This window comes from Oncorhynchus nerka, linkage group LG8 (assembly GCF_034236695.1).
Source record: "Oncorhynchus nerka isolate Pitt River linkage group LG8, Oner_Uvic_2.0, whole genome shotgun sequence".
In the NCBI taxonomy this organism is placed as follows: Eukaryota; Metazoa; Chordata; class Actinopteri; order Salmoniformes; family Salmonidae; genus Oncorhynchus; species Oncorhynchus nerka.
In genome coordinates this window covers 12,063,751-12,128,379 of record NC_088403.1, presented here as the reverse complement: position 1 = coordinate 12,128,379, position 64,629 = coordinate 12,063,751, and the positions used below count along the sequence as shown (strand labels likewise).

At 46.0% G+C, this 64,629-nt stretch overlaps 1 protein-coding gene across 1 annotated transcript; it reads left to right on the top strand.

Moving 5' to 3' along the window:
* Window positions 1–28,626: 28,626 nt before the first annotated feature.
* On the top strand, window positions 28,627–56,840 carry lrrc17 (leucine rich repeat containing 17). The gene is made up of 4 exons (XM_065021334.1): window positions 28,627–29,048; window positions 36,962–37,866; window positions 52,526–52,681; window positions 54,823–56,840. The coding sequence occupies exons 2-4, from the start codon at window positions 37,101–37,103 to the stop codon at window positions 55,251–55,253; spliced, it is 1,353 nt and encodes a 450-aa protein (XP_064877406.1). The 5' UTR covers window positions 28,627–29,048; window positions 36,962–37,100; the 3' UTR covers window positions 55,254–56,840.
* Window positions 56,841–64,629: the final 7,789 nt, after the last annotated feature.

The window sequence follows — 64,629 nt, the reverse complement described above, 5'->3', positions numbered from 1 at the left end:
ATGCGAGCTTCAACTGGAAGCCAGTGGAGGGAGCGGAGGAGCGGGGTGACGTGAGAGAACTTGGGAAGGTTGAACACCAGACGGGCTGCGGCGTTCTGGATGAGTTGTAGGGGTTTAATGGCACAGGCAGGGAGCCCAGCCAACAGCGAGTTGCAGTAATCCAGACGGGAGATGACAAGTGCCTGGATTAGGACCTGCGCCGCTTCCTGTGTGAGGCAGGGTCGTACTCTGCGGATGTTGTAGAGCATGAACCTACAGGAACGGGCCACCGCCTTGATGTTAGTTGAGAACGACAGGGTGTTGTCCAGGATCACGCCAAGGTTCTTAGCGCTCTGGGAGGAGGACACAATGGAGTTGTCAACCGTGATGGCGAGATCATGGAACGGGCAGTCCTTCCCCGGGAGGAAGAGCAGCTCCGTCTTGCCGAGGTTCAGCTTGAGGTGGTGATCCGTCATCCACACGGATATGTCTGCCAGACATGCAGAGATGCGATTCGCCACCTGGTCATCAGAAGGGGGAAAGGAGAAGATTAATTGTGTGTCGTCTGCATAGCAATGATAGGAGAGACCATGTGAGGTTATGACAGAGCCAAGTGACTTGGTGTATAGCGAGAATAGGAGAGGGCCTAGAACAGAGCCCTGGGGGACACCAGTGGTGAGAGCACGTGGTGTGGAGACGGATTCTCGCCACGCCACCTGGTAGGAGCGACCTGTCAGGTAGGACGCAATCCAAGCGTGGGCCGCGCCGGAGATGCCCAACTCGGAGAGGGTGGAGAGGAGGATCTGATGGTTCACAGTATCGAAGGCAGCCGATAGGTCTAGAAGGATGAGAGCAGAGGAGAGAGAGTTAGCTTTAGCAGTGCGGAGCGCTCCGTGATACAGAGAAGAGCAGTCTCAGTTGAATGACTAGTCTTGAAACCTGACTGATTTGGATCAAGAAGGTCATTCTGAGAGAGATAGCGGGAGAGCTGGCCAAGGACGGCACGTTCAAGAGTTTTGGAGAGAAAAGAAAGAAGGGATACTGGTCTGTAGTTGTTGACATCGGAGGGATCGAGTGTAGGTTTTTTCAGAAGGGGTGCAACTCTCGCTCTCTTGAAGACGGAAGGGACGTAGCCAGCGGTCAGGGATGAGTTGATGAGCGAGGTGAGGTAAGGGAGGAGGTCTCCGGAAATGGTCTGGAGAAGAGAGGAGGGGATAGGGTCAAGCGGGCAGGTTGTAGGGCGGCCGGCCGTCACAAGACGCGAGATTTCATCTGGAGAGAGAGGGGAGAAAGAGGTCAGAGCACAGGGTAGGGCAGTGTGAGCAGAACCAGCGGTGTCGTTTGACTTAGCAAACGAGGATCGGATGTCGTCGACCTTCTTTTCAAAATGGTTGACGAAGTCATCTGCAGAGAGGGAGGAGGGGGGAGGGGGAGGAGGATTCAGGAGGGAGGAGAAGGTTGCAAAGAGCTTCCTAGGGTTAGAGGCAGATGCTTGGAATTTAGAGTGGTAGAAAGTGGCTTTAGCAGCAGAGAGAGAAGAGGAAAATGTAGAGAGGAGGGAGTGAAAGGATGTCAGGTCCGCAGGGAGGCGAAGTTTTCCTCCATTTCCGCTCGGCTGCCCGGAGCCCTGTTCTGTGAGCTCGCAATGAGTCGCCGAGCCACGGAGCGGGAGGGGAGGACCGAGCCGGCCTGGAGGATAGGGGACATAGAGAGTCAAAGGATGCAGAAAGGGAGGAGAGGAGGGTTGAGGAGGCAGAATCAGGAGATAGGTTGGAGAAGGTTTGAGCAGAGGGAAGAGATGATAGGATGGAAGAGGAGAGAGTAGCGGGGGAGAGAGAGCGAAGGTTGGGACGGCGCGATACCATCCGAGTAGGGGCAGTGTGGGAAGTGTTGGATGAGAGCGAGAGGGAAAAGGATACAAGGTAGTGGTCGGAGACTTGGAGGGGAGTTGCAACGAGGTTAGTGGAAGAACAGCATCTAGTAAAGATGAGGTCGAGCGTATTTCCTGCCTTGTGAGTAGGGGGGAAGGTGAGAGGGTGAGGTCAAAAGAGGAGAGGAGTGGAAAGAAGGAGGCAGAGAGGAATGAGTCAAAGGTAGGCGTGGGGAGGTTAAAGTCGCCCAGAACTGTGAGAGGTGAGCCGTCCTCAGGAAAGGAGCTTATCAAGGCATCAAGCTCATTGATGAACTCTCCGAGGGAACCTGGAGGGCGATAAATGATAAGGATGTTAAGCTTGAAAGGGCTGGTAACTGTGACAGCATGGAATTCAAAGGAGGCGATAGACAGATGGGTAAGGGGAGAAAGAGAGAATGACCACTTGGGAGAGATGAGGATCCCGGTGCCACCACCCCGCTGACCAGAAGCTCTCGGGTGTGCGAGAACACGTGGGCAGACGAAGAGAGAGCAGTAGGAGTAGCAGTGTTGTCTGTGGTGATCCATGTTTCCGTCAGTGCCAAGAAGTCGAGGGACTGGAGGGAGACATAGGCGGAGATGAACTCTGCCTTGTTGGCCGCAGATCGGCAGTGTTGTTACGTGTGTTGAAAGATGCTTAAAAGAGGCCTCCCGTGTGGCGCAGTGGTCTAAGGCAGAGGCATCACTACAGATCTGGGTTTGATCCTGGGGTGTGTCGCCACCAGGAGACCCATGAGGCACTGCACAATTGGGTTAGGGGAGGGTTTGGTCTGCCTGGATGTCCTTGTCCTATCGCGCTCTAGCTCCTAGTGCCGGTTACATGCACGCTGACTTCGGTCGCCGGCTGTACAGTGTTTCCCCTGAAACACTGTGTTTGGGAAATAAAGGTAACAATATTCCATTCAGTTGTGCTGGGTAATGTCAGGAAAAGAGGTCCCACACACACACACACATAGATGTTCAGTTGTGCTGGGTAATGTCAGGAAAAGAGGTCCCACACACACACACACATAGATGTTCAGTTGTGCTGGGTAATGTCAGGAAAAGAGGTCCCACACACACACACACACACACACATAGATGTCCAGTTGTGCTGGGTAATGTCAGGAAAAGTTGTCCCACACACACACACACACACACATAGATGTTCAGTAGAAGTTGGGTAATGTCAGGAAAAGAGGTCTTTTACATCCCTTTGAGATGTTCAGTAGAAGTTGTGCATCAACGTTGAATTTTAAAAGCCTGTTATATTAAAATGACTAAATTAGATTTTTATTATGAATAAAGACTTGCTAAAGTGCCCAAATTCTTGATATTGGCGTGTCGCTCTGTGACTTCTGGGAAGATTTGAACCCATTTAAACCCACATTTCTCCAAGTTCTCATCATTATTGTAAAGCTCTAGTTATTTTGTTGCTTTGACAAAGTCATTTTGGGGTGACAGGTTTGGGCTAATATCAAATCAAATCAAATTTGATTTGTTACATACACATGGTTAGCAGATGTTAATGCGAGTGTAGCGAAATGCTTGTGCCTCTAGTTCCGACAAGGCAGTAATAACCAACGAGTAATCTAACCTAACAATTCCAAAACTACTACCTTATACACACAAGTGTAAAGGGATAAAGAATATGTACATAAAGATATATGAATGAGTGATGGTACAGAACGGCATAGGCAAGATGCAGTAGATGGTGTCGAGTACAGTATATACATATGAGATGAGTAATGTAGGGTATGTAAACAAAGTGCCATAGTTTAAAGTGGCTAGTGATACATGTATTACATAAAGATGCAGTAGATGATATAGAGTACAGTATATATTGGTTAGAGCATTGGGCCAGTAACCGAAAGGTTGCTAGATCGAATCCCCGAGCTGACAAGATAAAAATCTGTTTTTCTGCCCCTGACCAGGTCACTTGACCCACTGTTCCTAAGCTGTCATTGTAAATAAGAATTTGTTCTTAACTGACTTGCATGGTTTAATAATTCTGAAGATTATTATTCATATCAATGATTCATCTAATGAAATGTCTGTCTCCCTGTTTTATGAACTGAGCTTGTCGAGCATAACACGTCAACCCTGTTAGCCATAGATAGACAGGCTAGAAATGTCTGTACAATAAATAAGTCATTTATTTACACAACAAGCTTCAATTCCCCCTGTCACAAGGGGATTTATGGCTGATTTAAGAAGAAATCATCAACCCTGTTAAGGTCAACCCTGTTACAGTCAACCCTGTTACGGTCAGCCCTGTTACGGTCAGCCCTGTTACGGTCAACCCTGTTAAGGTCAGCCCTGTTACGGTCAGCCCTGTTACGGTCAACCCTGTTAAGGTCAGCCCTGTTACGGTCAGCCCTGTTACGGTCAGCCCTGTTACGGTCAACCCTGTTAAGGTCAGCCCTGTTACGGTCAGCCCTGTTACGGTCAACCCTGTTAAGGTCAACCCTGTTAAGGTCAGCCCTGTTAAGGTCAGCCCTGTTACGGTCAGCCCTGTTACGGTCAACCCTGTTAAGGTCAACCCTGTTAAGGTCAACCCTGTTACGGTCAACGCTGTTACGGTCAGCCCTGTTACGGTCAACCCTGTTACGGTCAACCCTGTTACGGTCAACTCTATTACTTTATTTGGCACTTAATAGGCACTTACTATAGTATTTTTTTATTTAACCTCTTGAGATGGGAGAATGTGTTTTTTAATTAAGTTGCTCTTTATGAAAAAATATTAAAATCTGGTGAAATAAAACTTTTTTTTAATGAAGTTACACTGTACCTTAAGGTAATAATTTGATGGAATGACCCAGCTCTCAGCCACTGATAGGCCGTGAGGCTAAAGACCACACCCAGCTCTCAGCCACTGATAGGCCGTGAGGCTAAAGACCACACCCAGCTCCCAGCCACTGATAGGCCGTGAGGCTAAAGACCACACCCAGCTCTCAGCCACTGATAGGCCGTGAAGCTAAAGACCACACCCAGCTCCCAGCCACTGATAGGCCGTGAGGCTAAAGACCACACCCAGCTCTCAGCCACTGATAGGCCGTGAGGCTAAAGACCACACCCAGCTCCCAGCCACTGATAGGCCGTGAGGCTAAAGACCACAACCAGCTCTCAGCCACTGATAGGCTGTGAGGCTAAAGACCACACCCAGCTCCCAGCCACTGATAGGCTGTTAGGCTAATGGAGTGTGTGAGGCTAAATATTAAGGGTTTAGTTTTTGTTTTCATTCAGGAAGAAGGGAAGATCCATTTCACTTTTCATCTCAAGTGCTGGTCATGAGTGGTGCCAAACTAGCAGATGTATAAACACTACCACGACTTAATATTGTAATATTATTCCACACACACGCCTGTGATACTGTAACAACATTATCCTAGGGAATTAATACAACTTGAAGGAGTGTGTACTGGACTGTTGGAATGTCCCAAAGAGGAAGGTTGTGTGTGTGTGTGTGTGTGTGTGTGTGTGTGTGTGTGTGTGTGTGTGTGTGTGTGTGTGTGTGTGTGTGTGTGTGTGTGAGTGTGTGTGTGTGTGTGTGTGTGTGTGTGTGTGTGTGTGTGTGTGTGTGTGTGTGTGTGTGTGTGTGTGTGTGTGAGTGTGTGTGTGTGAGTGTGTGTGTGTGTGTGTGTGTGTGTGTGTGTGTGTGTGTGTGTGTGTGTGTGTGTGTGTGTGTGTGTGTGTGTGTGTGTGTGTGTGTGTGTGTTTCCATGATTCTGGGTGTGCTGTATACACTGAGCCACATAGAGTTAAACAATGCTTCTGTTTGATTTACAGTGACAGCACAAATACAACAAATCTCTCTCACACTGATCCCTCTACTTTGAGTTTTCCTTTTCCTCCCTCTCTCTCTCTGGGAGTAGAGGGGTTGTCTTTTTCAATGGCTGTGCAAAGAAAGCTCTCAGTGAAGTGTGGAGGAACGGCTACAATCACATCCTACACTCTTTCACAGTGTCTCTTGAGTGTCTTGCTGAGTGTGACTGTCTGTGAGTGTGACTGTCTGTGAGTGTGACTGTCTGTGAGTGTGACTGTGTGTGAGTGTGACTGTGTGTGAGTATGTGCGTGTGTGTGTGTGCGTGCGTGCGTGCGTGCGTGCGTGCGTGCGTGCGTGCGTGCGTGCGTGTGTGTGTGTGTGTGTGTGTGACTGCACAGAGTCATAAATAGCTGAAAACCTTAATAAAGCCACTGTACAACGTGGCACGGTGCTACAACACTGTAATTCACCACAGACTTATTTGCTCTGATTTTTATTGAGCATTTATTTTTAAATAAGAGCTAAAACTCCATAAAATATCCAATTAAAGAAACAAATAGTAAAAACTTAATTGACTTGTAACATCAGGGTCATGGCAACATTGAAAACGAATCATCAGGGAGTGAGGTCACCCTCCAATGATAGACAAGGGGGAGGTGTTGACTGTGAGGTCACCCTCCAATGATAGACAAGGGGGAGGTGTTGACTGTGAGATCATTCACCAATGATAGACAAGGGGGAGGTGTTGACTGTGAGGTCATTCACCAATGATAGACAAGGGGGAGGTGTTGACTGTGAGGTCATTCACCAATGATAGACAAGGGGGAGGTGTTGACAGTGAGGTCATTCCCCAATGATAGACAAGAGCTTGGTGTTGACAGTTGGTCTTTTATGCTTTTGACATTAAAGTGAATTAATAGGTTTAGATTGTTGACATTTGAGCTCAGCTTTTAATTCAACAGAGGTATGTCATTCAAGATTAAATCTGGCATATTTTATCAATTGAAAGATAACTAATAAAGTACATCTGAAGTGGTCCATGACATCTTTCTGTTTCAATCACGTTGAATGGTAGCCGATCTATCCAAAGGTGACTTCACTGTTTTCATGTTTTCAGGACATAAGAACAAACCATGCCTCTGAGGAGGGCAAAGACTTTCACCCAGGAGCCTGTAGAACTGCAGTGCCCACACAGACACAGACACTATAACATACACACACAGGGCCATTCCATCTCAACACCAGAGAAACTAAGCAGCCATGTTGTTATCAAATTCAGGCAGACTGGGGCACATTAAGAGAGAGAGCGTTATTTGAAAGCCGGTAATAGGAACCAGATTGCTCCTTTAATTAGCGCGTCTCAGTGTGACACTATGCTCCATTATCCTGCTGCCTACAGCTACAACATGTGGAAACAAGCCCAGCCATAGGAAGTGATGTTGGGGGAACCGGTCTAGACGGACGGACATGGATGTGGAGAGGACCACGGGGGTCTAGGCTGGGCTGTGGAGGGAGAAGAATCAATAGCACCACACACACAGTTCTCAACTTGTCACAGAAGGACACAGAGACGTTTTGAACAGGTTTTCGCCAGGATTAGGGAAAAATTTCCTCATGATGAAGATAACTATCAGACTCCTACTGCTCCTTGCACGGCCAGTCAACAGATTGTCATAACTTGTTGTAATGGGATATATTATGCCGTTGTTATGACAACGTTATGGCTTGATGATGATGGTTGTTACAGTTACCTACTGCTGTAGGATACAGCCGATAAAGTAGGAGTGTGTCTTTGTTTAAGCATGGCCCCATCTCATTGCCTTGGTGCATTTACACAAAGCTCATTTAGGACAATATTGTCATCCTGACCCGTAGTACGACACAGGGGAGGAAGTTAGCCTAGCGGTTAAGAGCGTTGGGCTAGTAACCAGAAGGTGGAATCCCCGAGCTGGCAAGGTGGATAAATCTACCATTCTGTTCCCTGGGCGCAGAAGGCGTGGATATCCATCAAGGCAGCCCCCCTCTCTGATTCAGAGGGGTTGGGTTAAATGAGGAAGACACATTTCAGTTGAATGCATTCGGGTGTACAACTGACCATTCTCTCCTACAAGGAGGTTGAAACATGTAACATGAACATCCACATCATCCACCTCCCTCCACCAGTCAATGGTTTGGAATGTAGTGAAATAGGGGTCGAGGAAAAGGGTCTCTCATGTCACACTGCTTCATCAACATCCTGGAGAGCACCACTCAAATCCCACGCAGCTGTGTCAACACCACGGAGTAGAATAAGCATTCAGAAAGAGATACCTAAATTAATCATTAATGCAAAGCAGTAATATTTTTCCACACTGTGTGTCGTCGTTGTGTGGCTGTTTTGGGTTTGGCACATTCATGTCTAGCCGCAGTGGTAACAAACTTGATTTTCTTGTAACAAGTGACACAAGCTAGAGGGCCTTCTTTACCTAAAACACACACAGACAAAGACCTTGAAAAGTTCCTCCCGAGTGGCTCAGTGGTCTAAGGCACTGCATCACAGTGGTCTAAGGAACTGCATCACAGTGGTCTAAGGCACTGCATCACATTGGTCTAAGGAACTGCATCACAGTGGTCTAAGGCACTGCATCACAGTGGTCTAAGGAACTGCATCACAGTGGTCTAAGGCACTGCATCACAGTGGTCTAAGGAACTGCATCACAGTGGTCTAAGGAACTGCATCACAGTGGTCTAAGGCACTGCATCACAGTGGTGAACTGCATCACAGTAAGGAACTGCATCACAGTGGTCTAAGGAACTGCATCACAGTGGTCTGCATCACAGGCACTGCATCACAGTGGTCTAAGGAACTGCATAAGGCACACAGTGGTCTAAGGAACTGCATCACAGTGGTCTAAGGCACTCATCACAGGGGAACTGCATCACAGTGGTTCAGGCACTGCATCATGCATCACAGTGCACTGCATCACAGTGGTCTAAGGAACTGCATCACAGTGGTCTAAGGTACTACATCGCAGTGGTCTAAGGCACTGCATCACAGTGGTCTAAGGAACTGCATCACAGTGGTCTAAGGCACTGCATCACAGGGGTCTAAGGTACTGCATCAAAGTGGTCTAAGGAACTGCATCGCAGTGGTCTAAGGAACTGCATCACAGTGGTCTAAGGAAATGCATCACAGTGTTCTAAGGCACTGCATCACAGTGGTCTGAGGAACTGCATCACAGTGGTCTAAGGAACTGCATCACAGTGGTCTAAGGAACTGCATCACATTGGAACTGCATACAGTGGAACTGCATCACAGTGGTGCATAAGTGGAACTGCATAAGGAACTGCATCACAGTGGTGGAACTGCATCACAGTGGTCTAAGGAACTGCATCACAGTGGTCTGGTCATCACAGTGGTCTAAGGAACTGCATCACAGTGGTCAGAACTGGTCAGTGGTCTAAGGAACTGCATCACAGTGGCATCTAAGGAACTGCATCAAAGTGGTCTAAGGAACTGCATCACAGTGGTCTAAGGAACTGCATCACAGTGGTCTAAGGAACTGCATCACATTGGTCTAAGCAACTGCATCACAGTGGTCTAAGGAACTGCATCACAGTGGTCTAAGGAACTGCATCACAGTGGTCTAAGGAACTGCATCACAGTGGTCTAGGACTGCATCACAGTGGTCTAAGGAACTGCATCACAGTGGAACTCATCACAGTGGAACTGCATCACATTGGTCTAAGGAACTGCATCACAGTGGTCTAAGGAACTGCATCACAGTGGTCTAAGGAACTGCATCACAGTGGTCTGGAACTGCATCACAGTGGTCTAAGGAACTGCATCACAGTGGTCTAAGGAACTGCATCACAGTGGTCTAAGGAACTGCATCACAGTGGTCTAAGGAACTGCATCACAGTGGTCTAAGGAACTGCATTGGTCTAAGGACTGCACAGTGGTCTAAGGAATCACAGTGGTCTAAGGAACTGCATCATCACATCACAGTGGTCTAAGGAACTGCATCACAGTGGTCTAAGGAACTGCATCGCAGTGGTCTAAGGAACTGCATCACAGTGGTCTAAGGAACTGCATCAAAGTGGTCTAAGGAACTGCATCACAGTGGTTAAGGAACTGCATCACAGTGGTCATCACAAGGAACTGCATCACAGTGGTCTAAGGAACTGCATCACAGTGGTCTAAGTCACTGCATCAGTGGTCTAAGGAAGTGGTCTAAGGAACTGCATCACAGTGGTTACTGTGGTCTAAGTCACTGGTCTAAGGAATCATCACAGTGGTCTAAGGAAGGAACTGCATCACAGTGGTCTAAGGAACTGCATCACAGTGGTCTATCACAGGAACTGCATCATCACAGTGGTCATCACAGTGGTCTAAGGAACTGCCAGTGGTCTAAGGAATCATCACAGTGGTCTAAGGAACTGCATCACAGTGGTCTGAACTGCAACTGCATCACAGTGGTCATCACAGTGGTCTAAGGAACTGCATCACATGGCATCACAGTGGTCATGCATCACAGTGGTCTAAGGAACTGCATCACAGTGGTCTAAGGAACTGCATCACTAAGGAAGTAGTGGTCTAAGGAACTGCATCACAGTGGTCTAAGGAACTGCATCACAGTGGTCTAAGGAACTGCATCACAGTGGTCTAAGGAACTGCATCATTAGTGGTCTAAGAACTGCATGCATCACAGTTGGTCTAAGGAACTGCATCACAGTGGTCTAAGGAAGTGGTCTACATCACAGTGGTCTAAGGAACTGCATCACAGTGGTCTAAGGAACTACATCACAGTGGTCTAAGGAACTGCATCACAGTGGTCTCATCACAGTGGTCTAAGGAACTGCATCACAGTAGTCTAAGGAACTGCATCACAGTGGTCTAAGGAACTGCATCACATTGGTCTAAGGAACTGCATCACAGTGGTCTAAGGAACTATATCGAAGTGGTCTAAGGAACTGCATCACAGTGGTCTAAGGAATTACATCACAGTGGTCTAAGGAACTGCATCACAGTGGTCTAAGGAACTACATCACAGTGGTCTAAGGAACTGCATCACAGTGGTCTAAGGAATTGCATCACAGTGGTCTAAGGAACTGCATCACAGTGGTCTAATGAACTGCATCACAGTGGTCTAAGGAACTGCATCACAGTGGTCTAAGGAACTGCATCACAGTGGTCTAAGGAACTGCATCACAGTGGTCTAAGGAACTGCATCACATTGGTCTAAGGAACTGCATCACAGTGGTCTAAGGAACTGCATCACATTGGTCTAAGGAACTGCATCACAGTGGTCTAAGGAACTGCATCGCAGTGGTCTAAGGAACTGCATCGAAGTGGTCTAAGGAATTACATCACAGTGGTCTAAGGAACTGCATCACAGTGGTCTAAGGAACTGCATCACAGTGGTCTAAGTCACTGCATCGCAGTGGTCTAAGGAACTCCATTACTGTGGTCTAAGTCACTGCATCATAGTGGTCTAAGGAACTGCATCACAGTGGTCTAAGGAACTGCATCACAGTGGTCTAAGGAACTGCATCTAGTGGCTAATGAACTCATCACAGTGGTCTAATGGAACTGCATCACAGTGGTCTAAGGCAACAGTGGTCTAAGGAACTGCATCACAGTGGTCTAAGGAACTGCATCACAGTGGTCTAAGGAACTGCATCACAGTGGTCTAAGGAACTGCATCACAGTGGTCTAAGGAATTGCATCACAGTGGGAGGAACTGCATCAGTGGTCTAAGGAGTGCATCACAGTGGTCTAAGGAACTGCATCACATTGCATCACAGTGGTCTAAGGAACTGCATCACAGTGGTCTAAGGAACTGCATCACAGTGGTTGGTCTAAGTGAACTGCATCACAGTGGTCTAAGGAACTCCATTACATCACAGTGGTCTAAGGAACTGCATCACAGTGGTCTAAGGAACTACATCACAGTGGTCTAAGGAACTGCATCACAGTGGTCTAAGGAATTGCATCACAGTGGTCTAAGGAACTGCATCACAGTGGTCTAATGAACTGCATCACAGTGGTCTAAGGAACTGCATCACAGTGGTCTAAGGAACTGCATCACATTGGTCTAAGGAACTGCATCACAGTGGTCTAAGGAACTGCATCACAGTGGTCTAAGGCACTGCATCACAGTGGTCTAAGGCACTGCATTGAGGTGGTCTAAGGAACTCCATCACAGTGGTCTAAGGAACTGCATCACAGTGGTCTAAGGAACTGCATCGTAGTGTTAACTGTGTCACTACAGATCCCGGCAGACCCATGAGGTGGCGTACAATTGGCCCAGTGTCATCCGGGTAAGGGGAGGGTTTGTCCGGCTGGGATGTCCTTGTCCCATCGTGCTCTAGCGACTCCTTGTGGCGGATGGGCGCATGCACACTGACAGTTGGTCGTCAGTCAAGATGCAGTTGGTTGTGTAGACTAGATTACCAGTTCAGGTTGGGGTTGTGTTTACCAGTTCAGAGCACGACTAGATTACCAGTTCATGGAAGATTACCAGTTCAGACAGTTGGTTGTGTAGACTAGATTCTCGATTACCAGTTCAGCCTCTCCCTAGATTACCAGTTCCAGTTGGTTGTGTACTAGATTACCAGGAGTTGCAGCGAGTTGGTTGTGGGACAAGACTGTAACTACAGTTCAGAAGTTGGGGAGATAAAGAGGTAAAAAGTACCAGACTAAAAAATAGACAACAACAAGTTTTTTTATTAAAAAAGTTGGTTGTGTAGACTAGATTACCAGTTCAGACAGTTGGTTGTGTAGACTAGATTACCAGTTCAGACAGTTGGTTGTGTAGACTAGATTACCAGTTCAGACAGTTGGTTGTGTAGACTAGATTACCAGTTCAGACAGTTGGTTGTGTAGACTAGATTACCAGTTCAGACAGTTGGTTGTGTAGACTAGATTACCAGTTCAGACAGTTGGTTGTGTAGACTAGATTACCAGTTCAGACAGTTGGTTGTGTAGACAGTTAGACTTACCAGTTCAGACAGTTGGTTGTGTAGACTAGATTACCAGTTCAGACAGTTGGTTGTGTAGACTAGATTACCAGTTCAGACAGTTGGTTGTGTTAGATTACCAGTTCAGACAGTTGGTTGTGTAGACTAGATTACCAGTTCAGACAGTTGGTTGTGTAGACTAGATTACCAGTTCAGACAGTTGGTTGTGTAGACTAGATTACCAGTTCAGACAGTTGGTTGTGTAGACTAGATTACCAGTTCAGACAGTTGGTTGTGTAGACTAGATTACCAGTTCAGACAGTTGGTTGACTAGATTACCAGTTCAGACAGTTGGTTGTGTAGACTATTACCAGTTCAGACAGTTGGTTGTGTAGACTAGATTACCAGTTCAGACAGTTGGTTGTGTAGACTAGATTACCAGTTCAGACAGTTGGTTGTGTAGACTAGATTACCAGTTCAGACAGTTGGTTGTGTAGACTAGATTACCAGTTCAGACAGTTGGTTGTGTAGACTAGAGATTACCAGTTCAGACAGTTGGTTGTGTAGACTAGATTACCAGTTCAGACAGTTGGTTGTGTAGACTAGATTACCAGTTCAGACAGTTGGTTGTGTAGACTAGATTACCAGTTCAGACAGTTGGTTGTGTAGACTAGATTAGTTCCAGTTACCAGTTCAGACAGTTGGTTGTGTAGACTAGATTACCAGTTCAGACAGTTGGTTGTGTAGACTAGATTACCAGTTCAGACAGTTGGTTGTGTAGACTAGATTACCAGTTCAGACAGTTGGTTGTGTAGACTAGATTACCAGTTCAGACAGTTGGTTGTGTAGACTAGATTACCAGTTCAGACAGTTGGTTGTGTAGACTAGATTACCAGTTCAGACAGTTGGTTGTGTAGACTAGATTACCAGTTCAGACAGTTGGTTGTGTAGACTAGATTACCAGTTCAGACAGTTGGTTGTGTAGACTAGATTACCAGTTCAGACAGTTGGTTGTGTAGACTAGATTACCAGTTCAGACAGTTGGTTGTGTAGACTAGATTACCAGTTCAGACAGTTGGTTGTGTAGACTAGATTACCAGTTCAGACAGTTGGTTGTGTAGACTAGATTACCAGTTCAGACAGTTGGTTGTTCAGACAGTAGACTAGATTACCAGTTCAGACAGTTGGTTGTGTAGACTAGATTACCAGTTCAGACAGTTGGTTGTGTAGACTAGATTACCAGTTCAGACAGTTGGTTGTGTAGACTAGATTACCAGTTCAGACAGTTGGTTGTGTAGACTAGATTACCAGTTCAGACAGTTGGTTGTGTAGACTAGATTACCAGTTCAGACAGTTGGTTGTGTAGACTAGATTACCAGTTCAGACAGTTGGTTGTGTAGACTAGATTACCAGTTCAGACAGTTGGTTGTGTAGACTAGATTAGTTCAGACAGTTGGTTGTTAGACTAGATTACCAGTTCAGACAGTTGGTTGTGTAGACTAGATTACCAGTTCAGACAGTTGGTTGTGTAGACTAGATTACCAGTTCAGACAGTTGGTTGTGTAGACTAGATTACCAGTTCAGACAGTTGGTTGTGTAGACTAGATTACCAGTTCAGACAGTTGGTTGTGTAGACTAGATTACCAGTTCAGACAGTTGGTTGTGTAGACTAGATTACCAGTTCAGACAGTTGGTTGTGTAGACTAGATTACCAGTTCAGACAGTTGGTTGTGTAGACTAGATTACCAGTTCAGACAGTTGGTTGTGTAGACTAGATTACCAGTTCAGACAGTTGGTTGTGTAGACTAGATTACCAGTTCAGACAGTTGGTTGTGTAGACTAGATTACCAGTTCAGACAGTTGGTTGTGTAGACTAGATTACCAGTTCAGACAGTTGGTTGTGTAGACTAGATTACCAGTTCAGACAGTTGGTTGTGTAGACTAGATTACCAGTTCAGACAGTTGGTTGTGTAGACTAGATTACCAGTTCAGACAGTTGGTTGTGTAGACTAGATTACCAGTTCAGACAGTTGGTTGTGTAGACAGTTGGTTGTGTAGACTAGATTACCAGTTCAGACAGTTGGTTGTTGATTACCAGTTCAGACAGTTGGTTGTGTAGATTACCAGTTCAGACAGTTGGTTGTGTAGACTAGATTACCAGTTCAGACAGTTGGTTGTGTAGACTAGATTACCAGTTCAGACAGTTGGTTGTGTAGACTAGATTACCAGTTCCAGTTCAGACAGTTGGTTGTGTAGACTAGATTACCAGTTCCAGATTACCAGTTCAGACAGTTGGTTGTGTAGACTAGATTACCAGTTCAGACAGTTGGTTGTGTAGACTAGATTACCAGTTCAGACAGTTGGTTGTGTAGACTAGACCAGTTCAGAGTTGGTTGTTACCAGTTCAGACAGTTGGTTGTGTAGACTAGATTACCAGTTCAGACAGTTGTGTTGTACCAGTTCAGACTAGATTACCAGTTCAGACAGTTGGTTGTGTAGACTAGATTACCAGTTCAGACAGTTGGTTGTTAGACCAGTTCAGACAGTTGGTTGTGTAGACTAGATTACCAGTTCAGACAGTTGGTTGTGTAGACTAGATTACCAGTTCAGACAGTTGGTTGTGTAGACTAGATTACCAGTTCAGACAGTTGGTTGTGTAGACTAGATTACCAGTTCAGACAGTTGGTTGTGTAGACTAGATTACCAGTTAGTTGGTTGTGTAGACTAGATTACCAGTTCAGACAGTTGGTTGTGTAGACTAGATTACCAGTTCAGACAGTTGGTTGTGTAGACTAGATTACCAGTTCAGACAGTTGGTTGTGTAGACTAGATTACCAGTTCAGACAGTTGGTTGTGTAGACTAGATTACCAGTTCAGACAGTTGGTTGTTAGACTAGATTACCAGTTCAGACAGTTGGTTGTGTAGACTAGATTACCAGTTCAGACAGTTGGTTGTGTAGACTAGATTACCAGTTCAGACTAGACTAGATTACCAGTTCAGACAGTTGGTTGTGTAGACTAGATTACCAGTTCAGACAGTTGGTTGTGTAGACTAGATTACCAGTTCAGACAGTTGGTTGTGTAGACTAGATTACCAGTTCAGACAGTTGGTTGTGTAGACTAGATTACCAGTTCAGACAGTTGGTTGTTACAGTTCAGACAGTTGGTTGTGTAGACTAGATTACCAGTTCAGACAGTTGGTTGTGTAGACTAGATTACCAGTTCAGACAGTTGGTTGTGTAGACTAGATTACCAGTTCAGACAGTTGGTTGTGTAGACTAGATTACCAGTTCAGACAGTTGGTTGTGTAGATTACAGTTCAGACAGTTGGTTGTTAGACTAGATTACCAGTTCAGACAGTTGGTTGTGTAGACTAGATTACCAGTTCAGACAGTTGGTTGTGTAGACTAGATTACCAGTTCAGACAGTTGGTTGTGTAGACTAGATTACCAGTTCAGACAGTTGGTTGTGTAGACTAGATTACCAGTTCAGACAGTTGGTTGTGTAGACTAGACAGTTGGTTGTGTAGACTAGATTACCAGTTCAGACAGTTGGTTGTGTAGACTAGATTACCAGTTCAGACAGTTGGTTGTGTAGACTAGATTACCAGTTCAGACAGTTGGTTGATTACCAGTTCAGACTAGATTACCAGTTCAGACAGTTGGTTGTGTAGACTAGATTACCAGTTCAGACAGTTGGTTGTGTAGACTAGATTACCAGTTCCAGTTGGTTGTTAGACTAGATTACCAGTTCAGACAGTTGGTTGTGTAGACTAGATTACCAGTTCAGACAGTTGGTTGTGTAGACTAGATTACCAGTTCAGACAGTTGGTTGTGTAGACTAGATTACCAGTTCAGACAGTTGGTTTGTGTAGACTAGATTACCAGTTCAGACAGTTGGTTGTGTAGACTAGATTACCAGTTCAGACAGTTGGTTGTGTAGACTAGATTACCAGTTCAGACAGTTGGTTGTGTAGACTAGATTACCAGTTCAGACAGTTGGTTGTGTAGACTAGATTACCAGTTCAGACAGTTGGTTGTGTAGACTAGATTACCAGTTCAGACAGTTGGTTGTGTAGATAGATTACCAGTTCAGACAGTTGGTTGTGTAGAGATTACCAGTTCAGACAGTTGGTTGTGTAGACTAGATTACCAGTTCAGACAGTTGGTTGTGTTGATTACCAGTTCAGACAGTTGGTTGTGTAGACTAGATTACCAGTTCAGACAGTTGGTTGTGTAGACTAGATTACCAGTTCAGACAGTTGGTTGTGTAGACTAGATTACCAGTTCAGACAGTTGGTTGTGTAGACTAGATTACCAGTTCAGACAGTTGGTTGTGTAGACTAGATTACCAGTTCAGACAGTTGGTTGTGTAGACTAGATTACCAGTTCAGACAGTTGGTTGTGTAGACTAGATTACCAGTTCAGACAGTTGGTTGTGTAGACTAGATTACCAGTTCAGACAGTTGGTTGTGTAGACTAGATTACCAGTTCAGACAGTTGGTTGTGTAGACTAGATTACCAGTTCAGACAGTTGGTTGTAGACTAGATTACCAGTTCAGACAGTTGGTTGTTGTGTAGAGATTACCAGTTCAGACAGTTGGTTGTGTAGACTAGATTACCAGTTCAGACAGTTGGTTGTGTAGACTAGATTACCAGTTCAGACAGTTGGTTGTGTAGACTAGATTACCAGTTCAGACAGTTGGTTGTGTAGACTAGATTACCAGTTCAGACAGTTGGTTGTGTAGACTAGATTACCAGTTCAGACAGTTGGTTGTGTAGACTAGATTACCAGTTCAGACAGTTGGTTGTGTTGTGTAGACTAGATTACCAGTTCAGACAGTTGGTTGTGTAGACTAGATTACCAGTTCAGACAGTTGGTTGTGTAGACTAGATTACCAGTTCAGACAGTTGGTTGGTTGTGTAGACTAGATTACCAGTTCAGACAGTTGGTTGTGTAGACTAGATTACCAGTTCAGACAGTTGGTTGTGTAGACTAGATTACCAGTTCAGACAGTTGGTTGTGTAGACTAGATTAGTTCAGACAGTTCAGATTACCAGTTCAGACAGTTGGTTGTGTAGACTAGATTACCAGTTCAGACAGTTGGTTGTGTAGACTAGATTACCAGTTCAGACAGTTGGTTGTGTAGACTAGATTACCAGTTCAGACAGTTGGTTGTGTAGACTAGATTACCAGTTCAGACAGTTGGTTGTGTAGACTAGATTACCAGTTCAGACAGTTGGTTGTGTAGACTAGATTACCAGTTCCAGTTCAGATTACCAGTTGTTGGTTGTGTAGACTAGATTAGTTCCAGTTCAGACAGTTGGTTGTGTAGACTAGATTACCAGTTCAGACAGTTGGTTGTGACTAGATTACCAGTTCAGACAGTTGGTTGTTACCAGTTCAGACAGTTGGTTGTGTAGACTAGATTACCAGTTCAGACAGTTGTTGGTTGTTGTGTTCAGACTAGATTACCAGTTCAGACAGTTGGTTGTGTAGACTAGATTACCAGTTCAGACAGTTGGTTGTGTAGACTAGATTACCAGTTCAGACAGTTGGTTGTTAGACTAGATTACCAGTTCAGACAGTTGGTTGTGTAGACTAGATTACCAGTTCAGACAGTTGGTTGTGTAGACTAGATTACCAGTTCAGACAGTTGGTTGTGTAGACTAGATTACCAGTTCAGACAGTTGGTTGTGTAGACTAGATTACCAGTTCAGACAGTTGGTTGTGTAGACTAGATTACCAGTTCAGACAGTTGGTTGTGTAGACTAGATTACCAGTTCAGACAGTTGGTTGTGTAGACTAGATTACCAGTTCAGACAGTTGGTTGTGTAGACTAGATTACCAGTTCAGACAGTTGGTTGTGTAGACTAGATTACCAGTTCAGACAGTTGGTTGTTAGACTAGATTACCAGTTCAGACAGTTGGTTGTGTAGACTAGATTACCAGTTCAGACAGTTGGTTGTGTAGACTAGATTACCAGTTCAGACAGTTGGTTGTGTAGACTAGATTACCAGTTCAGACAGTTGGTTGTGTAGACTAGATTACCAGTTCAGACAGTTGGTTGTGTAGACTAGATTACCAGTTCAGACAGTTGGTTGTGTAGACTACCAGTTCAGACAGTTGGTTGTGTAGCCTCACTACCAGTTCAGTACCAGTTCAGACAGTTCAGACAGTTGTTGTAGACTAGATTACCAGTTCAGACAGTTGGTTGTGTAGACTAGATTACCAGTTCAGACAGTTGGTTGTGTAGACTAGATTACCCAGTTGGTTGTTCAGATTACCAGTTCAGACAGTTGTTGTGTAGACTAGATTACCAGTTCAGACAGTTGGTTGTGTAGACTAGATTACCAGTTCAGACAGTTGGTTGTTAGACTAGATTACCAGTTCAGACAGTTGGTTGTGTAGACTAGATTACCAGTTAGATTGTGTAGACCAGTTCAGACAGTTGGTTGTGTAGACTAGATTACCAGTTCAGACAGTTGGTTGTGTAGACTAGATTACCAGTTCAGACAGTTGGTTGTGTAGACTAGATTACCAGTTCAGAGTTGGTTGTTAGACCAGTTCAGACAGTTGGTTGTGTAGACTAGATTACCAGTTCAGACAGTTGGTTGTGTAGACTAGATTACCAGTTCAGACAGTTGGTTGTGTAGACTAGATTACCAGTTCAGACAGTTCAGACAGGTTGTGTAGACTAGATTACCAGTTCAGACAGTTGGTTGTGTAGACTAGATTACCAGTTCAGACAGTTGGTTGTGTAGACTAGATTACCAGTTCAGACAGTTGGTTGTGTAGACTAGATTACCAGTTCAGACAGTTGGTTGTGTAGACTAGATTACCAGTTCAGACAGTTGGTTTGTGACTAGACTCAGATTACCAGTTCAGACAGTTGGTTGTGTAGACTAGATTACCAGTTCAGACAGTTGGTTGTGTAGACTAGATTACCAGTTCAGACAGTTGGTTGTGTAGACTAGATTACCAGTTCAGACAGTTGGTTGTGTAGACTAGATTACCAGTTCAGACAGTTGGTTTGTAGACTAGATTACCAGTTCAGACAGTTGGTTGTTAGACTAGATTACCAGTTCAGACAGTTGTGTAGACTAGATTACCAGTTCAGACAGTTGGTTGTGTAGACTAGATTACCAGTTCAGACAGTTGGTTGTGTAGACTAGATTACCAGTTCAGACTAGATTACCAGTTGACAGTTGTGTAGACTAGATTACCAGTTCAGACAGTTGGTTGTGTAGACTAGATTACCAGTTCAGACAGTTGGTTGTGTAGACTAGATTACCAGTTCAGACAGTTGTGTTGTACCAGTTCAGACTAGACTAGATTACCAGTTCAGACAGTTGGTTGTGTAGACTAGATTACCAGTTCAGATTACCAGTTCAGACAGTTGGTTGTGTAGACTAGATTACCAGTTCAGACAGTTGGTTGTGTAGACTAGATTACCAGTTCAGTTCAGGCAGTTGGTTTGTGTAGACTAGATTACCAGTTCAGACAGTTGGTTGTGTAGACTAGATTACCAGTTCAGACAGTTGTTTGTGTAGACTAGATTACCAGTTCAGACAGTTGGTTGTGTAGACTAGATTACCAGTTAGTTGGTTTGTGTAGACTAGATTACCAGTTCAGACAGTTGGTTGTGTAGACTAGATTACCAGTTCAGACAGTTGGTTGTGTAGACTAGATTACCAGTTCAGACAGTTGTTGTGTAGACTAGATTACCAGTTCAGTTCAGACAGTTGGTTGTGTAGACTAGATTACCAGTTCAGACAGTTGGTTGTGTAGACTAGATTACCAGTTCAGACAGTTGGTTGTGTAGACTAGATTACCAGTTCAGACAGTTCAGACAGTTGTTTGTGTAGACTAGATTACCAGTTCAGACAGTTGGTTGTGTAGACTAGATTACCAGTTCAGACAGTTGGTTGTAGACTGATTACCAGTTCAGACAGTTAGTTGTTAGACTAGATTTCAGTTCAGACAGTTGGTTGTGTAGACTAGATTACCAGTTCAGACAGTTGGTTGTGTAGACTAGATTACCAGTTCAGACAGTTTGGTAGACTAGATTACCAGTTAGTTGGTTGTGTAGACTAGATTACCAGTTCAGACAGTTGGTTGTGTAGACTAGATTACCAGTTCAGACAGACTAGATTACCAGTTCAGACTAGATTACCAGTTCAGACAGTTGGTTGTGTAGACTAGATTACCAGTTCAGACAGTTGGTTGTGTAGACTAGATTACCAGTTCAGACAGTTGGTTGTGTAGACTAGATTACCAGTTCAGACAGTTGGTTGTGTAGACTAGATTACCAGTTCAGACAGTTGGTTGTGTAGACTAGATTACCAGTTCAGACAGTTGGTTGTGTAGACTAGATTACCAGTTCAGACAGTTGGTTGTGTAGACTAGATTACCAGTTCAGACAGTTGGTTGTGTAGACTAGATTACAGTTGGTTGTGTAGACAGTTCAGACAGTTGGTTGTGTAGACTAGATTACCAGTTCAGACAGTTGGTTGTGTAGACTAGATTACCAGTTCAGACAGTTGGTTGTGTAGACTAGATTACCAGCTCAGACAGTTGGTTGTGTAGACTGGTTGGTTGTCTGACATCAGTGTTTGGAGAACGGTTTTCTTTGTTCCTCACAGCCATGTAATCTGAGAGACTCCCATCTGTCGAGAGCAGGCCAGGACACACACATGTATGCCCACAACCTCCTGTCTCTACAACCTCCTGTCTCTACAACCACCTGTCTCTACAACCTCCTGTCTCTACAACCACCTGTCTCTACAACCACCTGTCTCTATAACCTCCTGTCTCTATAACCTCCTGTCTCTACAACCACCTGTCTCTATAACCTCCTGTCTCTACAACCACCTGTCTCTACAACCACCTGTCTCTACAACCACCTGTCTCTACAACCTCCTGTCTCTACAACCTCCTGTCTCTACAACCTCCTGTCTCTATAACCTCCTGTCTCTATAACCTCCTGTCTCTACAACCACCTGTCTCTACAACCACCTGTCTCTATAACCTCCTGTCTCTATAACCTCCTGTCTCTACAACCACCTGTCTCTATAACCTCCTGTCTCTACAAACACCTGTCTCTACAACCTCCTGTCTCTACAACCTCCTGTCTCTACAACCACCTGTCTCTATAACCTCCTGTCTCTATAACCTCCTGTCTCTACAACCACCTGTCTCTATAACCTCCTGTCTCTACAACCACCTGTCTCTACAATCTCCTGTCTCTATAACCTCCTGTCTCTACAACCACCTGTCTCTATAACCTCCTGTCTCTACAACCACCTGTCTCTACAATCTCCTGTCTCTATAACCACCTGTCTCTATAACCACCTGTCTCTACAACCACCTGTCTCTACAACCACCTGTCTCTAAAACCACCTGTCTCTATAACCTCCTGTCTCTACAACCACCTGTCTCTAAAACCTCCTGTCTCTATAACCTCCTGTCTCTACAACCACCTGTCTCTACAATCTCCTGTCTCTATAACCTCCTGTCTCTATAACCACCTGTCTCTACAACCACCTGTCTCTACAACCACCTGTCTCTACAACCACCTGTCTCTAAAACCACCTGTCTCTACAACCACCTGTCTCTACAACCACCTGTCTCTATAACCACCTGTCTCTACAACCTCCTGTCTCTACAACCACCTGTCTCTACAACCTCCTGTCTCTACAACCTCCTGTCTCTACAACCTCCTGTCTCTAGCAACCTCCTATCTCTACAACCACCTGTCTCTACAACCACCTGTCTCTACAACCACCTGTCTTGTCTCTACAACCTCCTGTCTCTACAACCACCTGTCTCTATAACCTCCTGTCTCTACAACCTCCTGTCTCTACAACCACCTGTCTCTACAACCTCCTGTCTCTACAACCTCCTGTCTGGAAAACCTCCTGTGTCATTCCACATTAGTGCCTGCTGGTCTATCTGAAGAAACCAGAAGGTTTATGTCAAGTGTAGTTGTGCTCAGCCTTGGTCCTGGGGGCATCTTAAACAAGTAAAAACAAGTTATGGGTATTAATAATAACAGCACCAGGAAGAGGCCCTGGTGGTTGTGAGTTAAATTAAAGACATTCTGTCTCTTGTGGGGCAAGATTTTCCTCACATCCATTATGACATCATCACCCTGTCTCGTTGATGGCAGGGGGTTGTCTTGGTGATAGATTCCGTGTCAGCCAAAAGGTTCTGCAGCTATGAGAATTTGTGAGCAGAGTGGAACAGACAGAGTAGAATGGAACAGCCGTGGAATTTCTGAATTCTCCCTAGAAACAGTCTAACCTGTAACTGATTCCAGGCCTGTCTGAACGGCCAACTGACCTCAGAGGAAGAGACAGCTGTGATAGGTCTATGCCCTCCAGGAGGGCCCAAATACCATTAGAATGTGTCTCCTAAATCACAGCAATATACACAAGGAGGGGGGCAATGATGTGAAGGAAACTGCAGCTAGAGATTTCAGCCAGGGAAAAGGAGGGAGATAAATTACATGGACTAACTTTCTTGGGGTTCTTGTGTTTCTGCTTTGCTTTGTCATTTTCTGTTTCCTTTGATTTATTTATCTACTGTTCTCATGTATTATACTGTAGTGTTACCAACAATATGTTACCATTTACTGTACTGTAGTGTCACCAACAATGTGGTATAATTTACTATACTGTAGTGTTACCAACAATATGGTATCCTTTACTATACTGTAGTGTTACCAACAATATGGTATCCTTTACTATACTGTAGTGTTACCAACAATATGCTACCATTTACTATACTGTAGTGTCCTAAACAATATGTTACCATTTACTATACTGTAGTGTTAACAACAATATGTTACCATTTACTATACTGTAGTGTTAACAACAATATGTTACCATTTACTATACTGTAGTGTTAACAACAATATGCTACCATTTACTATACTGTAGTGTTACCAACAATATGTTACCATTTACTATACTGTAGTGTTACCAACAATATGCTACCATTTACTATACTGTAGTGTCCTAAACAATATGTTACCATTTACTATACTGTAGTGTTAACAACAATATGTTACCATTTACTATACTGTAGTGTTACCAATAATATGTTATCATTTACTATACTGTAGTGTTACCAACAATATGCTACCATTTACTATACTGTAGTGTCCTAAACAATATGTTACCATTTACTATACTGTAGTGTTAACAACAATATGTTACCATTTACTATACTGTAGTGTTACCAACAATATGGTATCATTTACTATACTGTAGTGTTAACAACAATATGCTACCATTTACTTGTGTCACGACTCCCACCGAAGGTGGCTCCTCTTCCTGTTCAGGGTCCCTATTTAAAAGTGTCACGACTCCCACCAAAGGTGGCTCCTCTTCCTGTTCAGGCGGCGCTCGGCGGTCGTCGTCACCGGTCTACTAGCTGCCACCAATCCCCTTTTCCTTTTCTGTTGGTTTTGTCTTATTGGTTACACCTGTTTCTTGTTAGGGTTTTGGTTAGGGCTATTTAAGACGGTTATGCCCGCCTGCTTTTGTGCGGGCTTGTTTCTCTGTTCGTTTTGTGTATGTGCTATTTTCTTATTTTCTCCAGACTGTTTGGGTCCTGTTTTTGGGTCCGGTCATTGTATGTGCCTGGTGTTTTGGCGTGACCTTTTCTGTCACCGGAATGAATACGGTTGTCCTAAACTCTCTGCTCTCTGCGCCTGACTCCGCACCCACTACTCCTAGAAGTCTCTCTGCGCCTGACTCCGCACCCACTACTCCTAGAAGTCTCTCTGCACCTGACTCCGCACCCACTACTCCTAGAAGTCTCTCTGCGCCTGACTCCAAACCCACTACTCCTAGAAGTCTCTCTGTGCCTGACTCCACACCCACTACTCCTAGAAGTCACTCTGCGCCTGACTCCGCACCCCCTACTCCTAGAAGTCACTCTGCGCCTGACTCCGCTCCCACTACTCCTAGAAGTCTCTCTGCGCCTGACTCCGCACCCACTACTCCTAGAAGTCACTCTGCGCCTGACTCCGCACCCACTACTCCTAGAAGTCTCTCTGCGCCTGACTCCGCTCCCACTACTCCTAGAAGTCTCTCTGCGCCTGACTCCGCACCCACTACTGCTAGAAGTGTCTCTGCGCCTGACTCCGCACCCACTACTCCTAGAAGTCTCTCTGCGCCTGACTCCGCACCCACTACTCCTAGAAGTCACTCTGCGCATGACTCCGCACCCACTACTCCTAGAAGTCTCTCTGTGCCTGACTCCACACCCACTACTCCTAGAAGTCTCTCTGTGCCTGACTCCGCACCCACTACTGCAAGAAGTGTCTCTGCGCCTGACTCCGCACCCACTACTCCTAGAAGTCTCTCTGCGCCTGACTCCGCTCCCACTACTCCTAGAAGTCTCTCTGCGCCTGACTCCGCACCCACTACTCCTAGAAGTCTCTCTGTGCCTGACTCCGCACCCACTACTCCTAGAAGTCTCTCTGCGCCTGACTCCGCTCCCACTACTCCTAGAAGTCTCTCTGCGCCTGACTCCACACCCCCTACTCATAGAAGTCTCTCTGCGCCTGACTCCGCACCCACTACTCCTAGAAGTCACTCTGCGCCTGACTCCGCACCCACCACTGCTAGAAGTCTCTCTGCGCCTGACTCCGCACCCACTACTCCTAGAAGTCTCTCTGCGCCTGACTCCGCACCCACTACTCCTAGAAGTCTCTCTGCGCCTGACTCCGCACCCACTACTCCTAGAAGTCTCTCTGCGCCTGACTCCGCACCCACTACTCCTAGAAGTCTCTCTGTGCCTGACTCCACACCCACTACTCCTAGAAGTCTCTCTGCGCCTGACTCCGCACCCACTACTCCTAGAAGTCTCTCTGCGCCTGACTCCACACCCCCTACTCATAGAAGTCTCTCTGCGCCTGACTCCGCACCCACTACTCCTAGAAGTCACTCTGTGCCTGACTCCGCACCCCCTACTCATAGAAGTCTCTCTGCGCCTGACTCCACACCCCCTACTCATAGAAGTCTCTCTGCGCCTGACTCCGCACCCCCTACTCATAGAAGTCTCTCTGCGCCTGACTCCGCACCCACTACTCCTAGAAGTCTCTCTGCGCCTGACTCCGCACCCACTACTCCTAGAAGTCTCTCTGCGCCTGACTCCGCACCCACCACTCCTAGAAGTCTCTCTGCGCCTGACTCCGCACCCACTACTCCTAGAAGTCTCTCTGCGCCTGACTCCGCACCCACTACTCCTAGAAGTCTCTCTGCGCCTGACTCCGCACCCACTACTCCTAGAAGTCGTTACAACTTGGTTGTAGTGTCATCAACAATGAGCAGATTTCCAAATCATCAATGTGTACCACATTGCTCGGCACGTCATGCAGTGGCAGTCAACAACCCTTCTATAGTGGTTAGAGTGTTGGGCCAGTAACCAAAAGGTTGCTGGATCAAATCCCCGAGCTGACAAGGTAAACATCTGCCGTTCTGCCCCTTGCAAGGCAGTTAACCCTCTGTTCCCCGGGCAACGAAGACGTGGATGTCGTTTATGGCAGCCCCCCCCCCACCTCTCTGATTGTATCCGAAGCATCTTTCTCTCTTGCCCGAGGTCCATATGAAAGCATTACAGACAACATGGTGGTCCAATAAGACATTATAATAGATAAATACACATACACACATAATCAGTCCTGAATGCCAACATTAAGACATAACAACATGAACACATACAGAAACTATATGCTAAATCAAGTCTTCCACATTCATGGTCAGTGCATTAATTAAAAGATGCCCCACAATAAATAACCCACTGTTCTGAATGGTGGGTACTCCAAAAAACAATACTTCCTTTGAACAACATGAGATAAGCGAGGGACACTTCTGGCAATGCTATACTGGCTAGCACAGGAGGCTGGTGATTGGAATGGTATCAAATGTGTTTCATGTGTTCAACGTCATTCCATAAATTCCGATCCAGCCATTACTATGAGCCCGTCCTCCCCAATGAAGGTGCCACCAGCCGCCTGTGCAGGCTAGAGTTGCCTCCATCAACACTGCAGACCTCTGGGAAAAAGAGCAAGGCAACATCTGTTATTTCACTGGCCCACACATATGTCCGAAGAACTCTTTTGGGACACATTTTTTGAAGAGTGTATGGCTCTTGTCAAAGGTAGTGCACTACAAAGGGGATAGGGTTCTACTTGGGACATAAGCCAAATGACGTTGATTGACTACTACTGACTCTGGGAACGTCGTCTTCTTATTATGGGAGACACATGCTATAACATGTCTTTGCTGTCATCTGTCTGTGTAAAGGGAGGGAGGAATAGACAGACATGTGTTTAGGCAAGTGAAATAACAGATGTTGCCTTGCTCTTTTTCCCAGAGGTCTGCGGTGCTGATGATGGTGACTCGAGCCAGCACAGGCGGCTGGTGGCACCTTGATCGTTTCATAATTGTATCTCCTCAGGATGTGTCTGATGTAGTGGTGGAAGGTTGTCAAGGTTGTGCTGAACTCATCTTCAAGGGAGAAATGTATCCGCCCAAGCAAGCTTCCATGATTACATCACTCCTCTGGACCTCTTGAGATAAGAGAGAAATGACATTCTTAATTAAAGGTTTCATGCCTGCCTCAAACCAGTAGTATCCTGTTGTAGGGGCAGAGTCGGCTATCATTGTATTAATTGTCTGTTTCATAGTCATGTAACAGCTGGTTATATAACAGGCAGTTGGTCTGAGTTGATTGTGTCTCCATGTCAGTCCTGTCTTTTCCAACATTACAGAAACAATGTATTTCCAATCCGCTGTGTGTGGAAGAAAGCCATGTGAAAGAGCCTGAGAAACTGGGAGGAAAGCTAACACAAAAAACATGTTTTGGCCAAAAAATACAGTCTAATATCCATGTACTAAAACAAAAGCATCATATCTCAAACAATGGACTGTTTAAGTGTTCAGGTAGGGACATCCTTTTCTTAGGGAAAGCTGTGGAACCTGTGAGATGTGATATACTGCAAATTTAAACGCATATCTCTTATAGGTTGGGATTTTAAACGATCAAATCTATGTCAATTCCACTCAAGCTAAAAAAACAACAACCGAGGATTGTAAAACTCAAGATAAACCGTTAGGTTCTTATCTTGATCTTCTTAAATCAATGTCAAGACACCTGCCCTAAAAATAAAAGCTCTGACTCTGCTGACTTTATAAAGGGAACATGTACTTACTGTGACTGAGATATGTGCTTGTTCCACCTAGCTGTTCCACCTAGCTGTTCCACCTAGCTGTTCCACCTAGCTGTTCCACCTAGCTGTCTTAACATGGCTGCACTAACTAACTAACTCTGGATAAGAGTGTCTGCTAAATGACTCAAATGGCAAATGTCAATGTCTTCTTTCCCAAAAACCTACAACAGATTCCACAAGACCTGTGTCCAAGGTATCTCAGTACTGAAAACAAAACAATAGTGTAATGTTATCTGGAGAGAGAGAGAGAGAAAGACAGAGACTATGTCTGTCTCTGTGGTTTTACAGAACACTCCACAACTAATTTTAATGATGGTCGGTGTGTGTGTGTGTGTGTGTGTGTGTGTGTGTGTGTGTGTGTGTGTGTGCGTGCGTGCGTGCGTGCGTGCGTGCGTGCGTGCGTGCGTGCGTGCGTGTGTGCGTGTGTGTGTGTGTGTGCGTGTGTGCGTGTGTGTGTGTCATATGTTCATTAGCAGTCGACTCTTGTTATCCATAAAACTATGCCTGAAGGAGACTGCCAGCCTCCTCTGTTTGGGAGATATACATGTGGGCTTACACAGTCATACATTCCAACGGTTTGAAGCAGCCAGGTCTGAGTAATCATTAACATTCAGTAGTAATTACTATATCTGTTGTTTGTGAGCTTCTTCCTCCTCCTCCTTTTCCTACTCCTCCTCCTCTTCCTCCTCCTCCTCTTCCTACTCCTCCTCCTCTTCCTCCTCCTCTTCCTACTCCCCCTCCTCCTCCCCCCCCCTCCTCCTCCTCCTCCTCCAACAGCCTGACACTCTATGAGGACAGGACAGGCTAGGAGCTGGGCTGGAGGCGGGCCAGTTACTCAACACTGGAGAAACGGGTTTCTCTCCTCCTCGCCTGCCTGCCTGCCCGTCTGCACAGAACAGAGCAGAGGAGCTGTGTCATGTGTAATTTAATACCAGACGCAGGCTGACTGAGCCTCACTGCACACAGAGAGCCCCCTCACAGCCTGAGAGGCAGGCAGGCAGGAGAGGCAGGCAGGCTAAGCAGGCAGACTTCCAGGGTCCGGCTCAGCCCTCCATGACAGGACAAAGAGCAGGGGATGAGGGACCGACCAGAGCCCTAGTGAGGGACCGACCAGAGCCCTAGTGAGGGACCGACCAGAGCCCTAGTGGAGGATCGACCAGAGCCCTAGTGGAGGATCGACCAGAGCCCTAGTGGACCCATCAACGTCTCCCTCTCCCCGTGGCCAGGTACCAGAACCCCCCCCCTCTCTCTCTCTCTGTTCTGTTTCCTCTGTTACAGTAGTACAGTCACCGTGTTGAAGGCAGCCAGTAGTGTAATAGAGATTTACTGTACTAGAATGGGCAGTAGCAGCACTTTCCTAAAGAGAACAGAACAGCACAGAATTCTGCACAGTAAGAGGTTTTAGATATGCCACTGTAAGAGGTTTTAGACATGATGCCACTGTAAGAGGTTTTAGACATGATGCCACTGTAAGAGGTTTTAGACATGATGCCACTGTAAGAGGTTTTAGACATGATGCCACTGTAAGAGGTTTTAGACATGATGCCACTGTAAGAGGTTTTAGACATGATGCCACTGTAAGGGGTTTTAGACATGATGCCACTGTAAGGGGTTTTAGACATGATGCCACTGTAAGAGGTTTTAGACATGATGCCACTGTAAGGGGTTTTAGACATGCCACTATAAGAGGTTTTAGACATGATGCCACTGTAAGAGGTTTTAGACATGATGCCACTGTAAGAGGTTTTAAACATGCCACTGTAAGAGGTTTTAGACATGATGCCACTGTAAGAGGTTTTAGACATGATGCCACTGTAAGAGGTTTTAGACATGCCACTGTAAGAGGTTTTAGACATGATGCCACTGTAAGAGGTTTTAGACATGATGCCACTATAAGAGGTTTTAGACATGATGCCACTGTAAGAGGTTTTAGACATGCCACTGTAAGAGGTTTTAGACATGCCACTGTAAGAGGTTTTAGACATGCCACTGTAAGGGGTTTTAGACATGATGCCACTGTAAGAGGTTTTAGACATGCCACTGTAAGGGGTTTTAGACATGATGCCACTGTAAGAGGTTTTAGACATGCCACTGTAAGAGGTTTTAGACATGATGCCACTGTAAGAGGTTTTAGACATGATGCCACTGTAAGGGGTTTTAGACATGCCACTGTAAGGGGTTTTAAACATGATGCCACTGTAAGGGGTTTTAGACATGATGCCACTGTAAGGGGTTTTAGACATGATGCCACTGTAAGAGGTTTTAGACATGCCACTGTAAGAGGTTTTAGACATGCCACTGTAAGAGGTTTTAAACATGATGCCACTGTAAGGGGTTTTAAACATGATGCCACTGTAAGAGGTTTTAGACATGCCACTGTAAGAGGTTTTAGACATGATGCCACTGTAAGGGGTTTTAGACATGATGCCACTGTAAGAGGTTTTAGACATGCCACTGTAAGAGGTTTTAGACATGCCACTGTAAGAGGTTTTAAACATGCCACTGTAAGGGGTTTTAAACATGATGCCACTGTAAGAGGTTTTAGACATGCCACTGTAAGAGGTTTTAGACATGATGCCACTGTAAGAGGTTTTAGACATGATGCCACTGTAAGGGGTTTTAAACATGCCACTGTAAGGGGTTTTAGACATGATGCCACTGTAAGAGGTTTTAGACATGATGCCACTGTAAGGGGTTTTAAACAAGCCACTGTAAGGGGTTTTAATGCCACAGGGTTTTAAACATGCCACTGTAAGGGGTTTTAGACATGATGCCACTGTAAGGGGTTTTAAACATGATGCCACTGTAAGTGGTTTTAGACATGCCACTGTAAGAGGTTTTAGACATGATGCCACTGTAAGAGGTTTTAGACATGCCACTGTAAGAGGTTTTAGACATGATGCCACTGTAAGGGGTTTTAGACATGATGCCACTGTAAGAGGTTTTAGACATGATGCCACTGTAAGAGGTTTTAGACATGATGCCACTGTAAGGGGTTTTAGACATGCCACTGTAAGGGGTTTTAAACATGCCACTGTAAGGGGTTTTAAACATGATGCCACTGTAAGAGGTTTTAGACATGCCACTGTAAGAGGTTTTAGACATGATGCCACTAAGGGGTATGCCACTGTAAGGTTTTAGACATGATGCCACTGTAAGAGGTTTTAGACATGATGCCACTGTGCCACTGTAAGGGTTTTAGACATGATGCCACTGTAAGGGGTTTTAGACATGCCACTGTAAGAGGTTTTAGACATGCCACTGTAAGGGGTTTTAGACATGCCACTGTAAGGGGTTTTAGACATGCCACTGTAAGAGGTTTTAGACATGATGTCACTGTAAGGGGTTTTAGACATGCCACTGTAAGGGGTTTTAGACATGCCACTGTAAGAGGTTTTAAACATGTCACTGTAAGGGGTTTTAGACATGCCACTGTAAGGGGTTTTAGACATGATGCCACTGTAAGAGGTTTTAGACATGATGCCACTGTAAGAGGTTTTAGACATGATGCCACTGTAAGAGGTTTTAGACATGATGTCACTGTAAGGGTTTTAGACATGATAATGATGCCACTGGGGTTTTAGACATGCCACTGTAAGGGGTTTTAGACATGATGCCACTGTAAGGGGTTTTAGACATGATGCCACTGTAAGAGGTTTTAGACATGATGCCACTCTAAGAGGTTTTAAACATGATGCCACTGTAAGAGGTTTTAGACATGCCTGCTTGCACTCATTGCCTATTGATTATTTTGTCCAGGACATATTGCAATTTAAGCTGTTGCCTTTTTTTCTTAAGTGGAAAACTTTCTCTTGTAAGAAGAGAAGTGTATGTGCTGTTTGTGCACTTGAGGTGTAAATGTCTCTGGCCGTGTTCCAATGCAATCACCGTACTTTCTCCCTCTGGGAATGCTGGGAAGAACAGGGCTCTGGTAAACATCCCCTGTCACAGTTTCTTTCTCTAGATAATAACGCTGGGTTCAAGGCTTCAGGGTGCTTTCTGATACACCAGTTTTCTGAAACAGGAGCAACTGAGAGGAAGTGCGTGGTAAAGGATCATACTGAAGGTTTTTAAGGATTAGTGGTCAGTGCTGTATGTTTCTGTTGGAATGTTCTCTCTGGGGGTCGGAATGCCACCCTAAAGCCAAGAGGGGATACACCGCATGAAGCACTGCAACCCTAAAGCCAAGAGGGGATACACCGCATGAAGCACTGCAACCCTAAAGCCAAGAGGGGATACACCGCATGAAGCACTGCAACCCTAAAGCCAAGAGGGGATACACCGCATGAAGCACTGCAACCCTAAAGCCAAGAGGGGATACACCGCAGGTCAGGGGTGCACTGATACCAGTTTTCTAAACAGGAGGGGCACCGCATGAAGCACTGCAACCCTGAAGGCAAGAGGGGATACACCGCATGAAGCACTGGAACCCTAAAGCCAAGAGGGGATACACCGCATGAAGCACTGCAACCCTAAAGCCAAGAGGGGATACACCGCATGAACCGGATACACCGGATACACCGCATGAAGCACTGGAACCCTAAAGCCAAGAGGGGATACACCGCATGAAGCACTGCAACCCTAAAGCCAAGAGGGGATACACCGCATGAAGCACTGCAACCCTAAAGGCAAAAGGGGATACACCGCATGAAGCACTGCATCACTTCACCCTATTTTTTCAGTTATCTCTGGAAGAGCAAGAATAACATAGAGCTTTCAATGATCCCTGTGATAAATACAATTTGACATGTATTTATTTGATAAACTTTCCCCCTGCCTGCATGCTTGTGAGAGAGAGTTCCAGTGTTCTAATTAGTGCTCCATGCTGTTTAAGCGTTCTCTGAGGATTGTGCCGTGGGGAACAGATACAGACTCTGTCTGCCTCCCAAATGCCCATAGGGCTCTGGTCAGAAGTAGTGCACTGCGTGGGGAATAGGGTGCCATTTGGGACACACTGACTGAACACCTCAGGCAACCTGAAAGGAAACTCAGTCAGATCAGGTCACGGTCGGGAATGAGTTTGGTTTGGGTGGCAGCAGGGTCGACTGGGAAATGAAAATAAAATCTCCGGTACAGTACAGTCCTTGTGTTCTGCACCACTTCTTATGGCCGTTATTTTCTCTCTGTTTCCATCCCCAGTGCCCTATTCTGTGTTAGTAAAGCATTGAGATGCAGGCTGTGTAGGCAGCCACCCTGCACTGTAGCTTTAAGGCTGCCTGCTGCTATAATGAGGCTGTTCACTGATCCATCCAGGTGCTGCTAGGGGAACTACCTACAGTGGTTTAACATTATAATACTCCTTTGGGGTGGTTCACTTGCACAACATCCAAGAATTACAGTCTAGAATAGACCAACAACATGGAGTCTATGTTGAGACAACGTTGTGTGGTGGTTGTGTGTTTGCTGTTCTTTCACATCAACTTGAGTTCCTCAGTTCAAGCACTTTGGTTGGACAGCGAGGAACCAACAGCGTACAGTGTGCTTTCCTTTGCATTACTAGACAGCTCAACACACACAGCCCAGTCTGCCTCCTGTTGGTAAGTGCTGTGTGTGTTGTGTTGAAGGCTGTGTGACCCCAGCTGTCTCCGTTAACTCTATCAGCAGCATCATACTGGGTTCTCCAGCCCCTGCCGAGCCCCAGCTCTTTAGCTGTACAGTGCATTAGTCTCACTCCCCACGGCTCTCAGGTTGTGTCGGCCCGGGTCATTCGCCCATTTGAACTTTGACCAGCATGCCTGATGCCTGACTCCAGATAGAGGTGCATTACATCTGTTATTACCACAGGGAATTGGTCTGGGATGGAGGTTGGCCAGTGAATTACAGTGCAGGACACTACTCAGTACCACTGCTACGTGGTTTTACACAGATACTCCCTACACCCAACACATGGGTATGTAAATGCATTGATTATTTAGATTTTTTTCAGATTTCAAACTTTTACTGGTATTATAATTTTCCTGCAGAGCACATTCTAGTAGCATGAGATTATTGCGTTAAAATACAGCTGATCTTTGTAAACCCTGTGTGTGTTGTACTGTATGTGTGTCTATAGTTTTGTTTAATGTTGTGTTAGTGTATGTAAGTTGTTTTGTCTGAAACGTTGTTCCCTCTGCTGCTATTGGACCAGGTCTCTCTTGGAAAAGAGATGTTATTTCAATGGAGAAAAAACTGTATAAATAAAGTGAGTGAGTGAGTGAGTGAGGTGAGTGAGTGAGTGAGTGAGTGAGTGAGTGAGTGAGTGAGTGAGTGAGTGAGTGAGTGAGTGAGTGAGTGAGTGAGTGAGTGAGTGAGTGAGTGAGTGAGTGAGTGAGTGAGTGAGTGAGTGAGTGAGTGGCTATGCCAGCCTGGTCTGATATAGCTGAATGGGCCCGGAGCTAGATGGCCTGGGCGTTGGGCTGGGCCGAGTATGGGCCGAAGTTGTGCCGGAACTGGGCCAGAGCTGGGCAGACCAGAGGGGGGGGTTAGAGGCCCAAAGCCCCCATGTGCACTCCATATGGGAGAGTGTGTGTTTACACTGGCAGGGGCACGGCCGGCCGCTAACAGTGCTTACGTGGAGAGAGACTAACTTACAACAAACTGTCTGAATGGCCCTAGATGGCAGTCATCTATGTGTTATAATGGTTTATTTTCAGGGAGCAGATTAAATACCCACAGGTCTCTTGTTTTCATATGGTCCCTCAGGGAGGGGCTACAGTGGACGGATGGATTGAGATCTCACTAGTGTAGCTTTGCTGCGTGTTTGCTTGCTAGGTAGGATACTATAGGGCAAAGTGTTCTCAGACTGAAGAATTCTCTAACTCCATTGTGTCTATAAACTCATTGTTTACACTACCTCTTCTCCATCTCTCCCTGTGACTGGACTGTTCCACTGTGGAAGGCTGTGGGGGAGGAGGAGGGGGGGTGATACAGTTGGACTGGCTCACTGTAGCAGGAGATGGAGGGTGTTGTCTGGCAGACATTATGGCTGCTGCCTCACATCACACTTGGGACTAATGAGTCAATACTGAACAGGCCCATCGCTGGTGGGGGTGAAAACACACACACACACACACACACACACACACACACACACACACACACACACACACACACACACACACACACACACACACACACACACACACACACACACACACACACACACACACACACACACACACTCACACACACAGCAGGCAGAGCCAGACACACTGCTACATAACGTTGAGGTAGGTTTATCATCATTGCTAAACCATAAAAGTTTAATATTTCCTCTGGGGAAGTTTCTGCCTTATGTTTGCCCATACTGTAACCTGGGTTGGACCTTGTACATCTAGGTCAACATGAGGAATGACTACTAAATATATACATGATCATTAAGAGCATTCAAGGTGCATCATCAACACTAACCTGTAACACCAGTGATAATAATAAACTCTGGGTAATTCCATTCAGCTACACACAGCCTTCCCTCAGGTTAATTCCATTCAGCTACACACAGTCTTCCCTCAGGTTAATTCCATTCAGCTACACACAGCTTTCCCTCAGGTTAATTCCATTCAGCTACACACAGCCTTCCCTCAGGTTAATTCCATTCAGCTACACACAGCCTTCCCTCAGGTTAATTCCATTCAGCTACACACAGCCTTCCCTCAGGGTAATTCCATTCAGCTACACACAGCTTTCCCTCAGGGTAATTCCATTCAGCTACACACAGCTTTCCCTCAGGGTAATTCCATTCAGCTACACACAGCCTTCCCTCAGGTTAATTCCATTCAGCTACACACAGCCTTCCCTCAGGTTAATTCCATTCAGCTACACACAGCCTTCCCTCAGGGTAATTCCATTCAGCTACACACAGCTTTCCCTCTTTCCATTCCTCAGGGTAATTCCATTCAGCTACACACAGCCTACACACAGCCTTCCCTCAGGTTAATTTCAGGCTTTCCCTTAATTCCATTCAGCTACACACAGCCTTCCCTCAGGTTAATTCCATTCAGCTACACACAGCCTTCCCTCAGGGTAATTCCATTCAGCTACACACAGCCTTCCCTCAGGTTAATTCCATTCAGCTACACACAGCCTTCCCTCAGTGTAATTCCATTCAGCTACACACAACCTTCCCTCAGCGTAATTCCATTCAGCTACACACAGCCTTCCCTCAGTGTAATTCCATTCAGCTACACACAGCCTTCCCTTGGGGTAATTCCATTCAGCTACACACAGCCTTCCCTTGGGGTAAGGTAGTTAGGGAGGTCTTTACAGCCACCATGTTTATCAGAGTATGTTTACAGGAGTGGACGTACACAGACATGTAAACTTCCTCCTCTTTGATGAATGTTCGTGAGCCTAGTGTACAGATGAATTACTGACTGGAGAGAGCGAGAGCGAGAGCGAGAGCGAGAGCGAGAGAGAAGAGCAGACCGCCACCAGGTTTTGTGTTGGGAATAGAGGAACAGAGAGATAGGAGAAGAGAGGAGGGGAACAGAGAGAGGAGAAGGGAGGAGAGTAACAGAGAGATAGGAGAAGAGAGGAGAGGAACAGAGAGATAGGAGAAGAGAGGAGGGGAACAGAGAGAGGAGAAGGGAGGAGAGGAACAGAGAGATAGGAGAAGAGAGGAGGGGAACAGAGAGATAGGAGAAGAGAGGAGAGGAACAGAGAGATAGAAGAAGGGAGAAGAGAAACAGAGAGATAGGAGAAGGGAGAAGAGGAACAGAGAGATAGGAGAAGGGAGAAGAGAAACAGAGAGATAGGAGAAGGGAGGAGAGAAACAGAGAGATAGAAGAAGAGAGAAGAGAAACAGAGAGATAGAAGAGGGGAGGAGAGGAACAGAGAGAGAAGAAGGGAGAAGAGAAACAGAGAGATAGAAGAGGGGAGGAGAGGAACAGAGAGATAGAAGAAGGGAGAAGAGAAACAGAGAGATAGGAGAAGGGAGGAGAGGAACAGAGAGAGAAGACTGAGGAACAAAGGAAATGGGGCACTGTTCCATGACAGTGTTTTAACTCTCTGTTTGATAGACTATCATATAACATGCTTTATGTTTGTTTCTCTCCATCATTCTTCCTATCCCTCCCTTTCTTCCTTTCTATCCCTTCCTTTCCCTCTCCTCCCGAACAATGAACTCTCCACTTAACTCTCTCTCTCTCTCTCTCTCACACAGCTGTAACCAGCCTTCCCTGGCACCAGCAGAAACCCAAGGCCATCTCTGATTGCACAAGGCCATCCCTCTTCCCTCCCCTCCCTCTTGTTCCAGTCTTGCCGCTCCCTCATCTCCCAGTGGTGGCATTGGGGCTCCCAGGATGCGGCTGCTCAGCGCTCTGCTGCTCCTCCTGCTCCTCAGGTCCACTGAGCCCAGGAAGGGTGGACGGAACAGAGAAAGGGGCAGGGCCCGGGGTAAAGGCAGGGCCAATGCTGTCAAACGCCAAACCTCTGAATGCAAGGAATACATGGAGGCCGGAGAGAAATACCTGGACTGTCAGGACCGCCAGCTGACCGGGGTGCAACAGCACTGGCCTGAAGACATCCACCACCTCCTGCTGGCCCGCAACAAGATCCAGGTGCTCAGAGACAACACCTTCTCCCAGTTCAAGAACCTAAAGAGTCTGGATCTACAACAGAATGAGCTCTACATGGTGGAGGAGGAGGCGTTCGCAGGGCTGGGACAGCTCACTACTCTGCTTCTTCAGCACAACCAGATGAAGACAGCTTCTGAGGAGCACCTGCTGCCCTTGCCAAACCTCCGCTACCTGCGTCTCTATGACAACCCCTGGGACTGCCGGTGCTCGCTGGATAGTCTGGTCAGGACCCTGCAGGTGCCCAGCAACCGTAACCTTGGGAACTACGCCAAGTGTTCGGAGCCGGACGCGCTGAGAGGTCAGAAGCTGAAGAAGATGAGGCCAGAGCTGCTGTGTGCTGAGGATGGGGAGGGCCATCAGCCAGGGCAGAAACCTCAGGAAGGGCAGGGTAGTCTGCCCAAACCACCTCCCATCAAGAAGTACCCTGATGCCAACTCCTTGTGCCACACCTACATGTTCCCCAAACCCATGCTGGACTGCAAGAGCAAAGGTAAGCTATGAGCCAACCAAGCTTGTCTCCCTTTCATTTGTTTGTGTGACCTGTGTGAAGAATGTCCTCCTTGGAGGACAATGGCGTGTTGTATTCTGGTCTTTCAGAACACTGGAGTGAGTTATTGGGGTTCTCGGGGCCATGGGTTCCTCGACCCAGATGAATCTCTACTGAAACAGCTTTTTAGTCCAAGATTAGGACTAGTATGGGTCAGGGAAACCGGCCCACCGTGTATGAGTCACATGTCCATCTGAAATCTCTGGCCATTGTTCACTACACATGGTTGTTGTGAGGACTTTTGGAACAGTATGGAGGAGAGGCTGGCTGCTGGATACTCCAGAGCTGTGGTTGATAAGGTCTACTTTCTAAATGTGTTCTCGATAATTTCCCTGAATCAGAATGTGGTAGGAGACGACTGTAAACCAGAGAGGCCTTAGAGTGACGGCTTGCAGCGTGGAAACCGTGGAAACCATCATGTAACGTTAGACACAAAGGGACCAAGGGGAAATATGGAGTCTCATTTCTGTCTCCCGTCCAGACTCTCACATCTGGTGCCGTTTCTGTGCTATGTATAACTGCCACATTAAAACTGCTATCAGGACTATAACCTCTAGAGAGATTAGGTTTCAATATTGTTTTTCAAATAGTCGTTAAGCCCAGACCCATGGGACTGACTGCAAATCCTGCATGGAGTCCATGCTGTGTGGGGACTGCTTTTGTTTGAGCTCCAAAATACAACATGAATAGTCCCTTCATATTGATTTAGTATAGACGTGGCAGTATAGTCATGAATAGTCCCTTCATATTGATTTAGTATAGACGTGGCAGTATGGTCATGAATAGTCCCTTCATATTGATTTAGTATAGACGTGGCAGTATGGTCATGAATAGTCCCTTCTTATTGATTTAGTATAGACGTGGCAGTATAGTCATGAATAGTCCCTTCATATTGATTTAGTATAGACGTGGCAGTATAGTCATGAATAGTCCTTTCATATTGATTTAGTAAAGACGTGGCAGTATGGTCATGAATAGTCCCTTCATATTGATTTAGTATAGACGTGGCAGTATGGTCATGAATAGTCCCTTCATATTGATTTCGTATAGACATGGCAGTATGGTCATGAATGGTCCCTTCATACTGATTTAGTATAGAAGTGGCAGTATGGTCATGAATGGTCCCTTCATATTGATTTAGTATAGACGTGGCAGTATGGTCATGAATGGTCCCTTCATACTGATTTAGTATAGAAGTGGCAGCACTCTGATGTATTGTTCTACTGTATATTTATGTCACAGTGAACTGGCCCTTTGATCAAGATGATGAATGACAGTCATATAATGATGCACTGTCCCTATCCTGTCCCCAGAAAGCCATTTGTCAGAGTGCAGTTAAACGTGCAAGAAGCAGCAACACTGGTCTCTCTATTCTACTGTCGCCATATAAAAGATCCCCATGTTCAGCTGGAGGAAACTATTTCTCTTCCCCTCTGGAAAGGCTTTCAATCAGTCCTTTATCTGAACCTCACTAGATCATCTCACTGGTCATAGCCTCCCTCCCTCCCTCCCTCCCTCCCTCCCTCCCTCCCTCTCTCTCTCTCTCCATCTCTCTCCCTCTCTCTCTCTCTCTCTCTCAATCCCTCTCTCATCTGTGAATTCCGAGCCTTAATATACTGTAACTAATAACTGACCAGAGGTCATTACACTGGAAACAAAGTCTCATTTGTAAACACTGGAAATGTCCCTACAGTACACTACCAAACTGTGCGGGAGCAAGACAGAATGTATCTAACCACAAATAAATCATCTCTGTGGTACATACATGATATATGGGAGAATATGTCAGAGTGCGTGTACTTTTTAGATAAATATCGTCCAGGCAAGATGACGCCTGGTTTAGTCCTGATCTATCATTAGCAGAACAGTTGAGTCAGCATATGGAGAGTTGGCCTGCTTGTCATCTCTGTAAAGCCTAACCTCCTCTTCTAACATTATATCATGGTTTCTTGGAGTTCCTGTAACCGATGGCAGGGTGTTTTGTCAGCTGACACATTCTGGGGGAGTCATGATGTGTAGCAGAGAGGGACTCATATTATGCTGGTGGTCTCCTCTCCTCCACAGCATGATGGGTAATATTCTGCTGGTAGTCTCCTCTCCTCCACAGCATGATGGGTAATATTCTGCTGGTAGTCTCCTCTCCTCCACAGCATGATGGGTAATATTCTGCTGGTAGTCTCCTCTCCTCCACAGCATGATGGGTAATATTCTGCTGGTAGTCTCCTCTCCTCCACAGCATGATGGGTAATATTCTGCTGGTAGTCTCCTCTCCTCCACAGCATGATGGGTAATATTCTGCTGGTGGTCTCCTCTCCTCCACAGCATGATGGGTAATATTCTGCTGGTAGTCTCCTCTCCTCCACAGCATGATGGGTAATATTCTGCTGGTAGTCTCCTCTCCTCCACAGCATGATGGGTAATATTCTGCTGGTAGTCTCCTCTCCTCCACAGCATGATGGGTAATATTCTGCTGGTGGTCTCCTCTCCTCCACAGCATGATGGGTAATATTCTGCTGGTGGTCTCCTCTCCTCCACAGCATGATGGGTAATATTCTGCTGGTGGTCTCCTCTCCTCCACAGCATGATGGGTAATATTCTGCTGGTCCTCTCCTCCACAGCATGATGGGTAATATTCTGCTGGTAGTCTCCTCTCCTCCACAGCATGATGGGTAATATTCTGCTGGTGGTCTCCTCTCCTCCACAGCATGATGGGTAATATTCTGCTGGTGGTCTCCTCTCCTCCACAGCATGATGGGTAATATTCTGCTGGTAGTCTCCTCTCCTCCACAGCATGATGGGTAATATTCTGCTGGTAGTCTCCTCTCCTCCACAGCATGATGGGTAATATTCTGCTGGTAGTCTCCTCTCCTCCACAGCATGATGGGTAATATTCTGCTGGTAGTCTCCTCTCCTCCACAGCATGATGGGTAATATTCTGCTGGTAGTCTCCTCTCCTCCACAGCATGATGGGTAATATTCTGCTGGTAGTCTCCTCTCCTCCACAGTCTCCTCTCCTCCACAGCATGATGGGTAATATTCTGCTGGTAGTCTCCTCTCCTCCACAGCATGATGGGTAATATTCTGCTGGTAGTCTCCTCTCCTCCACAGCATGATGGGTAATATTCTGCTGGTAGTCTCCTCTCCTCCACAGCATGATGGGTAATATTCTGCTGGTAGTCTCCTCTCCTCCACAGCATGATGGGTAATATTCTGCTGGTAGTCTCCTCTCCTCCACAGCATGATGGGTAATATTCTGCTGGTGGTCTCCTCTCCTCCACAGCATGATGGGTAATATTCTGCTGGTAGTCTCCTCTCCTCCACAGCATGATGGGTAATATTCTGCTGGTAGTCTCCTCTCCTCCACAGCATGATGGGTAATATTCTGCTGGTAGTCTCTCTCCTCCACAGCATGATGGGTAATATTCTGCTGGTAGTCTCCTCTCCTCCACAGCATGATGGGTAATATTCTGCTGGTAGTCTCCTCTCCTCCACAGCATGATGGGTAATATTCTGCTGGTAGTCTCCTCTCCTCCACAGCATGATGGGTAATATTCTGCTGGTAGTCTCCTCTCCACAGCATGATGGGTAATACAGCATGATGGGTAATATTCTGCTGGTAGTCTCCTCTCCTCCACAGCATGATGGGTAATATTCTGCTGGTAGTCCTCCACAGCCTCTCCTCCACAGCATGATGGGTAATATTCTGCTGGTAGTCTCCTCTCCTCCACAGCATGATGGGTAATATTCTGCTGGTAGTCTCCTCTCCTCCACAGCATGATGGGTAATATTCTGCTGGTAGTCTCCTCTCCTCCACAGCATGATGGGTAATATTCTGCTGGTAGTCTCCTCTCCTCCACAGCATGATGGGTAATATTCTGCTGGTAGTCTCCTCTCCTCCACAGCATGATGGGTAATATTCTGCTGGTAGTCTCCTCTCCTCCACAGCATGATGGGTAATATTCTGCTGGTAGTCTCCTCTCCTCCACAGCATGATGGGTAATATTCTGCTGGTGGTCTCCTCTCCTCCACAGCATGATGGGTAATATTCTGCTGGTGTCTCCTCTCCTCCACAGCATGATGGGTAATATTCTGCTGGTAGTCTCCTCTCCTCCACAGCATGATGGGTAATATTCTGCTGGTGGTCTCCTCTCCTCCACAGCATGATGGGTAATATTCTGCTGGTAGTCTCCTCTCCTGGGTAATATTCTGCTGGTAGTCTCCTCTCCTCCACAGCATGATGGGTAATATTCTGCTGGTAGTCTCCTCTCCTCCACAGCATGATGGGTAATATTCTGCTGGTAGTCTCCTCTCCACAGCATGATGGGTAATATTCTGCTGGTGGTCTCTCTCCTCCACAGCATGATGGGTAATATTCTGCTGGTAGTCTCCTCTCCTCCACAGCATGATGGGTAATATTCTGCTGGTAGTCTCCTCTCCTCCACAGCATGATGGGTAATATTCTGCTGGTGGTCTCCTCTCCTCCACAGCATGATGGGTAATATTCTGCTGGTAGTCTCCTCTCCTCCACAGCATGATGGGTAATATTCTGCTGGTAGTCTCCTCTCCTCCACAGCATGATGGGTAATATTCTGCTGGTAGTCTCCTCTCCTCCACAGCATGATGGGTAATATAGTCTCCTCTCTCCACAGCATGATGGGTAATATTCTGCTGGTAGTCTCCTCCTCCACAGCATGATGGGTAATATTCTGCTGGTAGTCTCCTCTCCTCCACAGCATGATGGGTAATATTCTGCTGGTGGTCTCCTCTCCTCCACAGCATGATGGGTAATATTCTGCTGGTAGTCTCCACAGCATGATGGGTAATATTCTGCTCTCCTCCTCCACAGCATGATGGGTAATATTCTGCTGGTAGTCTCCTCTCCTCCACAGCATGATGGGTAATATTCTGCTGGTAGTCTCCTCTCCTCCACAGCATGATGGGTAATATTCTGCTGGTAGTCTCCTCTCCTCCACAGCATGATGGGTAATATTCTGCTGGTAGTCTCCTCTCCTCCACAGCATGATGGGTAATATTCTGCTGGTGGTCTCCTCTCCTCCACAGCATGATGGGTAATATTCTGCTGGTAGTCTCCTCTCCTCCACAGCATGATGGGTAATATTCTGCTGGTAGTCTCCTCTCCTCCACAGCATGATGGGTAATATTCTGCTGGTAGTCTCCTCTCCTCCACAGCATGATGGGTAATATTCTGCTGGTGGTCTCCTCTCCTCCACAGCATGATGGGTAATATTCTGCTGGTTCCTCCACAGCATGATGGGTGGTCTCCTCTCCTCCACAGCATGATGGGTAATATTCTGCTGGTGGTCTCCTCTCCTCCACAGCATGATGGGTAATATTCTGCTGGTGGTCTCCTCTCCTCCACAGCATGATGGGTAATATTCTGCTGGTGGTCTCCTCTCCTCCACAGCATGATGGGTAATATTCTGCTGGTAGTCTCCTCTCCTCCACAGCATGATGGGTAATATTCTGCTGGTAGTCTCCTCTCCTCCACAGCATGATGGGTAATATTCTGCTGGTGGTCTCCTCTCCTCCACAGCATGATGGGTAATATTCTGCTGGTGGTCTCCTCTCCTCCACAGCATGATGGGTAATATTCTGCTGGTGGTCTCCTCTCCTCCACAGCATGATGGGTAATATTCTGCTGGTAGTCTCCTCTCCTCCACAGCATGATGGGTAATATTCTGCTGGTGGTCTCCTCTCCTCCACAGCATGATGGGTAATATTCTGCTGGTAGTCTCTCTCCTCCACAGCATGATGGGTAATATTCTGCTGGTAGTCTCCTCTCCTCCACAGCATGATGGGTAATATTCTGCTGGTGTCTCCTCTCCTCCACAGCATGATGGGTAATATTCTGCTGGTGGTCTCCTCTCCTCCACAGCATGATGGGTAATATTCTGCTGGTGGTCTCCTCTCCTCCACAGCATGATGGGTAATATTCTCCACAGCATGATGGGTAATATTCTGCTGGTGGTCTCCTCTCTCCTCCACAGCATGATGGGTAATATTCTGCTGGTAGTCTCCTCTCCTCCACAGCATGATGGGTAATATTCTGCTCTAGTCTCCTCTCCTCCACAGCATGATGGGTAATATTCTGCTGGTAGTCTCCTCTCCTCCACAGCATGATGGGTAATATTCTGCTGGTAGTCTCCTCTCCTCCACAGCATGATGGGTAATATTCTGCTGGTGGTCTCCTCTCCTCCACAGCATGATGGGTAATATTCTGCTGTCTCCTCTCCTCCACAGCATGATGGGTAATATTCTGCTGGTAGTCTCTCTCCTCCACAGCATGATGGGTAATATTCTGCTGGTAGTCTCCTCTCCTCCACAGCATGATGGGTAATATTCTGCTGGTAGTCTCCTCTCCTCCACAGCATGATGGGTAATATTCTGCTGGCATGATGGGTAATATTCTGCTGGTAGTCTCTCCTCCACAGCATGATGGGTAATATTCTGCTGGTGGTCTCCTCTCCTCCACAGCATGATGGGTAATATTCTGCTGGTAGTCTCCTCTCCTCCACAGCATGATGGGTAATATTCTGCTGGTAGTCTCCTCTCCTCCACAGCATGATGGGTAATATTCTGCTGGTAGTCTCCACAGCCTGGTGGTCTCCTCTCCTCCACAGCATGATGGGTAATATTCTGCTGGTGTCTCCTCTCCTCCACAGCATGATGGGTAATATTCTGCTGGTGGTCTCCTCTCCTCCACAGCATGATGGGTAATATTCTGCTGGTAGTCTCCTCTCCTCCACAGCATGATGGGTAATATTCTGCTGGTAGTCTCCTCTCCTCCACAGCATGATGGGTAATATTCTGCTGGTAGTCTCCTCTCCTCCACAGCATGATGGGTAATATTCTGCTGGTAGTCTCCTCTCCTCCACAGCATGATGGGTAATATTCTGCTGGTAGTCTCCTCTCCTCCACAGCATGATGGGTAATATTCTGCTGGTAGTCTCCTCTCCTCCACAGCATGATGGGTAATATTCTGCTGGTAGTCTCCTCTCCTCCACAGCATGATGGGTAATATTCTGCTGGTAGTCTCCTCTCCTCCACAGCATGATGGGTAATATTCTGCTGGTAGTCTCCTCTCCTCCACAGCATGATGGGTAATATTCTGCTGGTAGTCTCCTCTCCTCCAGTCTCCTCTCCTCCACAGCATGATGCATGAATATTCTGCTGGTAGTCTCCTCTCCTCCACAGCATGATGGGTAATATTCTGCTGGTAGTCTCCTCTCCTCCACAGCATGATGGGTAATATTCTGCTGGTAGTCTCCTCTCCTCCACAGCATGATGGGTAATATTCTGCTGGTAGTCTCCTCTCCTCCACAGCATGATGGGTAATATTCTCCACAGCATGATGGGTAATATTCTGCTGGTAGTCTCCTCTCCTCCACAGCATGATGGGTCTCCTCTCCTCCACAGCATGATATTCTGCTGGTAGTCTCCTCTCCTCCACAGCATGATGGGTAATATTCTGCTGGTGGTCTCCTCTCCTCCACAGCATGATGGGTAATATTCTGCTGGTGATGGGTCTCCTCTCCTCCACAGCACAGCATGATGGGTAATATTCTGCTGGTAGTCTCCTCTCCTCCACAGCATGATGGGTAATATTCTGCTGGTAGTCTCCTCTCCTCCACAGCATGATGGGTAATATTCTGCTGGTAGTCTCCTCTCCTCCACAGCATGATGGGTAATATTCTGCTGGTAGTCTCCTCTCCTCCACAGCATGATGGGATTCTGCTGGGGTCTCCTCTCCTCCACAGCATGATATTCTGCTGGTAGTCTCCTCTCCTCCACAGCATGATGGGTAATATTCTGCTGGTAGTCTCCTCTCCTCCACAGCATGATGGGTAATATTCTGCTGGTAGTCTCCTCTCCTCCACAGCATGATGGGTAATATTCTGCTGTCTCCTCTCTCCACAGTGATGGGTCTCCTCCTCTCCTCCACAGCATGATGGGTAATATTCTGCTGGGTCTCCTCTCCTCCACAGCATGATGGGTATTCTGCTGGTAGTCTCCTCTCCTCCACAGCATGATGGGTAATATTCTGCTGGTGAGTCTCCTCTCCTCCACAGCATGATGGGTAATATTCTGCTGGTAGTCTCCTCTCCTCCACAGCATGATGGGTAATATTCTGCTGGTAGTCTCCTCTCCTCCACAGCATGATGGGTAATATTCTGCTGGTAGTCTCCTCTCCTCCACAGCATGATGGGTAATATTCTGCTGGTAGTCTCCTCTCCTCCACAGCATGATGGGTAATATTCTGCTGGTAGTCTCCTCTCCTCCACAGCATGATGGGTAATATTCTGCTGGTAGTCTCCTCTCCTCCACAGCATGATGGGTAATATTCTGCTGGTAGTCTCCTCTCCTCCACAGCATGATGGGTAATATTCTGCTGGTAGTCTCCTTCTCCACAGCATGATGGGTAATATTCTGCTGGTAGTCTCCTCTCCTCCACAGCATGATGGGTAATATTCTGCTGGTAGTCTCCTCTCCTCCACAGCATGATGGGTAATATTCTGCTGGTAGTCTCCTCTCCTCCACAGCATGATGGGTAATATTCTGCTGGTAGTCTCCTCTCCTCCACAGCATGATGGGTAATATTCTGCTGGTGGTCTCTCTCCTCCACAGCATGATGGGTAATATTCTGCTGTCTCCTCTCCTCCACAGCATGATGGGTAATATTCTGCTGGTAGTCCTCTCCTCCACAGCATGATGGGTAATATTCTCCACAGCATGATGGTGCTGGTGGTCTCCTCTCCTCCACAGCATGATGGGTAATATTCTGCTGGTGGTCTCCTCTCCTCCACAGCATGATGGGTAATATTCTGCTGGTGGTCTCCTCTCCTCCACAGCATGATGGGTAATATTCTGCTGGTAGTCTCCTCTCCTCCACAGCATGATGGGTAATATTCTGCTGGTAGTCTCCTCTCCTCCACAGCATGATGGGTAATATTCTGCTGGTAGTCTCCTCTCCTCCACAGCATGATGGGTAATATTCTGCTGGTAGTCTCCTCTCCTCCACAGCATGATGGGTAATATTCTGCTGGTAGTCTCCTCTCCTCCACAGCATGATGGGTAATATTCTGCTGGTGGTCTCCTCTCCTCCACAGCATGATGGGTAATATTCTGCTGGTAGTCTCCTCTCCTCCACAGCATGATGGGTAATATTCTGCTGGTAGTCTCCTCTCCTCCACAGCATGATGGGTAATATTCTGATGGTGGTCTCCTCTCCTCCACAGCATGATGGGTAATATTCTGCTGGTAGTCTCCTCTCCTCCACAGCATGATGGGTAATATTCTGCTGGTGGTCTCCTCTCCTCCACAGCATGATGGGTAATATTCTGCTGGTAGTCTCCTCTCCTCCACAGCATGATGGGTAATATTATGCTGGTAGTCTCCTCTCCTTCACAAAATTGAAAAGGTTTCTCTCAGTATCTGACTATGAGGTCTGGACAACATTTATCTATAAAGTACATGCAGTCTGACATATGTGGGTAACGACCTCTGGTCAGTAATTAGTGAGACAGTATATTATTATCAGATCCCTGGAGACACGATGAGAAAAGGCTCTGAATTCACAGGAACTCACAGATGAGAGAGGGATGGAGAGAGAGTGGGAGAAACAGAGAAAGAGAGAGAGAGAGGGAGATAGATCGGGGAGGCAGGTAGCCTAGTGGTTAGAGTGTTGGGCCAGTAACCCGAAAGGTTGCTGAATCGAATCCCTGAGCTGACAAGGTAAAGATCTGTCTTTCTGCCCCTGAACAAGGCAGTTAACCCACTGTTCCTAGGCTGTCATTGTAAATTAGAGTTAAATAAAAGTTTTAAAAATAAATAATTAAGAACAGCATGATGCATCATTTTCTGCTGGTAGTCTCCTCTCCTCCACAGCAGTGTTGATTTCCTTGATATACAGGCATGTTGGGCACCTGACTCTGTAAAAGCAGCACTGTGCATTTACAATCTAAATGAATGGCTGTATAGGTGTAGTTTCCTGCTGCCTGTAAACAACATGTGATATTAATAAACTATATCAGGGAGGGCCAACAGGCCGCCACCCCCCTTCTGTTGGCCCGCGGAAACATTTCTAAAAACATTTCAAATAAACTTCCTGTTGAGAGTTAGAATAGTGGTTGTGCATCAGCAGTTGTTCTGTTGTTACGTCAGTCACTGACAGCTTCAGTAATTAGACTGGCAAGTTAGTCTAGCGGCCAGCCATCTAAACTTCTAGTAAGCATAGTCAAATTGCAGACCGGTGGGCCCCCATTGATTTTGTTTGTCACTCTCACACAGATAACATCTTAAAAACTGCAAACATTTCTCTAAACCCTATGGCAAAATGAGTAGAATTGCATGGAATTTGTTATAAAATTACTAAATCTTCTCTCCGCCCCATGACAAAATGTTACTTAGAGCCCCCAAAAGGCTAAGGCCAGCTCTGACTGTATGAGTGGGTATGGATATAGGGCCAGCTCTGACTGTATGAGTGGGTATGGATATAGGGCCAGCTCTGACTGTATGAGTGGGTATGGATATAGGGCCGGCTCTGACTGTATGAGTGGGTATGGATATAGGGCCGGCTCTGACTGTATGAGTGGGTATGGATATAGGGCCGGCTCTGACTGTATGAGTGGGTATGGATATAGGGCCAGCTCTGACTGTATGAGTGGGTATGGATATAGGGCCGGCTCTGACTGTATGAGTGGGTATGGATATAGGGCCAGCTCTGACTGTATGAGTGGGTATGGATATAGGGCCGGCTCTGACTGTATGAGTGGGTATGGATATAGGGGCTCTGACTGTATGAGTGGGTATGGATATAGGGCCAGCTCTGACTGTGAGTGGGTATGGATATGCTCTGACTGTATGAGTGGGTATGGATATAGGGCCAGCTCTGACTGTATGAGTGGGTATGGATATAGGGCCAGCTCTGACTGTATGAGTGGGTATGGATATAGGGCCGCTCTGACTCGGCTCTGACTGTATGAGTGGGTATGGATATAGGGCCGGCTCTGACTGTATGAGTGGGTATGGATATAGGGCGCTCTGACTGTATGAGTGGGTATGGTATGGATATAGGGGTATGGATATAGGGCCGGCTCTGACTGTATGAGTGGGTATGGGCCAGCTCTGACTGTGACTGTATGAGTGGGTATGGATATAGGGCCAGCTCTGACTGTATGAGTGGGTATGGATATGCTCTGACTGTATGAGTGGGTATGGATATAGGGCCGGCTCTGACTGTATGAGTGGGTATGGATATAGGGCCGGCTCTGACTGTATGAGTGGGTATGGATATAGGGCCAGCTCTGACTGTATGAGTGGGTATGGATATAGGGCCAGCTCTGACTGTATGAGTGGGTATGGATATAGGGCCGGCTCTGACTGTATGAGTGGGTATGGATATAGGGGCTCTGACTGTATGAGTGGGTATGGATATAGGGCCAGCTCTGACTGTATGAGTGGGTATGGATATAGGGCCAGCTCTGACTGTATGAGTGGGTATGGATATAGGGCCAGCTCTGACTGTATGAGTGGGTATGGATATAGGGCCAGCTCTGACTGAGTGGGTATGGATATAGGGCCAGCTCTGACTGTATGAGTGGGTATGGATATAGGGCCAGCTCTGACTGTATGAGTGGGTATGGATATAGGGCCTGGCTCTGACTGTATGAGTGGGTATGGATATAGGGCCAGCTCTGACTGTATGAGTGGGTATGGATATGAGTGGGTATGGATATAGGGCCATCTCTGACTGTATGAGTGGGTATGGATATAGGGCCAGCTCTGACTGTATGAGTGGGTATGGATATAGGGCCAGCTCTGGACTGACTGTATGAGTGGGTATGGATATAGGGCCGGCTCTGACTGTATGAGTGGGTATGGATATAGGGCCAGCTCTGACTGTATGAGTGGGTATGGATATAGGGCTGGCTCTGACTGTATGAGTGGGTATGGATATAGGGCCAGCTCTGACTGTATGAGTGGGTATGGATATAGGGCTGGCTCTGACTGTATGAGTGGGTATGGATATAGGGCTGGCTCTGACTGTATGAGTGGGTATGGATATAGGGCCGGCTCTGACTGTATGAGTGGGTATGGATATAGGGCCGGCTCTGACTGTATGAGTGGGTATGGATATAGGGCCAGCTCTGACTGTATGAGTTGGTATGGATATAGGGCCGGCTCTGACTGTATGAGTGGGTATGGATATAGGGCCATCTCTGACTGTATGAGTGGGTATGGATATAGGGCCAGCTCTGACTGTATGAGTGGGTATGGATATAGGGCTGGCTCTGACTGTATGAGTGGGTATGGATATAGGGCTGGCTCTGACTGTATGAGTGGGTATGGATATAGGGCCGGCTCTGACTGTATGAGTGGGTATGGATATAGGGCCGGCTCTGACTGTATGAGTGGGTATGGATATAGGGCCAGCTCTGACTGTATGAGTTGGTATGGATATAGGGCCGGCTCTGACTGTATGAGTGGGTATGGATATAGGGCCATCTCTGACTGTATGAGTGGGTATGGATATAGGGCCAGCTCTGACTGTATGAGTGGGTATGGATATAGGGCCAGCTCTGACTGTATGAGTGGGTATGGATATAGGGCCGGCTCTGACTGTATGAGTGGGTATGGATATAGGGCCGGCTCTGACTGTATGAGTGGGTATGGATATAGGGCCAGCTCTGACTGTATGAGTGGGTATGGATATAGGGCTGGCTCTGACTGTATGAGTGGGTATGGATATAGGGCCAGCTCTGACTGTATGAGTGGGTATGGATATAGGGCTGGCTCTGACTGTATGAGTGGGTATGGATATAGGGCTGGCTCTGACTGTATGAGTGGGTATGGATATAGGGCCGGCTCTGACTGTATGAGTGGGTATGGATATAGGGCCAGCTCTGACTGTATGAGTGGGTATGGATATAGGGCCGGCTCTGACTGTATGAGTGGGTATGGATATAGGGCCGGCTCTGACTGTATGAGTGGGTATGGATATAGGGCCGGCTCTGACTGTATGAGTGGGTATGGATATAGGGCCGGCTCTGACTGTATGAGTGGGTATGGATATAGGGCCGGCTCTGACTGTATGAGTGGGTATGGATATAGGGCCGGCTCTGACTGTATGAGTGGGTATGGATATAGGGCCTGCTCTGACTGTATGAGTGGGTATGGATATAGGGCCTGCTCTGACTGTATGAGTGGGTATGGATATAGGGCCGGCTCTGACTCTATGAGTGGGTATGGATATAGGGCCGGCTCTGACTGTATGAGTGGGTATGGATATAGGGCCGGCTCTGACTGTATGAGTGGGTATGGATATAGTGCCAGCTCTGACTGTATGAGTGGGTATGGACATAGGGCCGGCTCTGACTGTGGCCCCTCATGATGAGTTCAGATTCTTTCTGAAAACGGTTATGGCTGAACGACCTTGACTTCTCCCAACATCCCAACCATCTGCATGTTTCCCCACTCACTGCTGTAGTCTGAACTCACTGCTGTAGTCTGAACTAAAGCATATCACAGGTGTTGTGAGGTAGGGGTTCGATAGATAGGGGAAAGAGGGAACATCTCCCATGTGTCCCAAATGGCACCCTATTCCCTACATAGTGCACTACTTTTAACCAGAGCGCTACCATGGCCCATAGGGATATGGACAAAACTAGTGTGCTATCTCTAGTGAATAGTGTGTCATTGCTCCAGCAACCTCATCTAAAAGCCATGGAGCGCTAATCTCCTTTCCTTACAGTGGAGGAGGATGGATGTCCTATGCTGTTATGATATTAGAGCAGATGTCTGTCGTTAAGGTCTGTGATAGTTCCTTTAGCCGAATGATGAATAAACCGTGCTCAGAATGTGGCCAACTGGAAGCAGTCCAAGACTGTACGTGGATTTTGACGAACACAGAAAGGTCCTGTGTCGTTCATGAAATGAAAAAGGAAGGTTTTCCACCCCACCACAGCTAGGTTCATTCTCAGCTGAGCGCTTTCATTGTGAACATGACTTAGAAAACTGGTTCCAAAGACATCATTCATGATGAATTGTTTGTAGAAGTTGTATGCATTTTAGGGACCACCTACTTCGTCTTCATGTCTTAGTCTTTATTTTAAACTCTAGATTGAGAACAATGGCTCTTGCAGAAGTTTTCCTTCTATGGTAAAGGCTGCTGGCGATCACAAAAAAAAGACAGAAGCTCTCAGAGGTCTTTTACGCCTGTGGGAAACCCTGTTTCATACGATAACCTTCATGTTTCATACCCTTCAAAGGCTAAGGTCAACCCAGAGGGCTGTGAATAACAGTCCTGCTTGGCACAGACATACAACATGGCTACAGAGGGACTATAGAAAGGGGAGGCCATCTTGATATTCTCAGGCACACTCGGAATTCACATATGTAGGAATCCAAATTTCATTGGGTTGAAATAATCACATGTCCCAAAGTTCCTTGTGTGTCCGCTTATGTTTTTGTTCATGTTTTCATGCAGTATGATAGCTAGCTGATCTGGCCATTGTGAACATGTCTGGGTAAGCCATTAACATCTCACTGACCTCCATATTCTCTCTCTCTTTCCTCCCTCCAGAACTGAAGAACGTCCCCTCTAGTCTCCCGTCAGACATTGTGAGGATGGACTTGTCCAGTAACAGCATCACTCAGCTCCGGCCCAAGGAGTTTGTTGCTGCCAGGGACCTGAAGCTTCTCAACCTCAGCAGTAACAGTCTGGATCAGATCGACACAGGTGAGGAGAGACCATACACTTCCTTCAAACAGCACAACCATTGTGGATGTGTGCCAAGTCATGCTGCACAGAGGATCAGATCTCACAACACCTGAAGAAGGGTTTAATAAGATACAGCAATCTGAGATATATATGCTTTTTGTTATGTTTTGATTTGTGACTTACAGTAGTGAGTGGACACACTTCCTTACTGGTCCCCCATTGTAATCGAGCCACACTGGACCTGCAAAGAAAGAGGTCAAAAGAGGAATCAGAGGAGGACCTTGACCTTGAGTCCATTCATCACAAAATGGAGGCATGGCTTTATTTCCTCCTGAAATAGAATTGTTAGAATCCCTGGGGTAATGTGGAGAAAGAGGCAGAAGAAAGACAAATAAACTCACATACTTTATATACCATACCAGTACTTTATATACCATTCCAGTATACCATATACCATACCAGTACTTTATATACCATACCAGTACTTTATATACCATACCAGTACTTTATATACCATTCCAGTATACCATATACCATACCAGTACTTTATATACCATTCCGGTATACCATATACCATACCAGTACTTTATATACCATTCCAGTACTTTATATACCATACCAGTATACCATATACCATACCAGTACTTTATTTACTATTCCAGTATACCATATACCATACCAGTACTTTATATACCATACCAGTATACCATATACCATACCAGTACTTTATTTACTATTCCAGTATACCATATACCATACCAGTACTTTATATACCATTCCGGTATACCATATACCATACCAGTACTTTATATACCATACCAGTACTTTATATACCATACCAGTACTTTATATACCATACCAGGCAGCATTGAGTTTGGATCAATTCCACACATAGATAAAAAACCTTAACGCTCATTAGCTTCTCACACGGATGAATCTGACTTAAAGGAGACTACGATGCCATAAACCTGCTCCATCTCGTTTGTAGAACCAACAAGGTTCTCTATTTGCTGAGGAATCACTACACTACCTTCTAGTTCTGTTATGTTTGAGAACTGGGAAAAATACGCTGTCTCATTATTCCTAGGCTCACAAGAACTGGTCACATAGCCAGGAAGCTTTGCCACAGAAGGAAAATAGTTCCCTTATCATTAATTATTGCAGAACATATGCAAACAATTGAGTATTTCCCTGAGTTGTTAACAAGTAATTAATGGTGGTTAATTCCGACCAACTATGACAACCAGTACTGTACACACACAGTCATTAACTACTATGATCGAGGAGAAAGAATAAGAACAAAATAGCCTGTTATGGATAAAAAGCCAATCCGTTCTGGACAGAGAAAGCAACTGCAAATTGAACACAATTCTCATGAAGTATTCACAAAATGCTCCCTCAGTTTTCTCAGGGACTGTGAGAAGCTAAGCTCTGTAGCAAGCCCAAACTGGTTTAAAAAATAGACCACAATTGTTGTCTCATGGAGTTGCACATACAAACCAGTAGAAACCGGACAGTAATTCTCATGAGTATGATAAGAGCATAATCTGAGGGGGTTTGTGGGAGTGGTAACAGGAGGGTCACTCTGGAGACAGGCCTACTGTATTTAGCACTATCTGTCTTTATGGTGCTAGCTTGCACTGCCACCATTACTCTGGGCTACACTGCAGGAAACACGCCTTAAAGATGTCTGCTAGCTATTAGGCACATCGTAGCCACATCAACAGGCTAACTTCAGCTTGAATTAGAGCTGAGACTAGGTGATGGGGAGAGCACTGGTCAAAGTTAATATCAGCATGTGTTTGAAGACGAGGTGCTGAAAATGCAGTCGGAAATTAGTTATGGAAGCTGTTACTCTTTCTCGTGTTACAGTGGAACATTAGTTCCCGGTAATAATTCAGTATTCATGTCCGTTAGTGGACATTACTTCCATTGAAACTTTCCACTGAGTGCTACTGTATAAGATGAATTGAAGTAGCAACTGACCTCTAACCGCAAAGTCCTCTCTCCCTTGTCCCCCCTCTTCAGCTGCATCCACTGGGCACCTGTACCCGTCCAGTAGGAATTTCTTCCACTGAGACTTGTGCTATAAGATTCATTGAAATTTCCTGTCCCTCTGACTAACCCTTAACATCCTGCATTTCTCCCCCTCTCCATAGCTGCGTTTGCGGGCCTCCTGTACCTGCGAGAGCTGGACCTGTCCAACAACAGCCTGCACTACTTCCAGTACGGAGTGTTGGAGGACCTGTACTTCCTCAGGATGCTGAATCTGGGGGATAACCCCTGGGTCTGTGACTACAACATCCACTACCTGATCTACTGGCTGAAGCATCACCCCGGGGTGGCCTACTCTGGCCTAATCTGCACCGAGCCTCAGGAGTTCAGGGGCTGGCCCGTGGAGAATTATGTCAAGACCTACAACGGAGAGTGTCCCAAGGATAAGGATCCACAGCCAGGGAAGGGTGATGCAGGACAGGGACAGACGGCTCGGGAGCTAGTGGCCGAGACAGAGGAGGCGGAGATGGAGCTTCTGCCGAAGCCTCTGAGAGACCCCAGACCAAAGAAATATGAGGTCACCAGGTTGACTTAATAGGACAGAGTTGGAAAGTAGAAGAGAACTGTTGTTGTTGTTTTCTATTATCACAGAACATTCCAATTCAGTCAGATTTTCAGATTTTTTTTTTACTTTCGAATTCCCACCAGCATAACCAATGCAGGACAGTTGGATTCCCACCAGCATAACCAATGCAGGACAGTTGGATTCCCACCAGCATAACCAATGCAGGACAGCTGGATTCCCAACAGCATGACCAATGCAGGACAGTTGGATTCCCACCAGCATAACCAATGCAGGACAGTTGGATTCCCACCAGCATAACCAATGCAGGACAGTTGGATTCCCACCAGCATAACCAATGCAGGACAGTTGGATTCCCACCAGCATAACCAATGCAGGACAGTTGGATTCCCAACAGCATGACCAATGCAGGACAGTTGGATTCCCACCAGCATAACCAATGCAGGACAGCTGGATTCCCAACAGCATGACCAATGCAGGACAGTTGGATTCCCACCAGCATAACCAATGCAGGACAGTTGGATTCCCAACAGCATAACCAATGCAGGACAGCTGGATTCCCACCAGCATAACCAATGCAGGACAGCTGGATTCCCAACAGCATAACCAATGCAGGACAGTTGGATTCCCAACAGCATGACCAATGCAGGACAGTTGGATTCCCACCAGCATAACCAATGCAGGACAGCTGGATTCCCACCAGCATAACCAATGCAGGACAGCTGGATTCCCAACAGCATAACCAATGCAGGACAGTTGGATTCCCAACAGCATGACCAATGCAGGACAGTTGGATTCCCACCAGCATAACCAATGCAGGACAGTTGGATTCCCACCAGCATAACCAATGCAGGACAGTTGGATTCCCACCAGCATAACCAATGCAGGACAGTTGGATTCCCACCAGCATAACCAATGCAGGACAGCTGGATTCCCAACAGCATAACCAATGCAGGACAGCTGGATTCCCAACAGCATAACCAATGCAGGACAGCTGGATTCCCAACAGCATAACCAATGCAGGACAGCTGGATTCCCAACAGCATAACCAATGCAGGACAGTTGGATTCCCACCAGCATAACCAATGCAGGACAGCTGGATTCCCAACAGCATGACTAATGCAGGACAGTTGTTGCTGTTTTCGTTACAAGAATATTTCGTCCTGGATATACTTTTTTGAAAAAGTAGAGGTTGATATATTTTTTACGATATCCAATTGATAGTTACAGTGTTGTCCCATCGCTGCAACTCCTGTACGGACTAGGGAGAAGCGAAGGTCAAGAGGCATGAGTCCTCCAAAGCACCAATATGTCAGTGGAAACATCAATATAGCTGGTGACCCAAGTCAACATGCATGAACGCAGCTACCACAAGGAGTCACTAGAGCGCAATGGGACAAGGACATCCCAGCCGGCCAAACCCTCCCTAACCCAGACAATTGTGCGCCGCCTCATGGTCGCGGCCGGCTACGACACAGCCCGGGATCGAACCCAGATCTGTATTGACTCCTCATATAGACGGGAGGCCCGAGGTACATTTCTTCTAAATGTATGATTTAGACAATCTGTTCATGAAATAAAAGCCGTTTTTTTCTGAAATGAATGAGGTTTACATTACTAACACACACACTTCACTAATCCTAAAGGGATTTAGGCACATCCTTCCCCTAACCCCTTCAACTATCTGTTAGATCTGTGATGCTTCACCATAAAACTTGGAGCGTCTTCGGGTCAGTTCAAAACAGCTGTTCCACGGCTTTACTACCTCTTCCTCTCCACTCTACCTCTTCCTCTCCACTCTACCTCTTCCTCTCTGCACCTCAACACATGAAGCTGAGGAGTTAGACATGGACCCGCTGAAGACCTAAAGTATATTTAGTCAGTCCATACGATCCTGAACAGAAACCGATGTCTTGGTTCATACACACCATAAGTCATTCACACATGCAGGGATTGTGGGCCATCTGATGTATGTGGTGGGTTTCTATAGTGACATGTGTCCTGAATGATCCTGAAGGTCCCATGTTAGCCAGCGGAGCCCTGTGACATCACAGGAGTCAGACATGACTCTGATGTTCTAAGCAGTATTGTAAGCATCTCAGTGAGCCAGGATACATCCAACACTAGTATGCACAGCTGTTACTCTCAGAGCTTTCACAGGAGTCAGACATGACTCTGATGTTCTAAACATCTCAGTGAGCCAGGATACATCCAACACTAGTATGCACAGCTGTTACTCTCAGAGCTTTCACAGGAGTCAGACATGACTCTGATGTTCTAAGCATCTCAGTGAGCCAGGATACATCCAACACTAGTATGCACAGCTGTTACTCTCAGAGCTTTCACAGGAGTCAGACATGACTCTGATGTTGTAAGCATCTCAGTGAGCCAGGATACATCCAACACTAGTATGCACAGCTGTTACTCTCAGAGCTTTCACAGGAGTCAGACATGACTCTGATGTTGTAAGCATCTCAGTGAGCCAGGATACATCCAACACTAGTATGCACAGCTGTTACTCTCAGAGCTTTCACAGGAGTCAGACATGACTCTGATGTTGTAAGCATCTCAGTGAGCCAGGATACATCCAACACTAGTATGCACAGCTGTTACTCTCAGAGCTTTCACAGGAGTCAGACATGACTCTGATGTTGTAAGCATCTCAGTGAGCCAGGATACGTCCAACACTAGTATGCACAGCTGTTACTCTCAGAGCTTTCACAGGAGTCAGACATGACTCTGATGTTCTAAGCATCTCAGTGAGCCAGGATACGTCCAACACTAGTATGCACAGCTGTTACTCTCAGAGCTTTCACAGGAGTCAGACATGACTCTGATGTTCTAAGCATCTCAGTGAGCCAGGATACATCCAACACTAGTATGCACAGCTGTTACTCTCAGAGCTTTCACAGGAGTCAAACATGACTCTGATGTTCTAAGCATCTCAGTGAGCCAGGATACATCCAACACTAGTATGCACAGCTGTTACTCTCAGAGCTTTCACAGGAGTCAGACATGACTCTGATGTTGTAAGCATCTCAGTGAGCCAGGATACATCCAACACTAGTATGCACAGCTGTTACTCTCAGAGCTTTCACAGGAGTCAGACATGACTCTGATGTTGTAAGCATCTCAGTGAGCCAGGATACGTCCAACACTAGTATGCACAGCTGTTACTCTCAGAGCTTTCACAGGAGTCAGACATGACTCTGATGTTCTAAGCATCTCAGTGAGCCAGGATACATCCAACACTAGTATGCACAGCTGTTACTCTCAGAGCTTTCACAGGAGTCAGACATGACTCTGATGTTCTAAGCATCTCAGTGAGCCAGGATACGTCCAACACTAGTATGCACAGCTGTTACTCTCAGAGCTTTCACAGGAGTCAAACATGACTCTGATGTTCTAAGCATCTCAGTGAGCCAGGATACATCCAACACTAGTATGCACAGCTGTTACTCTCAGAGCTTTCACAGGAGTCAGACATGACTCTGATGTTCTAAGCATCTCAGTGAGCCAGGATACATCCAACACTAGTATGCACAGCTGTTACTCTCAGAGCTTTCTCACATTTGGGAAACATGTTGTTTGGTATGTCAGAAAAAGAGGAGGAAACGATTTCTTCAGTCAAGCTGTCCAATTATCTGATGTTCTGCTATCTGAGGAGAGAGTCTGAAGATCACTGCCTGTGAATGTCTATTTAAAAACATTTGAACATTTTCTTGGTCACATATACATGGTTAGCAGATGTTATTGCGAACGTAGCGAAATGCTTACGCTTCTAGTTCTGACAGTGCAGTAATATCTACAGGTAATCTAACAATTCCACAACAACTACCTAGTACACACAAATCTAAGTAAAGGAATGGAATAAGAATATATACATATAAATATATGGATGAGCAATGACCGAGGGGCATAGGCAAGATGCAATAGATGGTATAAAATACAGTATATACATATGAGATGAATAATGCAAGATATGTAAACGTTATTAAAGTGACATTATTAAAGTGACTATTGATCCATTTATTAAAGTGGCCAATGATATCAAGTCTGTATGTAGGCAGCAGCCTCACTGTGTTAGTGGTGGCTGTTTAACAGTCTGATAGCCTTGAGATAGAAGCTGTTTTCCAGTCTCTCGGTCTCAGCTTTGATGCGCCTAAACTGACCTCGCCTTCTGGATGGTAGTGGGGTGAACAGGCAGTGGCTCGGGTGGTTGTTGTCCTTGATGCTCTTTTTGGCTTTCCTGTGACATCGGGTGCTGTTGGTGTCCTGGAGGGCAGGGAGTTTGCCCCCGGTGATGCCGCACCACCCTCTGGAGAGCCCTGTGGCTATGGGCGGTGCAGTTGTATCACCAGGCGGTGATACAGCCCGACAGGATGCTCTCAATTGTGCATCTGTAAAAGTTTGTGAGGGTTTTACATTTCTTCAGCCTCCTGAGGTTGAAGAGGCGCTGTTGCACCTTCTTCACCACACTGTCTGTGTGGGTGGACCATTTCAGTTTGTCCATGATGTGTACGCCAAGGAACTTAAAACATTATACCTTCTCCACTGCTGTCTCGTCGATGTGGATAGAGGGGTTCTCCCTCTGCTGTTTCCCGAAGTCCACAATCATCTCCTTTGTTTTGTTGGCCTTGAGTGAGAGGTTGTTTTCCTGACACCACACTCCGAGGGCCCTTACCTCCTCCCTATAGGTCGTCTTCATTGTTGGTTATCAAACCTACTACTGTTATGTCGTCTACAGACTTGATGATTGAGTTGGAGGCGTGCATGGCCACGCAGTCATGGGGGAACAGGGAGTACAGGAGTGGGCTAAGCACGCACCCTTGTGGGGCCTTAGTGTTGAGGATCAGCGAAGTGGAGATGCTGTTTCCTACTTTCCCCAGCTGGGGCGACCCGTCAGGAAGTACAGGACCCGGTTGCACAGGGCGGGGTTCAGACCCAGGGCCTCAAGCTTAATGATGACCTTAGAGGGTACTATGGTGTTGAATGCTGAGCTGTAGTCAATGAACAGTATTCTTACATAGGTATTCCTGTTGTCCAGGTGGGATAGGGCAGTGTGCAGTGTGATGGCGATTGCATCGTCTGTGGACCTATTGGGGCGATACGCAAATGAAGAGAATAACTACACTGTTTGCATTTGGCCATATTCCCAGTCAACTTTCCATGATTAAATGCTGTGGTTCGTGCTTTCAGTTTTGAGCGAATGCCGCCATCTATCCACGGTTTCTGGCTAGGGTAGGTTTTAGTAGTCACAGTGGGCACAACATGTCCTATGCACTTCCTTATAAACTCACTCACTGAATCAGCGTATAAATCAATATTATTCCCTGAGGCTACCAGGAACATGTTCCAGTCCACGTGATCAAAACAATCTTGAAGTGTGGATTCCGATCTGTCAGACCAGCGTTGAATAGTCCTTGTTACGAGTACATCCTGTTTGAGTTTCTGCCTATAGGAAGGGAGAAGAAAAATGGAGTTGTGGTCAGATTTGCCAAAGGGAGGGCAGGGGAGGGCCTTGTATGCATCACGGAAGTTAGTGTAGCAGTGATCCAGAGTTTTGCCGGCGCAAGTACTACAGTCAATAAGCTGATAGAATTTAGGTAGCCTTGTTCTCAAATTAGCTTTGTTAAAATCCCCAGCTACAATAATTGCAGCCTCAGGATATATGGTTTCCAGTTTGCATAAAGTCCAGTAAAGTTCCTTGAGGGCCGTCGTGGTATCTGCTTGCGGGGGGATATACACAGCTGTGACAATAACCAACGAGAATTCTATTGGGAGATAATACGGTCGGCATTTGATCGCATGGAATTCTAGGTCAGATGAAAGAAAGGACTAGAATTCCTGCATGTTGTTACAATTACACCATGAGTCATTAATCATGAAACGTACACCCTCGCCCTTCTTCCCGGAGAGATGTTTATTTCTGTCGATGCGAAGCACAAAGAATCCCTGTTCCTGTTGATGCAAGCAAGACAATTTGTTATAGAGTAACTATTTAAAAAAAGAGTTTAATAAAAACCTCTCGAAAGGCTTTAATAGATTGTATTAGGTATCTGCAGATTTCATCCGTTGGAACGGAACCGTCTACGGTGACTGTGGAACTATACTCCTCACTGTGCAGAATACGTGTCTGGAAGAAAACCCAACTTGGATTCATTGGGATATTGAAAACAGAACACTGCCTAACTTGAAAGAGCCTGCAGAAGGATCATAAAATTACCCCCAATATGTTTCTGCTTTTGTTATGACTACAATACACAGGTACAAAAGAAAAGTAGTGTACAGGATACAGTAACTTTTTCCTCTGATTATTTAATTCAGCAATAGTGATTCATGGGCTGATAAGCTTTCTGAAACACACCACCCAAGGTGATCATATAAATGAAACAGGCTTCACATGGCCATAGAACAGCTGGAAGAGATTGTCACTCGACCAGTGTATGGTTTTGCACAGCTGCAACCAGATCACTTAAAATAAGATTTTTGGTTGTTTTCTCCCCAAGATACAGATGCAGTATCTTAATTTCATCATCATGTTGATGCATGAATGTTCCTGCACGGCAGGAAATGGACACTTGTAGTGTATCCAAGGTTTAAAAAGGCCTCTAATGTTTGTCATTTCCAGTTGAACAAAGTGTCCTAATGAAAAATGGATCAACCCCTACAAATGATAAATGATATTCCACATTTCCTGTTGCTTCAGGGTTATTTTACTGCTGTAGCGAACTGGCTCAAATGAAGGTCCTACATCTGTTCAGCAATGAGAACACATTTTCACAAACAATCATCATTCATGAGTTGTTCTGCATCTGGTTAGGGAAAGGGAATACCTAGTCAGTTGCACAACTGAATGCATTCAACCAAAATGCCTTTCGCATTCAACCCAAACCCTCTGAATTATAGGTGCGAGGGGCTGCCTTAATCAACACCCAGTTGTTGGGGGGTAACTGTGGTCCATGTAGCTCAGTTGGTAAAGCATAGTGCTTGCAATGCCAGGGTTGTTGGTTTGATTCCCATGGGGGACCGGTATCAAAATGTATGTACTAACTAATGTAAATTGCTCTGGATAACAGCATTTACAAAAATGTAACTGCTCAAGGGCAGAACAGCTCAGGGATTCAAACCAGCAACCTTTCAGTTACTGGCCCAAAGCTCTAAACTGCTAGGCTACCTGCTGCTTGTACAGAGAATCTCACATTTTCTACTGTTTGAGTGCCGGCACCTCTTTAGAGAATACCGGCTCATAAATAAAAAACCTGGTACACAAATATTATGTACTTTAATCCACTTCAAGCCCTGTTCAGCACTATTCTGTGAACAAGCCCTGTTCAGCACTATTCTAAGAACAAACCCTGTTCAGCACTATTCTAAGAACAAGCCCTGTTCAGCACTATTCTAAGAACAAGCCCTGTTCGGCACTATTCTAAGAACAAGCCCTGTTCAGCACTATTCTAAGAACAAGCCCTGTTCAGCACTATTCTAAGAACAAGCCCTGTTCGGCACTATTCTAAGAACAAGCCCTGTTCAGCACTATTCTAAGAACAAGCCCTGTTCGGCACTATTCTAAGAACAAGCCCTGTTCAGCACTATTCTAAGAACAAATATTAGACCTACTAGAAACAGAGTGCTCTCTGGAAGTCATGAGAAGAAAACACACTTTACTATGGCACTCAAGAAGGAACAAGTGTGTGTGACTTCACTGACTACTAAGGAGGACACTAAACCACTAAAGAGCCCTAAAGACAGGCTGGATGGTCAGAACAGGTTAGACTGAAAACCTACTCAGAAGATGAAGCTAAATATGTCTGTATGGAATGGTGCACATTCCCTCGTGTTTAATGTCTATTGTTTACCTGTTGTGTTTACTGATTACAGCACAGAACGTTGTTTTCCTGTGCTGCTACATTATTAGGAGTTAGTAACACACATAACTCAAGTACTATTGTTGACAGTTTACCATGATGGAATGTGAATTGATAAGGAAAACAAACCTGGTTAGTTGTGAACAGCTACATCTACTGTCCTAATTTAGCTGCATGCCCTCATGCATTTGAAATTCTGAGTTAAACACAAATCTAAAAATAATTTCTGAGAAGTGCATGAACTTGTTTTACTTGCCAAAATGATAATTCTCTTGAAGGGCATATTGTTATAGAAAACAAAAACATGGGCAGGTTCCAGAAATCAGTCCAGAAATGTGATGGAAGTTAAGGTCAATGCTGGGAGCGAACCCTCTACTGGACCAGAAACGACCAGATCAGTGATTCATGAGATACAACGTTCTTATGAACTATAAATGGACCGTGAAAAACCTCAACATCTGAGCCAAAGGTCAACCATCAGATACTGTCTCAAAGAACCTACTACAGTAGTCACATTACAGAGGATGAAGTCTATCTATGAACATTTATGTCCAGTACAGGGCCACTATAAAAGTCTCTCCCAAAATGAGAATCCTGCTTCACGGGACCTACCAAATCCTGCTACCCCTTTAACACACACACACACACACACACACACACACACACACACACACACACACAACACACACACAACACACACCACAAGCACCATCTGGAGTGTTTCACAAACATTTTGATGTGTTGAACCAGAAGGCTGTTATGAATCTTTTCTACGTGATTTAAGATTGAAGAACAGTGAATGGACCCAGATGAATTTGCATAGATGACATATAAAACAAGGAGAGGAATCAAGACTACATTTGGATCCAGGGGGAAGAACAATGATCTTAAATGTTTTTCCAGTTTCTCCTGAGCTGAGAGGGTGACGTCACCATGTGACAGTGGAGAGAAGGGAACTCTTCAGCTGTTCTGGGCCTGTCCTCATAAAGAGTCACGGTGTAGGAGTACTGATCTAGGATAAATGTTGCCTTTTAGATCATAATGAATATGATTATATAGACAGGGGGACCTGATCCTAGATCAGGAGTCCTACTCTGAGACGCTCTCTGAATACAGGCCCTGGTCTCAACTCCAGGGTGTTCAAATTCAATAGCTTCAGAGTAAATAAACATCTATATATATATATATCACAAAAACTCATTGTCTGGACCTAAACTCTCCAAACTCAACAGTTCTTGGTGCAATCCATAACAATCCTTAGAGTTATTTCCTGTGTATGTATATGCCTTGCTACAGAGGATGCCTCCAGGACAGGTGTTGGTTGGCTTGGTTCAAATGACGAGCAGTCCTTGATGATGCTCTCACTACACGATTTCTTTGCCCTGCTCTGCGGACTGCAGGACACAAAGGTTACCACAGCTCAGCTTGTAGAGAAAATTCTCTGTACTCATGATAATGAATCCTTGGCGCCCTCTGCTGGAATTTAGCTGTCTGTTTGCGCCTGCAAGCATGTGATTCAA

Excerpts from the sequence above, each read along its gene's own strand:
- lrrc17 (XM_065021334.1), top strand. The coding sequence starts at position 37,101 with ATGCGGCTGCTCAGCGCTCTGCTGCTCCTCCTGCTCCTCAGGTCCACT. Across the intron at positions 37,867-52,525 it reads GCTGGACTGCAAGAGCAAAG|AACTGAAGAACGTCCCCTCT; the intron begins GTAAGCTATGAG and ends TCCTCCCTCCAG. Across the intron at positions 52,682-54,822 it reads TCTGGATCAGATCGACACAG|CTGCGTTTGCGGGCCTCCTG; the intron begins GTGAGGAGAGAC and ends CCCTCTCCATAG.